Consider the following 72089-nt stretch of genomic DNA (forward strand, 5'->3'; position numbering starts at 1 on the left):
AGACCCAAAGAGATGTGTTAGCTTCAATCTTGATTAGATTCTGTACATATGGTTATATTATTTTTAATCTGATCTTACATTTATCAAAATTTGCCGGAGCAGACAAGCGTTTCCATACTATAACAATAACTGTAATAGGATAGTGTCTTGGTATAGTACACAGACTGTGATGGCACAAAACTAATAGACATGGAATATCAGAGCTATCTCCTGAGTTAAATGCCATCTTCTCAAGCCTGAAGTCGGCAAAAAGTGAGAGGAAACATAGCCATCTGGGAAAATTGTTATCACCATCAATGACATCTGGCTTGGCATTTTGTGGTCTCCATATTATTAAATGCTTTGCTGTATTATGCATAGGGTTCATTAGTACAAATGAGGTTCTGTTCACATTACAGTAGGTAATCAATTATATTGGATATGAAATGTCTTCTCATAAATCTGAATTACACTTTTCTTGGAGTATGGTCCAGTGTTTCAGCTGGTACAGACTGTCAGAACTTCAAGAGAGCTGACAGAAGTCTGTAGCTTTGCACCAGATGAGATTTTAGCCCTTTCTTCCCTCTGTGCCTGGGGTTGTGCCAGGTGTTATATCAGGTGCAAAATTAACTGTGACAGTGTAGCCTTGAGCTTCTGAGGGGGGGGAAATTTGAACAACAGTTACCCCAACAACAGCAGGAGTTTAGAAGTGATCCAGTCTGGGGATCTGGCTGGAATGTCCATTTTATTCCAGGTTCTGATAGTCCTGTTGGCTGGTTGCCGCTTCGTCTTTAACCAGAACAGGTGACACAGGGACAGGGCTGTAAATTGTGCAGAAGCCTGTATAGCTGTGTGGTGTGTGCCATTCCATGTCAGTTGCAGGCAGTCATGAACTTTATTAACTAATAGCTGCATATATCTAGCTAAATGTAATCTGATAGGCAGCTGGCGATCAAACATTCTATCAGATAAATTTGAGTGAATGGACTTAAAATTTTTATGTATTGGTTCCTTCTGTAATGTGTAGTATTTTCTGAATTGAACTGAGTCGGGTTGAATTACTTGTGCCATAACAAGACAAGTGCTGCAATTGAACTAGGTAGTCCTAATTTACCACAATACAAATTTTTACCAAACATTTTGTAAATTAGCAGCCTTGTTGATACTCTGAGCAATGAAGCTAAGAAACAAATGCATATTAAGAGTTGAGGTGTCCTTTTATCACCTAAATGAGGAGTATGGGAAAAGTTTACTTGAAGCATTTGTCTCCTGAAATCCACTGAATTTCTGCTTTTGCACAGAGGAGTTTGGGACTTTTGTCACTGGTAGTTATTTGTGGTTTCAACGTTCTATTTAATTTTTCTTTACCTGCTCATAATTATTTTTAATTTCCTGTAGCTAATAAATGCTTCCCCAGAAAACACCATTTCTAATTAAAAATCCAGCATTAACTTGACTATTATGATATATATAAATGATACTGCTGCTATAAATATTTTAAAGCTTCTGTGCATTTTCTACCATGGTCTTTGTGCTTGCATTGCATCTAGAGTAAAGAGTGTAATTACTTGCAGTGCAGTTCTCGGGAAACAATGCTTATGATAATTTGGTCTCAGTACTACACATTTTTTTAAAGCCACTCCACAAACACTGGTTTCAATGGCCAGCAGTTTACGATGATGCAGCTAATGGCAAGCGTCAGGTTATTTTTGACCTGACTTCAAGCTTCGTGTACCTGCAGTCTCTAAGGTCTCTCATTACCACCTGAGAAACATAGCTTCTAAGTTGCGGTGTTAGTTCTGTCTCCTGCTGCTCCTGAAGTTCTGATTCAAGTCTTTTTCTTTTCTGGGATTGATGATTGCAATTCTCTCTTTCTTTGCTTACCCACTTCTATTAGAATTAGACTCAAACTGCTGTGGAGGTATGCTACAAAAGTGATTTCCAAACTTGCGTTTGTCAGCACGTTGCTCCTGCATTTGCAGTGCTACAATGGCTTTGAGCTAAATGCTGTATTGATCTTAGGGTTTTGTTGCATAAGAAGTTTTTTTTACAGTTGCATATCTAAATAGGTTGGTAAGATTCAGGAAGTGAAGGTCATAAGGATTAGTTTATCGTAATGAATGTGTACCAATTTGTTGACATTAATTACGTGTTATTACAAATCTGGCATATTTGTTTATAGCACACCTCATTATTATATCTCACTGGCTACTTGCATCTATCCACAATACCTTTTGAGGAACAAAAAGTAGTAAAATTTTGCTCTAATTGAGAAGTCTTCACAAGGTACATTTATCTGTTTGGTAGAATCTACCTCATCCGTTTCTTAGAATTATCCTATCAGTCCTTTATTTTTCCTAAATCTTCAATTCTTCCATGGAACTTTGTCATTAGAAGGCAGATATAATTTTTTTTTTTTTTTTTGGATAAAGCTTTAGCAGGAAGCACAGTTGACTTCCATGTCAGATGGTGTTATTAAAATGGTGTTATTAAAAATGAATTCATAAAAACAGCCTCACATACTCAACACATTTCCTAAAAGCACTAGCTTCTTTTCATAGACAGAAGTGTCTAAATGCAATTTTAGTTTGGTCCATCATTGAAAGTACAATTAATATGCCATTTAAGTTTTGCTGATGTTGTAAACCAAGTTTTGTTACGTGCTGCCAGTAAATCAAGGGCTCAGATCATCAGTATTTGTTTCTGTTTTGCAGATAAAGAAGTTCAAAGTAACACTTCAATTTTCTTCCTTTGTTTTCCTATAAATAAATTCTGTATGATGGTTACTTAGACTGTTTTTTTTTCCTTCATCTTCAGTCAGGTTTTCATTGTCAGATGCTATCAAGCCAAACCAAGTATGAATGCAAAGGGACAAATGTATTTGTGGAAATGATTAAGGCTGGAAAACACTAGTAATGAGATATTGAACATTTCTTCTGTAATGTGCTGGTTTGAATCCAGACCAGGATGGCAACAATCAAAAGTCCTTAAAAGTAGATAAAAGTAGCAGTAAGTATGCTAAAGTAGGTTAAAGTATTTGTCTTATAAGAACTGTCCCTTTAATAAATAAAATAAAATACAATAGCCCTACAATACTGGAGTTACAAGTTTAGAAACAAATCTTACCTTGAGAACTTAATCCCTTTCATTTAAAATAAATATTTCAAGGTTTCTAAATCTGTTCTATGCATCTTATTTACATTGAACTACATTTATATAGCTGTTTCTGTAATGTTTCGTCTTATGCCTTCTTAAAAGAAGACAACACATAAGTCACTAGAACCTTGAATTTTTGAAATTACTTTTTAATGTGATGGTCATAGGCACTAAAAACCTTGTTGAGCTATTTTTAAATCACATTGCATGTGATATTTTGAAAGGCAGCCTGGTCTTGCGGGCCTTCATTTGGAAGCAGTCCAATGAATATTAGAAGGGTTTTCCTCTAGGAGGGAAATGTGCACCATTTTGGGACATGGGAACCTCATCCTGCCTCTGAAACAGAACTGCTAGGGCATTGTGGAGAATGTATCCATCAGTCGGTCCTGAAGTCCTAAAACCAGTGAAAAGTAATTGTCATGCATGTTCGTAAGACTGAAGCCCAGACTCTCGTAATGCTGTTTGGAGCTCTGACCAGTAGGTTATCCTTCATTTTGTAATGTGCTTCTTACTGTTACCTTAAATGTTTAGGCCACGCAGTAGTGGCTGGTGTGGTTCTCGAGTGGGCTAGCTGTGGTAGGGATATGAAGTGTTAGTTTCATAACATCGGTGTTTGTACCTGTCATCTTGGAGGTGCGCTCTTCAGTAGTGGTACAATGATCTGTATGTACATGTTTCTGAGGCATTTCTGCTGAGGTGTCCTCAATTGCCTGCTTTATCTTCAAGTATGTTGTTTTGAGGGTCAAAGTGAAATCCAAATTGTAAATGGCATTGTTACCTGTATTACCAAAACTCGTGCTGCTTGCCTTTGAGTGGCAGTGTAATATTTCATGAAGCTCTGTGGTCAGAGTTCTTTTATCTTATGAAATACTTAGGATGGGAATTATTCTGCAGTAAAAAGCCATTAAGAGAATCAGAAAAAAATTAGAAGGTCAGTTCAACTTTTTTATGCTGTACACTGCATAAAGAATCTCAAATTTTCTATAAATGCAGCTATTCACTGTGGTAGTTTATGTGCAAAATGTGTGTAGGATTCCATTGCATGCCCTTTCAAGAGGTTCTGAAGCTTGGAAACAAGGTATTTATCTTTCATAAGCTACAGTTCCTTCTGCTTTACAGTTGTGATGAAGAAGGAAATCACCTGGGACTGCAACTTTGACATTGCAGTTAGATGGGATGCGTATAATCTGGACATCAGCAGTCTGGAGAGGAAATTCTAGAGTTCCAAGTGTAGTGATTATGGCTTGTACTTCTGTGAAACACTGTGAACTCCTGCACCAACACTTGATGTCCTTTTGCCAAATTGTGCCAGCTCTCTCTGTTTTCAGGTAGGAAGTTTCTGGAGCTGGTTTCAAGATCTTTCAGAAGGGAATTGGCTGGAACCAGTCCTTGTTCATCGACATACAATAAAACAGTGGTTTGGTTATCACTTTACTTAAGGAATGGAGTGGTGGAAAGAAAAGAGGAGTGTTTATGTTGCATTAAATACTTTCATTATGCATCAGATGTTGAGAAATTTCTGGTAGGCCTGAAGCATCTCTGGCGTAACTGGTTGGAAAACAAACAGAAAACCATGTAGCACATGGCAAGCAGTGTGGTTTGTTTTCAAACTTATATTTTGAATTGTGTATGAGATGCAACATAAACCTATCAGAGCTTTGGCACTGATTGATCCTCACAGACACAACTGAGACTTAGGTAGCAGTTGACTTAAAGGAAGCATATTAATTCTATTATAATTTATGCCTTTAAAAGTCTTCTCTTACCTAATTGGATGGTGTGAGCAGACAATGTCAGGCTTGGACAATATGGATGTGGACTCAAGGATTTTTCTCATTGTTAACCTATTGTGTGCATTCAGAGCAATCTCGGTGGGGTTTGGGGTGGGTGGATTTTTTCTGTTGTTGTGGGTTTTGGGTTTTTTGTTTTTTTCTTTTAATACAGTCATTTCAATTAAATGGTCCCCATCCAACTTAGGGAAACAGATGTAGATTTCATGTGTGTAAGCATTATGTGCAAAGGAGGTGTGGATGTTAAAAGGAGAAGCTGTTTCTGACACCCAGCCTAAAGTTTGTCTGGGCAATGCTGAACCATTTTCTTACCATTTATTTGGCTAGTAGTCTGGAAAGTGCCAGTTAAATTTTGCGTTAAATTTTACTTTCATTACTACCTTATTTGATGACTGTCAAACCCAAGAATCTCCAAGTGCTTGGTCTGTATTTATCAAGCTGTCATAGACTCCTGATGAATGCTATGAAGCTGCAAGGTAAATACCAACAAGTCTATAAACTTTAATTGCTACCTTAATTGTGCAGCATTCAGTTCTTACTCAAGGCTTTCTTCATCAAAGCTTCTTTCAGCTGCAGTGTTCTCATATTGCAGGATCAACCCAAACAGCATGAGACTTCAGCAAAGCAATTTGATTTCAGTGTACATTTAGAGTTGAGTCATTCCTCTTCTATACAGATGTGCAAGGGGAAGAGAAATCACAGGAGGCACGGCTACACCTGTGAGCTTGCCACAAGCCAATTATCACTGTGAGGCGCTCAGGGAAGGCTGGATGGTAGCTGCTGCAGAATGGACTTTGTAAGGGTGGAATGAGGGATGGTTTGTTTATCATCAGAGCTGTTCCCATGCCATAGATAAAACTAGTTAAATCTTTATGATCACTGGTTATTTTTTTTCAGATGTATGCTAAAATCAGTGCCCTTTTTGGCTTCACTTTTTAAAGGAGATAGCACCATGAGTCACCCGCTGCCGGACTGTAGCATTCACAGTGGGGTATTTGACCCCATGGTGGCTTCTCACAAGGTTCTGAAGCCTTGGAAAGCTATCCTATCTCAGCACTTCTTTACCTAGTAAATTAGGGTAGGAGGAAGACAAATCTTATTGATGTTCAAATACATTGTCTCCTTGAAGCACTCAACACATCAAATTATATAAAGAACAATTCTGAATTCTTGCTACTGTCATGAATCTCCAAGCTTCTATAATAAATGTTGTTGTCACATTATATGGGTTAAATGACTAATGATGGAAGTGTGTTCTTATTCATGCAAGCAGCTGCTGAAAAGTGTGTTGTCCTAAAATATACCTTCCTGTCTATAGAGCTGACAACCATGAAATGACAGAATCAAGTTCCTGTCCTTCAGTGTTGCTTACAATGAAAACTGTCACACAGTTTTTAGAAAAGCCTGTCAAAAAGCCATAGTTCTGACACAACGTGGACAACACACACTTTGAAATGTCTTGTACTGTGGACAGTGTTAAATGCTGCACCTTGGTATGCTTTTACTTTCCATTTCATTTCCCACCCTTGTTGATTTTTTTTCTTTTTTTTGACCTCTTGGCCATTAGAGGGTAATTTAAAGGTAAATAGTAATAATAAAAAAAGAATCAGTAAGCCCAGATGTTACAGTAATCTGTTTACTATCTTGCCTCTGGAACAAGTACAGGGGTTAGAAAGAATTTTTTTTTTTCCCTATTTTCCCTTTAAATAAAATCAAAGTATGGAAACTTTGGGGCACCTTTGTGAAGCTTGCCATCATGTGCACTTTGACCCTTCAATTTTATCTGTATTGTTTACATGAAGAGGCTGTGATGCCATAAATTTCTGTCCTTGAGTACTGAACCTCAAGAGAAGTATGTGAATTGTGAATGTGGCTAGACTGTAAAACTGAAATCCAGAAATAAAATGACACCCCTTACTGTGCTACTATCTTTATCCATGCAGCCCTTTATTTCTTCTATACAATGTATTTATTTAAGAATTGATCCAGAAAAATATCTCCTGACTCCCTCTTGTGCTGATGCACTGTGTTGTCAAATCCTTTAAAACAGAGTTATACAATGCTATTTAGAAACCATAGTTTTCTGAAAATATTGACATTATGCTGAGAACTGCAAACATAGCTGATGAGATAGTCTCTGTCCTGGTGAGTTTTCAATCTAGAGCTGACGTAGGTATAATGAGCAAATACCTAATTGGGGTAGGAGATAAAGAGGTTATTTTAGTTGTATTCAGTGTGTTACAAACACAGAATTTAGTGATGAGAGGAAAAAAAAACCGGCAAGAGAGTTCAATAATTTAATCACAGTTCACTGGAAGTATGTTAAAATAGCCGTCAGTAACAGCTACCAATGCTTACTAGTCAACACAAGTTGATTATCTTATTTAGGATAAAGCTTTTTTACATTTATGAATTACAATCTCAGAATGTATCCTTACAGCAAGCAAAGAAATGACAAAGGAGTGTTTTCTCTTCTGTAGTGAAGAATCAACAGCACAGAGTAGAGAAGCAGAAATTTCAAAAGTAGCTTTTGCAATCTTTGGCTCTGCTAGGAAGGTTCCTTTGTGTAACTTGGAGCTCTTTGGTGGCAAGGAGGAACAGGAGTGGGACCTGAAAAACGGAATCTTGTTAAAATGCAATGTGCCAGGGGCTCCTGGGCACTGAGGATTCCCCTGATATCAGCAGCCCTGGAAATGTGGTCCCTGTGTCTATTCATTTTAAGGAATATCAGTTCTGTGCTTCAGCAGAGTTATCATGTTTTGAAAGGTGACATAAAAGATGCTCTGAGTTTGCAACTGCACATCCAATATGCCAAACTGAACAAAAGAAAGACCTTTTCACTCAACGTACTCAGAAGTAGGATGTTAGAGCAATTAGCTAAGATTTGTATTTGTACAGCATGTTGAAAAATGATAAAACTATAAAACCTTAATCTGGTTGCTTTCAAGTCAGCCCTGTGTCTATAACTAATAAATAACATACACTCATTTAATATGCAATTGATTATTAATTTATCTTAAATGAATATCTGCATATTTATATGGTTTGTAAGTCATATTTATGAAGCTATATTTATTTAGCTTCAGAGATGCTAGAAATTAGATTACTCAATTGGATTGCTTAACAAATATCGATTACCATTTTTTTAGCAATTAACATTATAGACATGTAATATATCTTTAATTTTAATTAACTGTTTAAACATTGCTTGGAAGTTTAAAGTTGTTGAGATTATAATTACATTATTGCCTATGCAGTTTTGAGTTAATTATACTGCATTTCTATAGACTTGATAAACTGCAAAATGTATCCCCTTAACAATCAATTGGTATTAAATTACTTCCAATTAGTTTTTATTAAAACCAAATTAGAGTCTCATTTCAGAGACAGTAAAAGCAGTACAAAATCCTAGAATTCAACTATGATTTCTGCCACACTTACTGATTTCCAGATGTCTAGCTGGTCAGTTGGTGGGCATGATTTTAAAATTAAAATAAACCTGAAAAACCACAAAGCTATTTAGAGTGCTGGTCTTCAAAGACGCAATGCCTCATACTGCTTGCATATAAATTTGTGCAGGTCTCATTGATTTGTGTGATTGGGATAAGGCCTGAGTCTGGTGTCCTTTGGTGTAAAGTGCAGTCCCATTAATTGCAACAGCTTTCTACCCTGTAATTGTGGATGTTTCTCTAAACCCAAAGCAAATTTTTGTATTTTATAGTGGTACAGTGTGGTGGTTGATGAGAATATACACTTGTTTACTCAACAGGAATCAAAATTTTGTAGGCTCAGGGCTTTAAAGAAGCTTTCTTTCAGCTAGTGATTCCCATATTAGGATTTAGATACTTAAAAGCTCTAATATTTGATAATAAAATACATTTAATCTGGCATCAGAAAATATAATACACTGCTTCCTATAGCATCTTTTTGCACTTCATGACCCTCTTTGTTTATCATGTAGTCTTTACATTTTTATTATTTTGCTTTCCAGCCCAACCTTCTTTATTTTGTGCATACCCTATTTCCTTGTCAGCGTTAGAGTAGATTTACTTCATATGTTGTTGAGTTTTATAAAACTGTGTGTTGAGTTTAATTAGTCTTGTAGTAGTAGCACAATAATAGCCCCCAAAAGAAGTCTTAAAAATGTAAGCAAACCCTGCAAATAAGTTGATGATTAACACACTAGGATGCTTACTGGAGACCATGGGATAATATGAAGCAAGGGAGTGCCATCTCATAGCATTCAAACCACAGGTTCCTCATTTTTTTTCACAAAACTTAAAACTTGTTTGCTCAGGGAACACAAAGGTTTTGTTTAGTTTAAATATTAGCAAAAGGAGTCATGACCCCTAGAAAGCCAAGATTTGGTTCAAAATACGTGTGGACTCGAGCAAAGATACTGTTATAGGAGGTGGCAGCAGCAGCTACTGTGAAGCATGTATGATCTAGAGAGAATGACAGACTTCATGCATGTCAATCAGCATTAATGAAAGCAGCAACTGAAGTGGGTAAATGGGGAAAGATAGCTGGAGACTACTAAAGCCACCATCCAAGACTACTTTTGTAGGTGATGCTTTATGTGGGCCACTGTGTCTGACCAAGAACTAAAATATAGGAGGACACTTAGCAGAAAAAGAGGCAACTGGCTGAGAAGGTGGCTTTTGAAATTTTGATGCCATTAGTAATTTATTTGTTTCTACCTGTATGTATAACCCTTCTAAGAAGCTAATGACTGCACCAGTAGCGTATCATGTAAATAACCAGCTTCTGCTCTTGCAAATATTGGCGAGTGGCTCAGAACGAAGGACAAGAACAATAACCAAACAGGGTGCCAGACTACTAAGTCTCTGATTAAGTTTCTGAATGTATGCTTTTAACTGATGTTTACCAAAGTCCTGGGCAACCATTGATTTCATGAAAATTTATAACGAAGGGATTTTTAGTGCTAGTCACATACCCAAGATGGAAATAGGTACAAGGTGGGATTTATTTTGGATGCAGAGGTATTGGACAGGTACCTGTCTAGACTGGAAATCAATTGGGCTTAATGCCAGCCTCCTTTAAACACTCCCTTATGCCCCCAAGCATATCTCTGCATCCTTTGGCTCTAAAGTGCCTTTGAAAAACTAAGCATAGCCAGTTAATTTGAAAATCAAACCATTAGGGTGTAAGTGACATGTCTGCCTCTCAGTGACCTGGTTCAGAGAGAGAACACGCCCTACGAAGGGTGAGAGTTTTGGCTGGACAGTTGGTGGAACTGGGGTAGCTTCTTTGGTGACTCCTAGATTGCTTTAATTATATTGTAAAACCAGATCTTTGGTTAATACCCTGAGGTGATAACTATTTTTCTTGCATTGCTTTGAAAGTGTGGAAAAATAACTGTATTTGTCCTTGCCAATTTGTTTATACTGAAGTGTATATATATACAGAGGCATCCTAGTAGTTTCAGGATTTCATTACCTTCAGCACTTCAGACCAAAATGGAAGTTCCTGTCTTCATGCAGCTTATAGTCTGAGTAACTTTTGTTCTAGTCCTCCTTTTTATATTTGAAATGCTGGTTAGCATAGCAATGGACAAATCACATAATCTCTCTTTTACCTGAGTTTTGTGGCAATTACCTGCTTCACAAGTATGTGAAATTTAATTTGCTACTTTTTCTTATGGTCTTTTGTCTCAGGCATCATAATTTGAATTGTTTTATTGCTGCACTAAAACATTTCAAGGAACTAAATGTATATTGTATGAATGGATGGTGTTATTTGTATTTGAAAGAATCTAACATTCTTCATGTGACTAAGACTACACATATTTAAACATTAAAATGAGGTGACTCTAGAAGGATGACTTTAGTCTACAAGTTGTCTTCAAGAAGTATTAATAATGACAATATTACATTGTAAGAGAGAGTAAACTAAAATGTCCCTATAGATGCATTTCACTTCAGTCATTAAGAAGAAAATGACTATACTCTTTATTTAGAATAATGAGAGCTGATACTGGTTGTCATTAGAGTATGTTACAATAAAAAGTTAATAAGAAGCAGCTTGAGAATACCAGACTAATGCAATGCTTTTTTTAATCAAATTTTTGGAATTGATTGCCTGTGGCAAAAGAAGCAAAATCTTTAATATGATATAATGATTTTTATACCATCTCCGGGGAGAGATGTTAGTTCTGTCAAGTACATAACCTCTTTTTTGGATGCAAAGCACAACATATATTTTGTCATGATCATTAGAAGATTGTATTCTGAACATATATAGCCATTTGAAAAGTTTATTGAGAGATATATAGAGAGAGAGTCTATGATATTTTTCAAGCTAGAACATTTGAGTAACTGTTTGTTACTTTCTAAAATGTGACTGTAGTGATTAATAGTAATCTTAATTCTAAGATACAGTGAAAGAAAGATTATTTTCAGGTGTCACTAAACTATCCATATTTATTCTGCAATTTTACGCAGTGGTATCTGACACATACCATGTTATTTTCTTCTAATTAGAATATAAACATAAATACCACCTAGAAACAAATAAATACAGCAAATTAATTTTGTGGGATGCACACAAGTTTCTCCTTTTACCTTCAATTCCAGCTGCAAGACTGTTCATCAGTTTATTACTGTGCAGAAGTAATATGCTTCGTAGCTCCTAGCTTTGATCTTACCTAAGTGTGTGTATGGGTGCAAAGATACAGATTCCTCTCATTTAACATTTGTGCTTGCGAGGAAATATGAGTGTGAAATGTGTGTCTTTTTCACCAGCAGGAACACAAAACAGAATGGAAAGGAAGATAAAACTCATTTCAATGTGTACAGAGAACGCGTTTCTTATTTCTGCTGATGGCTGCCACATCTTTTCAGTGGGAACAGCTGGTATCTAAATGGCTTCCTCAGCTAAAACAATGTCTATCTCGCTTTAAAATTTCAGCAGGAAGCTGCTGTTTCATCATTTAGTTGTGTCACATATTTATAGTGTTGTCTTTGTGTGTAGTGTTTGAGAAACAAAAATGAACGAAAATTGATGCAGTGTATATCTTGGCGCTAGTGAATATAAAGTAATGGTTAGTCATAAAACCTATAATCTGTTGCAAAGGGGAGGAACCAAATTCTCAGTGCTGTGGTAAAACTTTTAGAAATAGAACAATTAAAAAGTATAAGATGAAACATGGCTCCTGTTCAGCAACACATTTCTGTTCATGTCTAAGTGTGAACATATCGGCAATCCTGTTGCAACCCTGGAACTTCTTTCCTAGTTAAGCACCTATTCAAGCATGTGTAGCCTGAGGTAGCCTAGGTGAGGACATGCGCTTATCATAAATAATCATTTAGCTGGCAAATTGTTTTTTCTTGCAAATTTCAATATGAAAATCAAATGTGGAAAATGGAAACAAAATGGGTTACAAGAAAAGGATTAAAAAATGTATACAGGATGAAGAATAAGTCAAATAAAGTGTCAATATTTACTGACTGTATGAATACAGCTGAGTTTCTTTAACGTTCTTAAGTTGTTCATTTTTCCTTGCCATAGTGTTTATACCAGAGAAACCAATAATATTGTTTAATAAGAGCCAGTTCTGTGCTTTTGAAATGGAAAACAATGAAATAAATCTATTAATTCAAGCTGTGTAAAAGCTACAGTTTACAAAAATGGTGTATAGTTTTCACTGTCAAAGCTTCATGTTCTTCTTACCATCACATTAGTTGTACACGTCTCATATATTGTTTAGGCACACTAAGTTCAAAAAGCTCTTAAAGTAAACTAGTACTCGGAGACAGGGCAGGAGAAATACTGTTCTCCTTAATTAATTGAGTTGCTGTCTTATTCATGCAACTGTATTCTTTACAGATCAATTAGGGAGTGGGATTATTGCACCCAGAACTGACTCTATTTAAAAATAATAATTGTGCATGCAAAACAAGAACAACACTAAGAAGCCTGGAAAAGACGTCCCGTGAAGGACAGATCACCCAGTCTGGTGACACCCATTTCTCCTGCCTTAATGTAAGTCATAAGCATTGGAGGAATGACCTGTGTAACCACATTTTATATATATATATATGTGTGTAAAAAATCATAAAGTTTGAGAGGATGACAGGAATGATGACAGGGATGAAGATGAAGGCCTGTTTCCCAAAATCCCACCTTAGATGACCATTCTAACATTATGATTAAGGAGGCTTCCTCACAAGACAAGCAGGTGGCGTTTGCTGGCAGATGGAAAATTTCATGACACCCAAACCAGGCAGAAGTTATGTCAGAGGTCCTTCCTAGCTTAGGCATATTGTATTGTGCAAAACCCTAATATTGTAACTTGTGCCTGTTGTATCAAAAGTGGAAGAAACAAGCACCTCTGCTGCAGCATGTGGATGTAATCTGCGTCAGTTGTAAAAGGTTGCACCACCTCGCTGCAGTCATGGTTGAAATTACCACTGCCTACATGCTGGCTGACCTTGCAAGTGCCATTTTCCCTTTCCTAGCTGATCCTGACCTTTCCACAGTGATTTCTTCTGTCTAGAATTGCTTAAAAGAATAGTTGTATTTCATGGTCCAAGAGAGTAAAATGTTGTGGGTATCCTGGGAGAGACTCCTTAGAAGCAATCTTAAGTTTTGGGTTCTGTTTAAAAAGACTGATTAAAAAAAAAAAAAAACGGGGGGGGATGGAATCTCACTATAAAGTCCTTGTGGGGACAAAGCATAAATGTCTAGAGTTAACAAGTAGGGGTCAGGCCTATTCCGTACTTTTCCTCCTTTCCTAAATGGGAGCTACCTTTACAAGATAAAAGCTACAGTGCCTTCCTGGGTGAAGAGTGGGAAAACAAAACCTTTCTTGTACTCAAGCTTCAGTGGTGGAGGAACAGTGAAAATTTAAGGGCTGCATTTGTAAATGGAAAGGAATATTGGCTGAGCATCTGACAAGCATGAGGCAGCTCTTTAAAGCTGTTTTAGATTATTGAGGTTTTTTTAATACCCATCAATGCCCCTGGTGACTTAAGGATGTGGCTTCAGCCACAACTCAGGAATTCTGTGTCTGTGAGGAGTTAACTTACTGTAATTACTGCATAGTTTGTGGTTTAATGGTACAGAGGCATGGCTATGGCTGGGAAATTGAAGAGGAGGACAATAGATTGTTTTCGGTTTTGAGCTCTTTTATGAGCTTGCCAGACAGAGGCAGTTTCAGCAGCTGATGGAAGAGGGAGAGGTAACCTGGGAACTGCTACACCAAGAGGGATAAAAACTTTCCTGTAGTAGATAGCTGCAATTTCAAAGATTTTGCTGGCATCTAATTGTGAAAAGCTTCCTCTTTTGTTTCAAAGCCCTGTAGAGTGCTTTATGCCCAAACGTCAGCATGGAGAAATGGCACTTTCTGGTACAAGGCAAAAGAAATACGGGCAGCACAGGCATGTAACTGGTGGGCCACGGTGTCATCTCACAGCTCTTCTTTGGAGCACTATGAACAGGAACCAGAATGAATTTCTCTCCAGGTGGAATATTTTTCTAGAAAATTCTTTTTAAATATTTTTAATGCAATAAATGGATGGTCATTACTAGTTTTAGACATCTGATAATGACAGTAACATTGTAAAATCCCAGTAATATTAACTAATCATACTCAGCTACTAATTGTACAGCTCTGATAAAAATGGTTCAAAGGTGACCTGGAAAGATTATGGGGGATGATGTGGAGGAGGTCATTGTGTTGGAAGACAAATTCAGAAGCACAGCACTTAGCTCGATGCATGTACATATTATGGTGATTATTTCTGTATATAAAGTCCAACTTAATAAATCTTTTCCCTCCTGCCTTTTCACTTCTTTGCTCAGTGAACTGTATAGAAACATTCTGCTTGGCCATTTTCACAAACCATTTGATTAAATGTATTTCAGTTTGATACCTACTCAATGGCTAATGTGCAAGAAAAGAGTAACTTGCTATTTGAATAGCCAGTGTATCAAATTTCTGACATAAAGTAAAAATCATATACGGATCTGAGGAACCTAAAGACAGCAGTAAGATTCTTACTTAACTATTAGTTCATAGATTATTTAAATCCGAGAGACCGTAAAACAGAAAGGCTATATTAAGTCTGAGATATTAAGTCTGAGGCTGTATTTTAAAAAATTACTTTGGTTCTGCCTATGTCTGGCAGGAGGTTTTTAAACATGTCAAAATTCTGGCAATATCTGCAACTAAGAATAACTGCAATGGTCTAGCTTTGAGAAAGCCTACAAAATGTAACTGCTAGGTCTTCTAGGTATAATTGAATACAATTAACATCCCTGTGTCTTCTCTATATAAGCTCTCAGAGGAGCTGAGAAGCCATTGTATCCTCTTTCTCCTTTCTTATCCCCCAGGAACCATTGGCACGTGGGATATATAAAGCAAGCTGCTGGTATTTCTGAGGAGACAGAATTATCTACGTTTACTGATATTTGCATTTATTTAGGATATTGAACAAATACATGGATATTTGTCTTGCTGTATGGAAAAAAAGACTTGGCCTCAGACTGCTGTTTGTCTACCTATCTACAGATATCTCAGAATTGCTAGGTTAAGCACTATGTTCACTTTTATCACAACCTGTTCTTATCAAGATTAATCTTATCTTCTCTCTCCCGATTTGCCTGCTTGTCAGACTACTTGCTTCATCTTCTTCTACAAAAATTAGGTTTTGGTGGTAAACTTTTTAGGGAGAGATATCATTTGTTAGGGTATGACTTTGTGTCCAGTAAATAGTGATTTTAATAATGATAAGGTGGTAATAACTTTTGACTGTGCCAACACATGATACCAAGGATGCATTGGGAATTACTGGTACGCTTCAGGCCTTGTGAGCAATTTGAGTTCCACACTAGGAGGTCCCAAGTGGTAACCGCCTGTGAATAGGTGGGTGTAGCTGGCAGTGTGTCAGATTCCAGTTAACCAAAATAAAGCTGAGATTTCTGTATTTAATCTACGTCTTTGTTTTCTTGTCTGTGTGTGGGAGCAGTACAGAGTTCTTCACATCGTCAAATATAAGTACAGAGCCAGAAGTAGGAAATAGCTCAGCATTGAACTCTTGGGGGGGAAAAATACATCCTTTTACTTTGTTGTGTTTTCCAAGATAGTTGGTGGTCAGTTACATGTACATAAATCGAATTTTTGTTCTGTCTAAAATTATACTAAGGATATAAACTTAAAATCTTGTAATAGTGACTGTATTTTTCCTTACTACAAAATAATAATAAAATTAGTATTTAAACAAAAAAATAATTAAAATAGTTACTAACAGCCATTAAGGAGAACCATGTAAGACTGTTCATATTAAACTGAGATCATTGTTATTACTAGAGTTAGTTGTAGTTAACAGACTAGAAATCATCTTAATGGTTTTTTTTATTAATAATTTATATACTTGGGATAAACTAGTGGATTAAAACATTTTGAACCACAATGTTCATCTAGTCATTTTGCTCAAGGAAAGAGCACTGGTATACACTGCCTGTTTTGCTTGACTATTGTAATCAAGTTCTGAGCAATTTAATGCTGTATATGTTTGAAGTACATTCAGCACTAGCTAGAAATCTGGTTATTTCCCAGTGTGTTTCAGTCAAACAGAAATTTTTTGGTTCCTGATTAACTTTTTCTGATGAACTTAAGCAGGGGGAAAGTATTTTGATGAGATGGGGATCACCTTTTAGGAATGTATGTCTTTAATTTTACAGTTGTAGAATAATTTATGTCTGGGGTTTGGTGGTTTGTTTTTTGGTTGGTTTGGGTTTTTTTTTCCCCATTGTTACTCCATTTTGCTGGAGCAGTTGACGACTCTTCATGGTCTTTTCTACATGGAAGAAAGACTGATGATGGCGCTTTCTCCGATGAAACCTAATTTTCTTTTATATGCTGTCCTGTTGCCTAAAGTTGCATGAGCTGCTGCAGTCACTTCGTTAGGACTTCTCATGGATGTGCTGCCACAAATACATGCATATAGTAATTTCTGAGCTATGACTATTACAAGTCACTCCATGGAGTCAAAGATGTTGAAGGACATGATCTGGTTGTATAAGCCGCAGTAATACACTGTTACCATCCATGTTATAAAACCAAACTGTCTTGCTTTTGTGGTAACACAGGACTGTCATTTCCAAATGTCATTGATTCTTACAAAGCCGTAGAATCCCATAGCAATGACAAATTCAACACTGTGTGCAAAAATTACACTCTGTACAGTGCTGGACGTGAGGTCAGCTCCTGCCACCATTGTAATAACCAACAAAATCAATTTCAGACCCTTCTCAGTGTTCAAGGTGAGCTCTGCTACTCTTGCTATTGTAGCACTTGAGCTACACAGCAAAACCTGATCAGCAAAAAGAATGTGCAAAGTAGAACTGTTATTAGGGCAAATTGCTGCCCAAGGAATGATTTCCTGGTGGATATTATTTTCTGAGAACAACTTAGAGCAGGTGATACCCACACGAAATAAACAAAATCTTCAAACTGTGATGAGCTGTAAGGTTCTGAGGAGCTGGAGCTCAGGAAGTTTCCAGACATTTATTTTAGCTCTAAGGTATTGAATAGCACAGGGTCTTATACACCTACTATTAACTCTGTAGTAGGCCAGGGTAACAGTTAGGTATTAAATCTCCATTTCAAATCAGTGCAATTCCCTCATTGCCTAACTTCTTCAGTGTTTCAAGGGAGGAAGTAATGGCAGCGTTAGAAATCCAGGGTGATATATAAGTGGACTCCATTATTTTTATTTTTTAACCAAGAATTGTGTTACTTTGGTGTTGACCATCTCCTCAAGGAGTTGGATATAAACCACATGGATACATCAGCCCTGAAATCAACCTTTTCTAGTATCTTGATCCTTTACAAGATTTATAAAGGGAAGGGGGAGGAGGAGAAGAGAGAAAAATTCTTGCTGACCCTCAGGCGTGTACTCCTCTAGTCTTTTGAATTTCCTGAATATTAAGTTTCATTTGTTATACTTCAGCCCAAAATGGACTCTGATACTAGTGTTCTGTTAAGTATACTGCAGACATGATAACCTAGAGAAAGCTCATGTGTCTGCTCTAATCAAAGGTGGAAGGGATATCACTACAGTTCTGAAACTTGCTTGCTTTGTTTTTCACTTGTTACTTAAAAGTGGGGTTAAAAATGGCTAATACTTCATTATTCAAAGATAAGGAGAAGGTATATCTAATTCCTGCCACTGCCTTGGGGAAATAGCCACATTCTTATCTGAAGTTCTCTTCTCCCTCTGAAGTTACGAACTGGGGTGTGTGGACCCATTTAAGTGCAGACTGTGGTTTAGTTGTTACCTATGCTATTTTGCTTCTATGGACATGACAGTTCAGAAAGGCCTTTAGCATGAGTAGTTTTTGCTGTTCCTGAAAGAAGATGACAAAATTGCCTTTATTGCTGAAGGGATAGAAAGGATAGAAACTTAATTGTAAATGATAGTTGTTTTACTGTAGTCCATAGACACTAAAAAATTCTGATGAGTGAGGCAGACTCTTTCTGAGAGCAGATAACTAGTACCAAGTGTGGGGAACTAACAGTTCATTAAAACTATCTTTACTTTGTAATAAATAATGAAAATGTTTGTAGTCTCTGCATTTCAACTTAACTTATAAATTACACTAATAATAAAGTAGTAACTGCAGTAGGTCCATCATAATGCATACGCAATTTTTTTATTTTATAGGAGTTTTATTAAGTTTATTGTAGCTAAGATGAAAATCAATAAGAAAATTTTAGGAGACAGTAGATTATGACAGTGATTTCAGTAGAAGATTGAACTAGCTTTTGTTATTCATAGTGACACTTTTTCCTTTCATCATTGAGTGAATACCCTTTTCCTCATGCAATTTCAGTAATTATGATATTAAACCTGCAAAGACAAAGCAACCTGCAACCTAAATTTTATTGGGGGAAATGAAGCTACAGCATAGTACTACTTATTCGTCCTGCATGTCTTGGTTCTTTGCGGGAGTAATGCAGCTGTGTTTGAAGCCTGTGGTCTAGCAGAATGAATATGGGAATTTCTGGCACTGGGATGTAGTTGAAACTCCTTCTTTTCAGACTGACATTTATGAAAGGTTAACAGATATAAGACCTGATGAAAGAGCTAGCAGCGTCAGGGGCCCAGCTTAATAGCTTATCTTCTCTACTGTTTACTTTCCAGTGAGATTTCCTTGAAAAGAAGCAAGAAATGTTGCAATACTTGTCACGTTTAGGCCAAAGGTTTGAAAACTTTCAGGCTTCCTTGACTTCTGAAAATAGGCTAGATGCTATAGTTCACATGGTAACTATCTCAACGAATATTATTGTGCAGACTACTTTCTAACATGCTGTTTTGCTCAAAAATTATTTGTAAATAAGTCCATGAACAGTTTTTTCCACTTTGCATCTCAGTCCTTTTTAAGTCCATATTTGAAAGTAAATTTAAAGAAAAATATAGCTAAATACCACATGTTACTTGAGTTAAATTATTTCAAAATCACTAATTTAGTATTTCTTGATGTTTCTAAATGTAACTGCTAATACAGCCTAAACAATCGATTCTCAAAGTATTGATTACACTTCCTAAATTTGAGATAACTGTTTGGAAGGTCTATGGATGTTTGAAAGGACCAACTGGAAAGGCAGAATTTAAATCATAAGTATCTAAAACAGGATCTGGCTATACCATTGCTCCTAGTTTACCTAGACATTTTATTCCTTATTTATTCTGTGTTTGAGGCTCCAAAAGCAAGGGGCCTTTGGGGGCTGTTTACAGTGCAGTTGCAGCAGAACAGAGATCTCTGAGTCAGCTTGAAGTTGGCTAACTTGGATATTGGTCATAGTCTAGTTGACCCAGCATGGAGATTAGCTTAGTTTAATTTGCTCAGTTCTTTTTGCAGCTTTCTTGATTGCACAGCACAGTTTCTCTTTTAGGTATCTAAGGCCGAATTACAAATCCTGAGAAACTCTTTCCCTTGTGTGTCCTTTCAGTTGTTTTTTGGAGTCTGTGGTTTTTGCCAAGTTGTCTAGGTGTAAAATCTTTGCTACTGTTCATACCCAGCACTTCCAAAGTGTTGACAGAGTGAGACATAAGTGCCTAAGTCCCATTCAGAACCACAAAATGAGCATACCCTTGATTATCTGGTCTAGCAAACTTTCTCAGATGCTGCTTAACTGGATTGATCCCACAAAAGATAGGGAGGAGATATTTTTCTCTATTCCTGTGCGATGCCTTCAGTATCTAAAAAAAATCCCTGAAATAGCCTTGAAGTCATTGGAGAGCATAGCTTAGGATGCATTTATTTCCTTAAGATTTACTGTTACTATATTTACTGTGTCTGCACAGATATAATGAATGGCTTCTGTAGATGTCATTCTTAGATGCCTGTCTCCCTGTTGTTTTTATAGCAGGCTGGCCATCTATCCAGCTGCTGTGGATTCACTGAAGAATTAGGTGATGTAGTACTTAGCGTTGTGATGTTCCCTCCAAGGATGTAGCTCTTAATGCGTTATGGCAGGTACATCAATTTCAGATACATAGCACACAAAATTATGACAAGTTGCAAGTATAATTAAAAGAAGTTTATCTGGTGTATCCAGAACCATTCTTGAAGCCTTTTCTAGCTGGCAGTGATTTGTTATGTTGGTAGCCTTTCTTTTTTAAATAATGTGAAGTTTGTTCATTTTTTATATGCGTCTCTGCAAGACTCATGTCATCATTGTCCCTTCTGGATGCATCATATAATTCATAGGTGTTGCTTTCTCAGAGTGCAACTGGTGGCACTGAACAAATCTAACTCTTCTAAAACATGGCAGAGGGAAAATATATTTCTGTCTATTAAGGAATGCATTCAATTATTCCAGTATCCATATACCTTTACTTCTCATTTTCTTTTCCTCCAGCAAGAGCATGTATACAGGGCAGATATGGCAGTTCCTGAAATTTTAAGCTATTAGGTGTCTGATGTGTGTTTCTGCACTTTTCCCTTCAGTGATCCGTCAGGTCATTTGCACTTGCCTTGGCCCCATAACTGCTGGGACCAAGAACCTCCTGCTACAGCTTCAACAGGAGTGTTATGGGTGCAGAGTGGTCACATTGCCCACATGCTTCTTTCTCTGCACCTGTGCTGAACACATAGAGCAGTTCAGATACCCATCGCTTAACCATGGTGAAAACAGGCCTTTCCTTCCTCCAAAATATCACTGCCTAAAAAAAGAGAACTCCTGCGCTGTCTTTAACATTTTGATTTATTTAGCTGAAGCAGTGGAATTCTCAATGAACAATTTGACTAGTTAAATTTATGTCAAGTCATATGATTTGACTGCTGGTAATTGAATGGGATGAGAGGAAATACTGCAAAGTAACATAACACAGCTCTTGCAAAGACTTTATTATACAGTACAATGAAAGGAGCTGAATAAACATACAGGCAGGGAAAAGTTAATAAAAGATTATGAAACATCTTAACATGGTCAAATCAAATAGCTACATGCCATGAGCTATAAGCTCAGTAACGGGGTTGTAAGCAGCTGTCCCCAAATTTAAAGAAATTACAAAATTGCTGTAGTTCCAGCTGCTTTTAAAGTACTTGGGAAACACTGCAATCCTATGAAATCAGGTTCCATATGCTGACTGCAGTCGAGAGTTATTATCACCTGGCATTTCATGTAGATTAACCCTTAAGCATTCCTGACACACAGTCCCATTTGTAGATTGTTATCCTAATGTCCTTCAAGTGCTTCAGACCTTCTCAGGAATATACAACATACATCAAACTGCTGATAACTATATCTATTGCTGTAAGATTCAGTGTGACGTTTTTAATATATTCTGAGCTTACATTACTGAAAGCAGCTTTTCATTTTTGAAATAAAGGAAGAACAATTTGGGCAATATTTTTTTAAAGAACAACTCCACACTTCTGGCAGAATAGAAAGGAGTTGGCACAAGAAGAAGTCTGACATATCAAGTGCAAAATGATCTTGAGTTTGTGCAGACTGATGCTTATGGCATTAATCAGCATATGCTTTTAAACACACAAAAATAAGTTTTCTATGACTATACTTGAATATGTGGATGTTAAAAGCCTACACTTATTTTCTGACAAATGTTGAACAAGTGCATATGGAGCTCAGAAAAGTGATGTTTCAAAACCAGAAAGCTTAAGCAGTAGTGTACAGAATCACCTTGAGATTTGTTATCATCTGTAAGAAAGTACATTTTCTTTTTCATGAGGTGCTTTAATCTATACTGAAAACTGTTTCATTTTACTATGCAAAATACAATATCTTAAAATAACATTAAATGAGAAATAATTTGGAAGGAGAAACATCCCTAAATAATTTCTGCTATTTTATCAGTGTAGGGAAGTTTTCATTAGGGATAACATTCACCTCTGTGTATAAGGACAGTGAAAAAGTCATGAAGCTGTTAAGAACTAAGTGGGATCCTAGCTGTGCATAGCTCCCCTACTGATCTCCGCAAAAGGTTGAACTGCTATTGGAGACATGTCTGTGTGTCTCTGGAGACAGCTGAGCTGCACCATGGAGGCAGGATCTCACAAGCGCAGCTGTAATGTATAAATATTGCTGCTGCAGCCCAGGGCAGCAATGGAGACCTGGGCTAGCTCTGCTTGGCCAAGGTGCTGTTGTCCCTTGCTCAGCTGTAACCCAGATGATGAGGTCTTAAATGCTCTTGGGGTAGATACTCAGCATATTGAGCCAGGACTACTCTATCTTGTTTCTTCAGTGCCCTATACCCTGTTAGTAGTGGCACATTTTGGGAACTTAGTTCCTTCAGATTTTCTATAAGCAGATCTGGTTTACTTAGAATTTGTGAAGGATGCAAAGATATGAGGTAAATTCATGACCTAATTGAAATTTGGTGTTGATTTCCATTGGGCCATCAGTTCACTGCTGTCTCCTAATGAGTATACAACTGCTCTAATTCAACATCAGACATATTTTTTTCTAATTAACAGATGAAAGGAATTTGTGTAACTACCTCTCCCTTCTATAGTACAGCTTAATTTATGATGCTTCTCCTTGGAGCACAGCTTGAATGTCTCCTGAGTTTTGCTAGAGGCTTGTCCAATACCAGAATCTTCATTTTCATAGTCAGAATGAAAGTGAAAGCTGCAGTGTCAGGCTCTTGTTCAATTTACAGAAAAAGATGAGACAGAGTAGTAGAGCATAAATTACAGAACAAAAGGTTAAAATGAATGGTTAAAAGCAGAGTGATTTTGTTGTGAGGTCTGAGAGCCCCAATGAAAACAACACAGATTAAAGATGAATAGTCTGGGACACTGAGCAGTATATATTGATAACTGAGATATTATATTAGAAATATTTTTTATTGAAAGTTGTAGAAAGAGAACAGATTCTTTTGTTATGACTGTAACCGTAATGCATTAAATGCTTAAAACTCAAATCTCTTTTTAAAGGGTATTTTATATTATATCAGCACAGAGTGGAATTATTAGAATGGAGAATAAACACACATGCAAAAAGTAGATTAGATGTTTTAGGGGGTGGGGTGGTTTTTTTGGTTTAAAAATCCGAACCCAGAGGTAAGTGCGGATAAGGAGAAACACTCAGAACATTTAATCCATATGCATCTCTCTCATGCTTGCCATCCGTATTGATTTGTTATGAAGAACACCACTGATTGACACTTCAGGGCTATAGTCTGAATCAGATTTAAGAGTCTGATTCAAGGTTTACTGGGTTCACTGCACAATCTCTTGCTTCATTCAGCAATATCCATAACTTGATCGTCCTCTAATAAACAGGAAAAAAAGGTTTGCTTGCCATGTAAGCGGAATTAGCCCTTCAGCTATGCCTGAGCTGATGTATGTGTATCAAACTTGTAGTGATTTGCATATACTCCTAATTATCTACTCATCACTGAACTTTATTATGTATAATGAAAGCAGTGTATTTTTTTATGTTTGAATGTTTCAGGAGCTGAAATCAAGTTACTTTTTTATTATTATTATTTATAAGTGCATATTCTGATGTTTAGGAGTATCTTATCAAGGCAATATTGAATCGGAAATAAAATGCAATTTTTTAGTGTATTTCAAGTATATATGTTGTCAGTTTTGAGAACCTAAGATGACATATGCATAGGCTTTCTCATATTGTAGAACATTAAACTAAGAAAGAAGTTCTGAAATCTAAATGTAGGATGAAATGGGTAGCTTATCTGTGAAAGGGTTATTGTCCATAGCAGTGATTAGGTGAGACCTCATATTTCAGGTAATGACTTCCAGGAAAATGAGGTTTACAGTATTCCCAATTCCAAAGAATTCCCTTGGAAGGTTATGAAGTAAATGTGGCTTTTTTTGTTTGTTTGTTTTTACTTAAGTGAAAATTAATTCCTGCTTCCATTTTTTTTATTATTATAGTTTAGGAGTATTAAAAATGGTAATGAAGGGCTGAAGTCCTTAAATAAGGTATTTGTCACCTGAACTGTGCTATTAGAGAGTCCAAGAGACTGAGATAATTGTCTCTTGAAAGTAGAAAACAAAAAAAGAGAAGTCCCAATTTCTCTTTTATTACAACGTGAATCAATATGTTTGGCTTGTGAAATGTTTTCCAGGATAAAGCAAAATGTCTCAGAAGAAGAATTTTTCTTCAGTACATCATAATCTACAACTCAACCAAGCATACACGATCAATAGTATTGTGTCTTGTTAGGTAATCATGAAGCCAGAGAAATATATTAAAGGAAGATACCAGAAAATGAGCCGTTTAGGGAACTATTTCTTTTGGGGTTTTTAAGAGCAAAAGTAATTATTGTAAACCATAAAACCCCATTATCAATTAATATATCAATATTCCTATGAATAGAAACTCTGAATTCATTTGACTTTTCCTGCAGTTTCTGTGAGTGTAGGTATGTATTTTTTATATATGGTTTTGTGTGTGTATATGTGTATCAGTCAAATTCTTCTTTATGACAACAGTTATCTTTATTTTCTGACTGTGACAAGACTGAAAGCTGTTGCTGGCCTTGAGATACAGTAAAAACTTCTGCAGCTTTGAAACAGCACTGAAACAGTAGCTGAAACATGTATATTGATTCAGCTTTGGAAGTTCCCATGTCACTTATTCACATGTGGTCATCCCTGGCAATGGGGAGAACTGTGTGGATATCCATGTTGACACCCCACGGACAGAACATGGGACAATTAAATGTGTCCTGACAGTCTGTTACTTTAAACTGAAAATAAATTAAAGCAGTTAATATTTGGAATGGAAACCATGTCTGGCTGATGCAGGAGATGCTGCTCTCCAATATTTGCCTACCCATTCAGGCATCTGGTAGACTGGAAGTGCTTTGTAACACAGGAATGAGAGGCAGAAGGATCAAGATTGCCACCTTTCCATTTTTGAGGACTTTTATTTATGCCCGTCTCTACTTCTAATTTTACCCAACTGTCATGCTCCAGGTTCAAGAGCCAAGGTTCTTCTGGCAGATGAGAAGAGCAAAAGTTTAGTCCTGCAAATGTGTGTTGAGACTTACAAATCTAATTATGATATTAAACTTTGGTAATGACTGTTAGGTATGTAACTGCTAAGAGGCACACCCATGCATCTTTTTAATTTCACACATTTATAACAATTTTAAAATGGAAAAACAACTATTCATAAAAGTTTTCAATGAGGAGCAGAAACATAAGGTGAAATGAAAGTGATCATTGTAGACCCATTTTGAAATATTTTTTTTTTAGAATTGCCTTAAAATACTTTTATTCCACTAGCTGTTGTGTGCCAGAATTGAATTCTGGGTGCAATTACTTGCGAGCTCAAAAAGTGCCTGCAAACTTGGCAAGTTAGTTGATAGAAATCACATGCTTCAGTCTTTCTTGGGAGTTTTTTTTGTATGTAATGCCTTGATCTGCATGTCATGTGAAGGTTTGGGGGATGTAACTATCTGTTCTGATGCCTTTGGCTCCAAATTAAAATGGACCTATGTTAGTAATTAAGGTAAATAATTGAAAAAGTTACTTAAAATGGATGTTGGTGTTGGACAATGATCAGACAGATAGATTGCCTGTGTTCTTGTGACAGTGTGTGGTGCTGATCTTCAGATCTTGGCAAAGAAAGTGTTCAGAATAGGCCAAGGCATAGCCCAGTGGAAGAAACTTGATAGGCTTGCATACTCAAGACCAGCCTCGGTTTGTTGGGTTTTTTGTTGCGTTTGGGGCTTGGGTTTTTTTTTTGACTGCCTTAGTTGGTCATAGAAAGGGTACTGCCTGCACAGAGCTTGTTTCATAAAGTTTATGATGCTCGATTGTGTATCTGCTCCACAACGACAGCATCCTAAACACAGCATCCAAAGCCACCTGAATACTTCCATGAAATCAGTCTTAATGTCTTTAACCAGCTGTTCCCCATTTAGCTGAATTCCCTAAATTTTTCCAGTGTCATGTCCCAAAATGACTATTCTGCTTCTATCCCTGTGAGAGATCCCCTAGCTTGTAGAGCTATGAGGCAGCTCAGGTGAGAGACCCTTTGAAGGAGATGAATGTGCCCAGAAATGGATTTGGTTTCACCTCTTACTTGTTTTGTCTACTGGGCTCACAGTGATGCTTGGCTGCAGCTGTGTAGTCCCTGAAACAAATGAGGATTGTAGTTCTGAGACAGAAAGCAGATTTCAGTCCTTTCTGTCTGCTCTGAAGCTGTTAACGGTTTAATTTAATGATTGTTTTGTATTTCTATGATGAAAAAGATTTTTGTAAAGTTAATCTGTCCTGAACTGCTGTATTTTCCACTATCTTACTATTTCCTGACTTATGGTGGCGTTGTCTTTGGCAAATACACGAGTAAAAGCTGTTTTGGTACAGAACGTGCTATAAGTAGTTTGAGAATATCCAGTTAGAATAGAGTTATTTAAAAGTTCATTTAATTTATTAAGGTTCAATCTGATGAAGCGTAAATGTGGGATATCTCATAAATGTCTTGTGTGTGTAAGCATTGGATATGTGTGTATGTGTATTTCCATTTACATGTAAATGTAGACTTGCATCTCATGAACTCCACAGTTTTTTCAAAGAATCAGAGAACATTTTAAAATCTTTTCATATTATTTATTACAAATGTCCTAGGATCATCTTGACTGTTAATTTCTTTCATAATTTAAGCATTCATTTGCAAAATGGAGTAAAGAAACAAAATCTGCAAAACAGCTTTAACTGTCAGGACAACACAATGTGCAGCTAGCAAGGGAGCACATAGGTGCAACTTATGTTGGCATATAAACATATTAGTTTGGGGCCTACTGCTTTCAAAGCAAGTATTAAGCTGTCAGAAGTTGAGGTACATATTAAATGACTTCATTATTAGAATTTGGTTACTATTTTAGATCATAAATCTGTCTGTTATGATAATTTTAAAAAACAGAAGCACATCATTAATAAAAGTTTACAGTTCAGCAGAGCAGTATGCAAAGTAAACATCATCATCTTAGGCCCAGTTTGAAACAGGGAATAGGTTTGAGTTGTAATGAAATTATTTTTTTAATGGAACATTTTATTTTCATATTTTTGTAATGCTCTTTTCATTTCATAGCCTGAGGCTGATATGTCTGCTTTACCCTCTAAAAGACTGAATAAATGGAGCTTGCTTGGCCACATGGGAAAGTTAGGTCTAGACGAAAACTCAAGCTTCACGATTTCTGTCTCAGGAAAAAGTAAAAAGGTCATGGAGATCATGTATGTTGGCTTATGGGTCATGGAATTCCTAATGACCTGTTCAAAGAGCAGCACCAAGGCAGGGATGAAAGCAGGGCTGTTTGCTGGCCGTGCTGGCAGGGGAGCAAGTACTGAGCTGGCACCTTGCACTTCTGGGAACTGCGTGACGTTCTTTGAGGTCACCAGTGGAGACACTGGTCCCCATCTCAGAAAGCCATTAAAATTTGCAAAAGAGAAAAAAAGGAGAGGGAAAAGGAGCTGGGGGGAGGGGGGGTAGAAAAAAGGAATAAAAAGGAAAAGGAGCAACAACAATCTGCAAATGAAGCACTAAATGATATATTTTACAGAGCACTGTCTTTTCCTAGACATTTTCAAGGAGTTGAAAGAACAGGCTAAACAAATTCTTTGCACCTAAGTATGATTTCCTGGTTGGCTCCAAGTGGTACATCAAGGTCAGTGAGAGGGGACTGGGTCTGCTTCATGCAAAGGCAAAACCCTTTCTTACTAGTACAACCACAGTCTCAGTTTACATATATTTTATTATCACGTCCCATGGTTTTCATCCAAAAGTCACATGCTTTTACCTCAGTAGAAACAATTACAAATAAAATATTTTTGGCTAAAGAAGTGCTTTGAATTTGACACATGGTCTTCAGTGTGTTGGAGACTTCTGCATCTGTGCCAATGCACCAGGGCTGAATATTTGAGGAAGATGTAGAGTCAGCACAGAGGGCATTGAGTAGACACAAAGTGCAGGTGTCCTGGAAATAGCAGGAGTTCAGCCGCTGATCTAGTTGAATATTTGGAATAACGGTCCTGACTCCCACCTTGAGTCCATGGGTCTTGCTCGCCTGCTGGGTGCTATATGTAGTAGGGGAAGATGGGATTCATGGCTCGCTCTGTGCACCCGACCTCCCCTGGCACAGCTGCCTAGGGATTCCTGCAGGGCTGGATTTATATTCGAGCACTGATGCTGATGACAAGGGTGAGTGATGGTGCTGTTTAGTTTCAGGGTCCTTGAATCAACAATCTGAGTTGTAGCACAGGCTGAAAAAAGCTGTAGGTAGGGTGGACTGATTTCAGACTCTGCAAAATTTTTTTTCCCAGATCCACAAAACTAGTACCTCTTATTTAAGAGCCCAGGAGATAAAATCATTCTGAAAAACAAATAGACCTTAGGCTCATCTATGTGTCTGAAAGTACACTACTAAAACCCAGAGAAAACAAATATTACTAGCAGGATTAACTTCCTTTTGAAAACCAGCAATATCCCTTAGAAATCCCTGTGACCATATTAGTAATTGTCCTAAGAAATAATTTAATTTAAAGTTCTTTACCTTTTATCACCTTTTCATTTCTCTGGTTATTAGAATGGCTCAGGTCATTAAGACCTGTCATTGTGAATAATCAGTAGAGAACACTAATCTGTTACAGAATGCTTGTGATATAAAATCCAGTAAAGTGATCTATATGGGTCTTTACTTATGTAGTGCTAGGAATATGATTTATGCTGTAAAGAAAACATTTATAAGGAGTGCAGTAGAAGAGGAAATTAATACTATAAACCTGTCATGAGATATTTTAGTCAGAAATGGAACCAAGGCAAAGCTGAGCTCTTTATGATGGCAAAATGCAAGTTTTGGGGAAGTTGTAGTTATGAAACCTTGCACCTAACCTTCAACCTCCCAAGGATATAAAAAAAATTCCAAAACTTTGCTTGCTGTTTGCTGTAAAAACTTAATTGATTTTGAGGCTGTAGGCTCTTATGGAGAAAAGAATTAGGGGTGGGGTTTTTGGGTTTGGGTTTTTTTTTTTTTTGTGATTGTATGAGTGTGTCTTTGTAGTTAGTGCTACAGAAAATACTGACTTTGATGTACTTGCACTACTGGGTAGTTTAATTTGTCCTCATATGCCCATCTGTCTACGGGGTGAACAGTCACTTTCACTGCTTAAACAGTCTGTTTTACTATACACTTAGTTGTATAGTATTTTTAGGGCTACACTCTTCTAATAAAACTGTATTAATCTGTATCCTTTGTTGGAGAGTTTGCTTAGCCAGATAATCCAGTATTCTCTGTCAGATTGTACTAATTTTCAGATGCATTAGGAAAGGTGTTGGTAAGCCTGTATGTGTTTCAAATACAGAATGATGTGCCTGGAGACAGCATGAGAGTAAGCTGTGGGCTATGCTCTGTGTGATAATGCTGATTATAAAGAATATACTCAAAATACTACCTGTCTATGCATTATTATAATTATTTTTTATGCTCAAATTATCTAAAGTTTCAAAAATCATACAAATTTCCAATATTGTATTGGTGTATATTTCAGAAAGAAAACCTAACCAAGCTCCTTGATCATTCAGTGCACTGATGTTTTGGAAGGAGATATGACCGAGTTTATGCATGTCTGAAATCTACTGAAGGCTTCGAAAGTCATATTTATGCAAGCATTGTGAGCTGCTGCCAAAGGAAAAGAACCAGGCAAAATTTCTGAGTAAGTACCTTGTCCTTAAAAATATTGTAATACCCCATCAGGATTAAATCCTTAATCTAGTAGATCTATTGCAATTTTTTCTCATAGCAAATAAGAATTGGAGGAATTGTGTAGCTTCTTCTGTTTTGCCACCCTAGAATGAAGTACCAAGATACAGAAAAAAACAGAACACTGCACACACCACACCACACCACCCCCCTTACAAACCTTAGAAACTACCATCTGGAGTCTGTGCTATTTCTTAATACTAAATAAATTAAAAGCTAATTAATTCCTTTATGTCAGATTTTTCTCATTAGGGTAATAATAACCTTTCAAAGTTTGTCATTCACCAGTCAGCAATGTACCATATGCTTGATGTCACATGATAAAAAGTATTTTCAATTTGCCATACTATAGAGTGCCTTATTGCTACTCAGCATAATAATTTTTTTTCTTCAGTGATGTCTCACTGACATATGCCACCAGATACATTAATTGTTTGCTAATACATCCTCAACTACATTATTGCATATTTTTGCCAGCAATATTACTCTCATAAAAATATTTCTTCTTGCCTTCATTCTCCACAGACTCTATTTCCCATTTGATATTTATGCCTAAATCCCACTGGTGTCTTTTGGAGGAAGGTGTGTTAGGCCTGGTGACACTTAGAGGATGTCAAAGTGGCTGTGATTGCTTTGTCCAGCCCTGTAGTTATGCTCAAACAGATTCTTAAGAATCATCTTTTCTCAAAATCATATTTTCTCTGTGTCAAAAATGTGTTAATAAGGATTTACATGTGCAAAATTAAATTATAATTTCTCAAACTCTGTATGTCCACATTTTTTTTTAAAAAAAAAAACTTCGTGGTCATTCATGTAACAAGTTAAAACCTCAGTGTCTGCAATGTGCAGAGGACTATAGTAAATATGAGGGCAGATTCATCTTAAACTAAAAGAGACTTGGGAATTCTCCTTCATTCATATTGCATTGAAAAACAAAGCATAAAAATTTGAAAAATGCAAATCAAAAGCTCAGCTGGTTCAGCTGATATGGAGCTAGTTCGGCTGGTGTACTAACAGCATGTTCATAGAATCATAGAATGGTTTGGGTTGGAAGGGACCTTAAAGATCATCTACTTCCAATCCCCTGCCATGAGCAGAGTCACCTTCCACTTAGACCAGGTTGCTCAAAGCCCCATCCAACCTGGCCTTGAACACTTCCCGGGATGGGGCATCCACAACTTCTCTGGGCAACCTGTTCCAGTGTCTCACCACCCTCACAGTAAAGAATTTCTTCCTAATATCTAACCTGAATCTACCCTCTTTCAGTTTAAAACCATTACCCCTTGTTCTATCACTACACTATCTGATAAAGAGTCCCTCCTCATCTTTTCTATAGGCCCCCTTGAAGCCTCCCTTCCCCCTGGAAGGCTGCTATAAGGTCAACCCGGAGCCTTCTCTTCACTGACTCTACTAGGAAAATTCCCATTAAATAGTTTGCTTATCTTGTTTTCTGGTATTATAATTAGGATATGTGAAATTAGTCATATCCTAAGGAGTTTTGTATTTAATTGCTCTGTCGTTATTCTCTGCTAACCAGTACAGCTCTTTATTTTCTGTTGTCCCATTCTATACAAGATCATTCAGGCTTAGCCACTTACTACTATAACTCAGTGATTTTGTGTTTTGATTCCTAATAGTGCAGTTGTGAATACACTGTTATGGTTGCTGCCCCATGGCATAAGGTCTCATGATCTTGGGTCATGATTCAGATTGATGTAGAATAAGTTTTGAGCAGAAACTGTTGCCTTCATGTTGCGTTCTTTGGTCCTACTTTGCTGAATGACCTCAGATCAACTCCCTGTAACCTCCTGAGAAGAACTCAGAATAGTATATTCATAACCCTGTCACGCAGAATTAAAACTGGCAGGGGCAGGCTATCATTGAAAGCCTTAAAAGGCATAGCTTGCTTTCTGTAAAAGCAATGCAATAATGGGCAGTCAGACTGGAGGGAGGATATCCATATCAAAGCACCACCTTGTTAGCAGGGTTTCTTTTTATTACTATTATACTTTCAGAAATCATGAAACAAAGTTCTGCCTGGCTATTTCTTACATACTGCAACCATCTCCACAGTGTTACTTAAGTTTGAGTGTACAGAAATGTAGCATTCCCAAATCAAGAAGTGAGACTGTTTGCACTATGGTTATCAAGAGCAGATTAAGCATTTATGGTCCTCCCATTTTTGTTTAATTTTGGTTGCATAAAGAAGAAAACAAATGAAAAGAACTTTCATGAAGGTCATTTTTTCAGGTGGTTCAGAACAATTGATGGTAACTGCTAATTACTGTACAGTCTGTCATGCATTTCAGTCATTAGTTTTAAAATATTTGATCAGAAATTCCCACAATATAGCAAACAAAGTGTTTCAGAAATGAGGTCAAACTGGAGGTTAACATGTACGAGTCAAAATGATTAACAGCAAAATGTTTGTTTGATGCAAGAATCATCATAAAAAAATCTCTGGTTTCTCTTCCTAGCTTTGGGAATAAAGTGTGATCTTGCCAGCTCTCAGCCTTTTAGTCTCTGCCCTGCTGAGTGTTGGAGAGAAGAGAGTAGTCTGTTTTAAGTCTTCACGCATTGAAGTTAGGCTGCAGTGCAGCAAAACTATACCAACACAGCATATTGCTGTTGCACTTCTCTTTTCTCTCGTTCCCCTCCTACCCTCTTTTCCCAGTTTTTTGGTAGGCTTTGGCTCTGCAAAAGCAGCTGAAATCCCTTTGGATTGTGGCACTTCATGCGTAGCTGCTAAGAAACAAATGCTGCAGCTCGAGGGAGCTGCTGGAGTGAAAGTTCCCTCTGAAGCCTTATCTGTACCACAGGCATTTTGTCAAATGTTTCCCAATGTTCATCTTCTGTATTCTTGACATATGTCCCTACTATACACAGTGTATGCTAGATGCATCTGAAGTAGCTGCATTGTATAGCGATACATTTAAAAAAAAAGGAAAATCATGTGGTTTGTCAATAAAAAGGTGAGAAGACTTGCTTGTTTAGTGTTTCAGGCTGGAGACTGGGAGGTAGATAGTAGTAATTTTTCATAATAAAAGTGAATGGACTTCATTGCTCTGCACATATCTGTCTTCTGACTGCATGACTAACTGTACTGTACATGAACTACCTCAGGCCTTAGAAGCAGTTTTGACACAGCAGTATTGTGCTCCATAAGTTCCTGAGGATCTCAGAAGGAATACTTGGCTATGAGTGGATACCATGTCTTCTCAGATGAGTGCTTGGTGTCTGCTAGTGAGGCTAGTGGAGCCAAGTATGAAACACAGCATAGTCACATATAGTCCTGATGGAGTTTCGTTACTGACACATGGACACTGTGATTAGGTGGCCAATTTTAGGTCAATTGGTCATGCATCTCTTGGGTGAGAGGCAATGGTAGAGGATTTAGTGCAAGAATAAACTCTTTCTAGTTGTAAAAGAAAAACTGTGTACTTTGTTGCCAGTTTGGGGGGTATCATGAATGAAAATTGGTTCCCAAGGGTACAGTGCTGAGAACAAATTTCAATTGACATTTTCATCAATTATGAGGAGAAGGGATGTGTACTGTCTGTGTGAAATCTTCACCTACGAAGTATTAAGCTCTCTATCAGGTACTTAAATGTGATGATGAGGAGGTGAGGAACTCCAGGAAGACCTTATAAAACTAACTGTGTCGCTGGACAAAAATGTGGCAAAGAAACTTTAGTGTAGATGAATGTGTTCTATGAAACAATAACCCAAACCAGGATAACAGGATGCTGAATTAGTAATTGACAGTTACAGTTCAGGAAACTGATCTTGGAGTCATTGGCAGTTTCCTTAAATCCTCAATTCAATCTGCAGTGGTAGCCAAAAAAAGGCAAAAAAATGTCGAGCTTCCTGAGAAAGAGAACTGTAAGAGCAAGACAAAGGGCATTATTTTTCTAGCATATGAGACTTTGGTGCTGTGTGCAGTTGTGATCTCCACATCTCCAGAAAGATATAGTGGAGTTAAAGAAGGAGCAGAGAAGGACAAGTAAAATGGTCAAGGATGGAAAGCTTTTGCTATACAAAGAGATGCTGGAAAGACTAGGACTTCTCAGTTTTGAGGGAAGAAAGCTGAAGAGAAGAGTATGACTGAACTTTGTGAAGTCACAAAAGAAGATAAGGTGAATAAAGAGCAGCTTCCACAGTAAGAGATCTGGGAGTACTTGATGAAGTCAAAGGAGGGAGATTAACAGTAACACCAGTTTTGGAAAGAAATTAGGCAAACTCATGGACCAGATTTAAAGTAGAGACTATCAAGATTGAGCAGGAGTGTTCCCCCTGACACCTTCATCCAGAACTTGTGCAGAACAGCTGCAGGTGTCCATTTGGTGACCGGTCGCAAGCAGTGTTCCCCAGGGCTCAGTTTTGGGGCCAGTCTTGTTTAATATCTTTATCAATGATCTGGATGAGGGGATTGAGTGCGCCCTCAGTAAGTTTGCAGATGACACCGAACTGGGTGGGTGTGTCGATCTGCTCGAGGGTAGGATGGCCCTGCAGAGGCATCTGGACAGGCTGGACCGATGGGCCAAGGCCAGCTGTATGAGGTTCAACAAGGCCAAGTGCCGGGTCCTGCACTTGGGTCACAACAACCCCATGCAGCGCTACAGGCTTGGGGAAGAGTGGCTGGAAAGCTGCCTGGCCAAAAAGGCCTGGGGGTGCTGGTTGACAGCCAGCTGAACATGAGCCAGCAGTGTGCCCAGGTGGCCAAGAAGGCTAACAGCATCCTGGCTTGTATCAGGAATAGTGTGGCCAGCAGGAGCAGGGAGGTGATTGTGCCCCTGTACTTGGCACTGGTGAGGCTGCACCTGGAATACTGTGTCCAGTTTTGGGCCCCTCAGTACAAGAAAGACATTGAGGTGCTGGAGCGTGTCCAGAGAAGGGCAACGAAGCTGGTGAAGGGTCTGGAGCACAGGCCTTATGAGGAGCGGCTGAGGGAACTGGGGTTGTTTAGTCTGGAGAAGAGGAGGCTGAAGGGAGACCTTATTGCTCTCTACAACTACCTGGAAGGAGGTTGTAGTGAGGTGGGTGTTGGTCTCTTCTCCCAAGTAGTTAGAGATAAGATGAGAGGAAATGGGCTCAAGCTGCGTCAGGGGAGGTTTAGATTGGATATTAGGAAAAATTTCTTCACAGAAAGAGTAGTCAAGCATTGGAACAGGCTGCCCAGACAGGTGGTGGAGTCACCATCCCTGGAAGTGTTTAAAAAACGTGTAGACGTAGCACTTCGGGACATGGTTAAGTAGGCATGGTGGTGTTGGGTTGATGGTTGGACTGATGATCTTAGAGGTCCTTTCCAACCTTAATGATTCTATTCTAGTTTTTACTTTCATTAAAAAATAATCCAGCCACCAAGCCAGGAAGCATGAAATTAATTATTACTTTAGCCTTAATTGGTTTAGTGGTGGACTTGGTAGTGTTAGGTTAATGGTTGGACTTGATCTTAAAGGCCTTTTCCAACCTAAATGATTCTATGATTCTAATGGCCAAGTTTCTGTGTTCTCCCTAAATATCATCTCCTGTGTCACTGGTGAAGACAGATTACTGTGCTATATCGACTGTTGGTGTTGCACAGTGGGATATTACTTGTTAAGTATGCAAAGCTGTATAATTACTGAAATGCATGCAGATAGGTTAATTAGAAAAGGAATTAAAAATGCCACATTCAGCTTAGTTCACTGTAGGTTACAGCTAGTAATTTGTGTAGGTAAAAGGCCACAGAGCCAGCTCCTAAAAGCAGGGAAGCTGGGAATATTGCTATGTCTGTGCGAGAAAAGTTGATGTGACAAGGTCTGGAAAGGCATTCCTCCTCTCTCTCTCTTTTGGAGAAAAGAGGTTATAGGGGGGCTGAAAAGCCAAGCTAAATCCTATGGTTATTGTCAGTGTGATACCCTGGGAGACATATATTAGATCTGTTTGAAAAACAATGTGGTACATGAGCTTAGTGTACTTGGGAACTTTGATTCCTGTATCTATTGTGAAGTTCAATACTGATGGTATTCAGTTATCTAAACTAGGGACCTTAATGCAGGATTAAGGGTTTAAATGCCCAGTTTTATATAATTTTAAACATGCTTGTTCATGGCCGAATATAGGACAATCATCTGGAAAACATTTTGGAATTTTGCAGAAAAATGGATGGTGTGACATTCTGGTCCCTCTTGCCTTTAGAAGTGTAGCACTATTTGGTAGGAATTTCTGGAAGTAGATCCCTCCTTAGTTTTCTTTACACAGAAAGCGCCTCCTCTCATTTGTGTAACATTATTTACACAAAGGTGAATAAAGGAACTTCATATAAACAAATAAGTATGAACCATAATTGATGGGAATATCATAGCAGTCTCTTTGACTTTCCGCTGTGTACAGATAACAAAGCCCAGAATATTAATTCCACAGGATGAGTGAAGTTTTGAAACACAGGGCTTAAATGCTAAAAAGGAAGCTGTCAAAATATTGTTAGTTTCTGAGCCAACCTTAATTTTGTTTTCTGCTTTTATTGTTCTTGGTTTGCAGGTTACAATTAATTGATGCCATTTTGAGGTATAAATTAATCTAGTTTTTCCACTGGGCTTATTTAAATTTCCTCGAGTTGAAAATACCTCTAGATTAAAAGTCCACTGGCTTCCATGTGGAGTAGTTTGGCTGTACTATGAATAAAGGTTACAACAGGGGATGCTGGGAGGATCCAGCAGTTAAAGGGAGTATTCTTAGTGCTACTTCCACTTCTCCAGTACTGTTCACATAAAAAATTCATTATGTTATCTTTTACAGAGTTGGGTACTGTGGGAGCCTCCAGTAATACAGACCTGACAGCAGTCCTGATTAAAGGCCCATTTTGGCCTTGTCTACTCCAGCAGGTTTTTACTTGTTATTAGCAATGACTGGAGATGCATTGGTGTTAACAATTGCTACAGTCTATGCCAGCCAGAGGGATTTCACTGCTGTGTCATCAAACTCCTCTTTGAGTGGGGCTTTTAACATGGTGCAGGAAAGTTGTGACTCTGGTTTGTACTGTCGTTCTCATTGTTGCTAACAGCAGTATAACTGCACTCGTAGATAATAAGTAGTATGAGAATCTGCAAAAAACTTACTGGGCTGTGCAGTACTGGCTCTTTTTTTTTTTTTTTCCTGTTGAGAATGAAGGCTCAGCACAAAGGACTAGATTTTCAATTGGTTTAGATCACTGTAGTTCTACTGAAGTCAACCAAGCTAAGCTGATTTACGCTAGCGGAGAGTCTGTCCAGAGGCTCTCTCAACTGATGGCATTTTAAAGCAGTGACATTTAAAATGAATCAGTGCCACTGTGATGGCATTGCTCTCCATCAAGTCAGCAGTACAACGGCTTCTCCTAGAAGGCCAGTTTCTGATAAACCTCTTCCCGTTGAATTTTATATTATCTGGTGAATAGTGTTTTTTCTAACACAGAGTCGGTTTCTCATCAAGTACTTATACCAGTAGCCATAGATAATAATTAATAAAAAAAAGCTTGACCTTTTATGAGAAGCGCTGTAAACTTTTGGAACAAAATATTGATTTTAGTGTGTTTGAAGAACAAGGATTTCAGAATCTGTCCTTAGTGAGAGAGAGAAGGCCAGAAGCTCAGACACAAACATTTGTAGTCAAAACCTGTGTACTTCAAGTGTTTTGAATTACTGTAGTTTGAAGAAGTATTTCTAAATATGGTTTTGAAACAAAAGATCAGCTGAGTGCAACTTAATTAACGTGGTTTTTAAGACATTCCAGAACGTTGAGGTTGTGGATTATAAAATACAAGCAGTCACTGTGTAGCCTGGCAGCGAGGAGCACAAAGAAAACTAACCTTGGGCTTGCCATTGTTGGCAGAAGCATGCACGTCTCTTGTTCCTGAGTATGCTGGTTTTATAAAAGTGCTGGAAGAGGTGCTGAAGGAGAAGATGAAGCATATCAGATTAGTCCTGAAATCTTTTACAAAACTGCAAGTGAAATCCACTGATACCACAAACATATTGGCTTACTCTATGTCCTGAGTGTTATTAATACAAAACAATTTTTATGTTAATAGAAATGTAGTTCTCTGCAGCACAAGGCTGAAACTTTACAAAGATATCAGCTGGATATACTGAGCCTCCAAGTAATTTCCTATAAAATAAAGCTTCAGAGCTGTGGCTGAAGATCAGTATTGTTTTGCACCCGCCCCCCCCCCCCCCCTCTTTTTTTAAATTCATGCTAGCAAGTCTGCCCAGTAGTCAGTAGTTTTTCCTGCCTTTTAACTTGCAAGATATCTTTAACTGTGACAGTTTTGCATGGGTGCTTCCGTGTATGTAATCAAATAATTATATCTTCAGTAGATAAGGCAAGGAAAAATTAAATTATAATCAAACAGTAGCAATTCTTCTAAAGATCAAAGTGTAATGCTAACTACAAATTTTATCATGCAAAATTGTGCAGTGTTGCATAAACAGTATGGATTTCATGTAGCTTTCCTGTGGTCCAATTGCGTATTTTGTATATGTCTTCATTCTGATTTCTTTCCAGTGTAAAATGCCCAAAACTTCAACTAAAGAGGAGAAATACCAGAAGTATAAGGGCTAATCCAGAGCAGCACTTATGCATATATGTTAGTATTTTGATTCATCAAGATAACACAGTTAACACATGATCTAAAATATTTCAATCCACGGATATTTTTATTGCCTAAAATTTAGTAATGCAGTACTGTGCCTGATACTAGAAGAGAGAAGGCTTATGCAGTAATCATTGCGGGAGAAAATAGGTGCTCAATAGAAAAAACAAGTATCTTGGCATGCAATCGGTTCTCTTGGCACATGACTGAAAAAATCACTGCTGTATCAGTTTGAAATTCAGAGTTTGAAACCAATACTGTTTATCACAGGATAATGATCTAGTTTGGGTACTGTGCCTGTGTGTGTGTGCATGTAGTGTTCCTCTGTGCAAGATCTCCAATATTAAAACAAGGATATCTCCAATATATTGAAGTTTCAAGAATTTTTGTAATCTTTACATATTTTTAAACTTCAGTTATGATAAGCATAGCATTTGGCCTCAGTTGCTTTCTTGCAGAGAAAGCCATTCAAATTCAGGTCACGTACCAGAGATACAGCAGCTTTGTTATACCAGTCTGAAGTGTCTGCGAACATTATTAAAACTGATAAAGACTTTGGCTTGCCTTTTAAGGGAAATTGAGCCTAAGTCAGGTGTGATTAATCATCAGCCCAGCACTGACATCATATATGGCCAAGTATCATGTAATATCTCGAAGGCTGATCCCAGTGTTCCTCCTATGTCCAACAGATAACTTAATGGTTCTGGAAAGATACATATCTGAAAGATATAAAGAGATTCCTGCTGATCTTTTTAGTGTATGGGAGAAAAGCACTTTTTTTTTTTTTTTTTGGACTGCAGTATAGTTTTAAATCTTGTCAAATGCATTCTTACGGGAATGTAAACTTGTAGGACTTGAACAAATCTACAAAGTGAGACATGATTGCTATATGAAAGAAGAAAAGGAGGTCTGAGGCACTACATGTCTCCAGCCCTTTAGAGGGTCCTTTCCAGAGTGTTTGTTTAAAACAGACTCACTTGAAATTCTGTAGGAAAGGTATTGTTCTCTGCGTTGCCTAGTGATGCTTTTCTGATGAATACATGAAATTCAAAATAAAGCATATTTTTCATATCAGAAAATGAGGATCTTGATCAGGATCATTTCTTTCTGATATATGTATTGCATGCAGTAACAGCCATGACATTGTTACATGCAATGTGTTTGCATTTAGTCCGCGGTATAAACCTAATCTTAATAGTAAAGGAGCTGGACAGTTTACCAGATCATTACAACATTTGTTGTTGACTTATGCATAGCATCATATAGATACTGAATAAATACCAGGGATTTTCTTACAGAAATTTAGCCCAAGTGTATAATAAGACATCTTCCTTGCAGTTCGAGAACTACTGGGCATACACTAATTAGCATCTTTAACCTTCTCTTTTGTAACTCTTGAAGGCAGCAGTGTTTGTACAGTAGACTGGAATACTAGTCAATAAAATAATCTCTTGGAAGCACATACTCTGAGGCAGTTATTGTACAAACTGATTTTTTCTTAATGCCAGGGCACTTCATCTGGCCCCTTTCTCTTTCTGTGTCAATGTATTCTCTTTGGTAAAACTAAAGATGAAATTAAGATCCTGATAACCTTTTGGAGGAATGGTAACAAGGTCTCCTTTCTGAAAGATGATGTCACAGAAAAATCTTTAAGGGAGTACTTCTCATTTGATTGAATAGTAGATTTACAGCTGTCACTGTCTGAGTCCTGTCTGTTGTAAAGTTTTGCCTTTTCTAAAAAAAAAAAACAACCCAAAAAAGCCCACCCCAAAAATCTACTATGCATTATGAATTAACATAATGAGCTAGAATGGTATATTTTGTAACTCCTTGTATCTTTGTACTGTACCAAATAAGAGAGTGTGCAGAGAGGCAAAAATATGCAATGGACTTAGCTGAATAAAATGGACAACTTTGTCTCTTCAGTGGTCTTAAAACTTATAAATGCAACCATTGCAAGGTGTTCCTATATCAGTATTGTAGCTGAGACCAGAAGTATGATTTTGAAGGAATCACCTGAGAGTCATTATTGAGATACTTTGGTTCATAGTGGAGTGGTCTAAGTGTCAAAGTTGGATACTTAGCACCAACTGATGTGTTTGCTTTAGACATCTGCTCCTTTTGAGTCATACTGTATCCTACTGTAGTCATAGATTTCAGGAGGCTTTCGAGTTGGCTTCAGCTGCTCATGCCTTAAAACTGTAGGAAACTGTAAGAGTTGTCTTGCAATCGAGTTTCCTATAGCTGTAAACTCATCCAAAGAAAAATAGTAGTGTTCAGAGGAGCACAGGTCAGTTCAGAGACAAGCTTTAACTTTTTTCCTTACTTATTCACAGCTTGGAAAATCTTTGACATTGCTGTCTATTGCTTGAAGCATCATGTTCTTTGATCTTCATGTTGTCTCGTCTTTATCCTCTCTGTTACAATTTCTCTTGCTTTTATAGCTTCTGTATTTTTCCTTATGTTAAGTTTTGTAGCATTATAAAATGTCTTCAAGAATTACTTTATTGTTTCAAGCCCTCAAGACATTTGTCTTTATTCCACAATCTGTTATTACCTTCAGTATTATCCTACCTCCTTTGCTGTCTCTGTTGCAATCTCTGTTGTTGTTCTCTGTATTTCTAGTGTGACTCCTCTCTCACCTACACTGACAAATTAATTTTCAGTCCTTCCCTGTTTATTTTTTCTTATTCATTACTTTTTTGCCTCCTTCATCCTGGTGTTCTCAGGCTAAAACATGGAAAACGAGAGTCAGCTTCCCTGCAAAGAAATCAAATTGTTCTTTCTACCTCAGATGGACTACTACCGGTACCTGAAACAGCTTTTTTAGAACTTTCTTAAATTTTTCTCCACTGCCTTGGAGAATGCAATATGATCATCTATTAAATGAGATCAAAGTTTTGGCTTTTTTCAAAAGGTTGGACTAGCTGTGAGTGGTTAACATACAAAGCAATTCAACATTGAATTAATGAGCACAAATTGAAACCAGCAACAGTGCTTTTGTCAGAGAAATTCTGAGTACGGTTTGTGCATGTTTTTCACACAGCATCATACAATGAGTTGTTAAATAATTCAGATTTTAGCCAAGGTATATTGTGTGGCAAGGTATATTTGGTGATGAAGGAAATAAAGCCAGTCTCTGCCGGCATCTGCGGGGTGACAGAAGTGGGGCTGTGTGTCGGTGTCTGTATTTGTATGGAGAGGACGAGGTTCAGTTTCACAAGACAATTGCAAACAGGCTCTGAAGGAATATTGCTCCACTCAGCTAATAAAGGAATGCAGTACTGTTTGTGCTGGTACAAACAGTAATCAGTTTTACTTGTTTGTGGATAGCAGATTTGTTTCAAGATCTGTCAGTAATACTCAAAATATTGGTTAACATATGGGTCTGATGAACTAGAGCCTGGATTCATTCTAGAGATGAATTAATAGACTCCTAGATTTTAAGAGTTCAATATATTATTTTTTCCTGCCTATCCCCTTTCAAATGCGTATGACATCAGTATGCTGTGAATGCACTGAGTGGATTTAAATCTTTATTTAGCTGGATCTTCTGGTTTGTTCAGGGGATTCTACAATGAAATATGTTGAATTTTTTCCATTAGTGTTTTGCAGATTGAAACACAGATGCTAGCTGTATACTGTGATCTAAATCTCTATCAGATGGTCTAATCTGGCTCTATACTTCACATAGACTTTCAAAAAACCCTTTAGCACTTATGTTCTGATAGGGCAGCTTTAAGATTTGTTAAATAGGTAACAAAGCTCATGTACCCGGTTCTCACTTTTTTCAGATTAAAACAGTAACAGCACTGGTAACCAATGGGGAAAAAAGCCACAGTTGTGTGCTGAAGAGGGAGCAAAGAAGTTTGAGATGGTCATAGCCAATGTGGTGGAAAAATCACAGCTATATCTTTAACTTGGTCATAGAACTAGCTCAGCAAGTAGCACTGCAGTTTTTCTGCACCACTGATACTGCAACTGTTTCTTGACAAATCCCTTTATACTCTGTATTGAAAACAGATTCATAAATATGGCTCTTTTATGGGGAATTCAATACATTTCTTATAAGTCACACTAAGTCATTAAAATATATTTGGGAGGTGTATACCAAGAATATTATTACTGTGGTATAGATCTACTATACTTTTGATGAAAATTCTGGTACCTTCTTCAGAAAGGAAAATAAAAATCAATGTTAGTAGAGCAAAAAACCTGTGGACTAGCATCAGGTTTATCATTTATGCTATTGCTGTTTCTGTAGACCTGCCAGTGTGAGTGTTTTGGGTGAGTATTTTGTTAAGACTGGTAGTCGGAATATAATGTTCATTTATATTTAGAAACTGATTTGATATATTTTAAAAATAGACATGGTTAATATTCTGAAATAACAAAGAATATGTAGTGTTCAAAGTATTCTGAACTGCAATTCACAGAGGATGCATCTCTGAAAATTAGAGAGGATCAATGTGTACATGTACTTTGTTATGTTAATGGATGCTGATTGCAGTACCACAAATTATTGGATGTCTAGCAGACTCTTGGGATTGCTTTGAGTATTTTCGATACTCTTCATCAATCTATTCAGTTATTCCTCTCAGTTTCTGAGGGCAGCTTTCAATACTGCAAATTAGATATCCTGTTTAAAAGGAATCATGTGTTTAAAAAAGATAAAAACAAACCCAAAAGCTCCTGGCCCAGACTTACGATTAGTTTTCCCTTTCTTTGCATTTCATCCTTGTCATTATTCTAACCTGCTGCCACAGAGTTTTCAGCTTGGGCTATTGCTTATTCTCATTCAGATGATGTATCTTTGGATTGTACAGTGCTTTTATCTTTGAGTCGCTCATGCTATAGACTCACATTTACACTAATAAGCCGAGATTAATTCATCCAGCACAGTAATCATGGTAGTTAAAGGCATCATGCACCTTGATGATAAGCTATGATAAATTGTAATTTCAATTAAATGGTAGCCAGAATTTTGTCCTGTGACATTGTTTAAATGCTTCTCCTATCTGTTAGTATGTTAGTTGAGACAAAGAAGGGAAGAGTGAGAAGAACAACGTAAGATGTTCAGTGATATGTAGCAGTGGTCTTACCAACTTTGATTTTGGGCCAAAGATTGGGATGGCACATATTGCTGTCTTGACAGATTGCATTATTATGTCACCTTGCAGAAAAGTAATTTGACTTGCTAATTATTTGTGAGATGTTTCAATTATCCTGGTATATAGAAGCATGGAATCTGCCTGTTAACGTGTCTCCACATTAGCTATTGCAACTTGAATTACCCAAAAGCAAGACAGACTTCTTGATAGTTTAAGACATTGTTGTAAAGGATTTATTTGTTTTATAATTGATCCCTTACTATTGAAGAGCAGAACAAGGAGGAGCACAATGCTTCAATCAGTGAGCCCACTAGTACTCCAGCACTTACAGTAATGATTTCCATGGAGCTACTTTTTTAAGACACAGCAACATCAAGGTTACAAGGCGAGGCTCCATTACATTGCTTAAGCCTGTAAAGGCATGGAGCAGTCGTTTCAGGGCTTGCCTTGATTAAGGGTTATGGAGAAAAGCAAGGCAATAGACTGTAGTGACAACAGACTTTTAACTAGTATTCTACAAGAATATGTTATTTTTCATAAAAGCACCGTTGCAGAAAGGTAAACTTCCAGTACAATGCAACGCAATACAAGTAACTGGATAAAGAAATCTGTGACTGATCTATTTGTAACCATAAATTAATTGATTTCACATGAACGTAGAGCTAACCACTTCAGTCTTCTCACACAGCCCATGTTGCCTGGAGAGAGCCGTGCTGATACTCTGTCATGAGTAGCCTTTCAACAGCTAAAGGATTATTTAAGCCAGATATGTACTGAGTGCATATGCTTCATCCTGGTAAAAACTGTTTAACTGCAGTGCTCTAAGATCACTCAGGTCTACATCATATTTATTCCAAATGCTCAGCAATTATGCTCATTAAGGGGACAGGCTGCTTTCCAAAATGTCTATATGCATGTCTATATATAGCCTGTATATTATACATAGACTCAAAAGAATACATGCTGGTGTGCTCTTTGCTGAATAGGAAGGAATGTAGAAAAGTGAGATCAATATGAAGAAACAAAGCAATAAGCCTAAAATCAGGATAGGCTTAGAACAAAATTAGGGCTTTGGAGAAGCTAAATGGGAATGGGATGAAGCAGTGGCAGAACCAGTCTGGGTTTTCAAAAAAGGTCAGCAGTGTAGTATAGTAACCTGTGCCTTTACCTCTCAAGAAAATGAGATTAAAGAGCCCTCTCAGAACTCTGTCTGTATGGTAATACTGTACAACAGTGTGGCTTTGAGCAAGAGGGCCCAAGCCCTTGTGAATTCATAATAATGTAGCAGAATTGTACCTTTGCCAGTTTCTGTGAGTCTCCGAAGACACTTATTTACATCTATATATCCTTGATGTGCTCTTAAAGTGCACAGTATGTTAGGGCAATGGTGCTGAAATGGGTAAGAAGGCACCCAGTGTCTCATATAAGAAAGTAGTTCAACCACTTGAAATAAAGTACTATTTTAGTAGTGCTAAAATGATTTGTGCTACTTTTTCTTTTCTCCTTCTTAAGTTTGGATGATAGACTTTTTTTTGTTTGTTTAATTCTTCAGTTTTATTACCTATTTTGCAGAGTATCATTCTGTTCTGACAAATGATCTTCAGTAAAAGGAAACTTCTGCTTGTCATAAAGAGTCAATTCCTGGGGAAGATGTGGGAAAAAGCTAAAACTGAGTGGAGTGTTTGTTTCTAAAAAGTGAAGCTTGAAGGGATGATTTCAATTACTCAGTCAGGATATGGGAAAGGTGCTTTTGAACATGAACTGATATGACGAAGGGATTTCTAGAACATATTTAAAGAAAGATATTTAACAGAATGTCTGGACAGTCATGAAGTTCAAAAAGATGTTATATGCATAATCTTTTAAAACTAATATTTGAGAGAGGAAGAAATATAAAAGAGCAAATCTAGCATATGGTTGGATGGTTAGCACTTCCTTACTGCAAGGCATTTTTTACTGTAACATTCCTTACTGCAAGACTCCAAAATCTTATAGTGAGGACTTTCTTAGAGCCTTTGAGGGTTATACTCAGCCTTTTTCATACTAAAGAAGTGGAAAGACAGCAAACTTTCTTATTTTCACATAGCAATTAGAACTAATCCGTCTCTGGCAAGAATTCGTGCTGAATTTATTGTGCCATTTGGTGTGCCATTCTTCCTTTCTTTGCCCTACCTGGACCTGATCCAAACTATACTGAGGTCAAGGAGATACTTTTTCCCAGGCCACTACGTTTCATCTGAGTTAGCCAGAACCTCAGTCTCATCCTCTCAGTTGTAGAGGACCCACACTTGTTGTTCTGCCTGTGTGGAAACCCACCCATGTAGCTGCTGAGCATGGGAAACATGAGATTTCTATGACCTTAAATCAGACAGGGATGAATTCTTCCTGCTCTTGATGTTACTTTGGTTCACCTGCAGTGCAGAATAAGATGAAGGTATGTAATTTCTTGGTTCAATAGTGTGACCATATTTCTTTATCTGACTGAATTAATGCAATTCAGAATCTCTCTTAGGGGTTGTGTTTTGGGTTTGGGTTTTTTTGTTGTTTTTTTTTCTGTTGTGATTTGAGTGTTTTGGGTTTTTTTTCTTTTTTGTTAAACTGATTTACATTAACATACTTGAGGATGTAGTTTGTCCTATAGACTAGCAGTTTTTCTTTGCTTCCAAAAAATGCTAAGTAGAGATCATTAGGTATCTTGGGTCTTCCATGGCTGAGAACAATTATGAAAGAAAAAAATGACAGTTTCATGTAGCTGCTTCATTAAAGATAAGGAATCTTGTTGGGTAAGAAGTCTGAGCAGTAGACACACAGAACATATATGACCTTAGCAGCAGCAAGCATTAAAGTGATGTCTCATTAAAACAGTATCTGTTAAATCATCTAACCTACCTGTTAACATTTTCTAAGAGTAAGGAATGGAACATAATCCCTCTGTTCTTATTGAAAATACTTCCAAAGGAGATATTCTGATCTTGCTGTCTTTTAAATTAATTTTTACCCAACTCAAAGTATGCTCCAAAACATGACCATGTTCTTGGCATTAAATTTCAGATTAAACTAAGCATGCTTCATTTTAGTTTAGTAGTTACAATTGTGGGTGCTTATCCCTTTTGCAAGTCTCACAGATGTAGTCATATTGTACTGCAAAGACTATTAACAGTTCCTTTTTTTTCTCCAAGATATACGCAGGCAATCTCACACATCTCTCTGACTTGCTTTTCTGGCATTCATCAGTCAGTTTAAGAGTAAAATTAAAATGCTTTACCATTCTGAAAGAATTTTTTTATTTGAGAAACAAGTGACTCTGAAGATTAGCCCAATTTTCAAAAAAGTAAAAAGCACAAGTGCATCAAATATGTACTAAATAGCTCATCTATATATTTTTGATGACCTAAACTTAAGAATTCAGTTTTATTCTGAGATAGCTTGGATACATACTTCATCTGAATACTTTGACCACATCTACTTATCCTCTGATCCTACTGGATCACTTGGTGTGCAAATACTGATGTTACACTGTTAGCAATTTCAGTATGGTTTTTGATGTGTGCAAGCTGTGAAGGAGAAGTGTGTGTCCAGCACATCACAGTTAAAATAACAGAATATGTATGATTAAGAATCTTAGAATTGATCTTGGAAAGGCATGAGTGTGTATCCCTGTTGTTATGCTTAAATGGTCACTCAGGGAGTTACCACTCTAAATATAGGCGTGCTGGCTTTGAAAGTTATTTGCCTTAAATCAGACATCTCCTAGTTCCAGCTCTTCTGCAGTTTTTGAAAAAAATGACTGCAAAACTCAGGGAAGTGCAGAGATCAAATAGTTCTCCAGGCCTTTCAAAGACTGAGAGCAAAGAAAACCACTAAAATCATGGTTTATTCCATGAGAATACATCTCTTGTTTCACTATTAAAACATATCCCTGTTTCCAACAGCAAAATGTGCTGTCACATGCCAAAAAAAAAAAAAAATTACAGTCTTTTGGGAAGGAGGGGAAGATTGTAGAGCACATTTTTGAGATATCTTTGCAACCAAAACAGCCCTGCTTGGGGATAACAAAAACAGAAAGATGCATTGCATTGTGTGAAATAAATACTGTCCTGTATTCCTAAATGTCCTATAAGGAGCCTGACAGTTTGTACTAATCACATTATCATGTCTGTTTGGAAGAGATGAATGTCTGAACACAATGAATTAAAGCAGTGATGAATTAATTTTGAACTGGTTTTTTTGTTGTTGTTCCTAACAGAGCAGTTTCACTGTCACTGTTTGTGAGCAGAAGTGATGGTTTTAGTGGGAACAAAAGAAGAACAGCTTCCAAGTATGCACTCCTCTTTTCCCTGTTTATACAGTTCTTAGGTTAGTTTGGGCTGCAGCACAACAGAAGAGGGTGCAGGAATGAGATGAATGCATGGGAGAGCTGCTTGCTCTCCTAAATAGATAAATTGTGGATTCCTCCATCTTCCTACAGACTTATACAAGAGACCTATTTTGGGTTTTGTGTTGGAAAATCTTCTTTTCCTTTTCATTCTCTAACTGTTACTGTTTGGTAGGATGCAGGGTATAAAGGACTCTTGTCCATTCTTTTATATTTAACACTTGAATGTGGTTTAAATTTTTTTTACTATTTCCAAGATTAATTGCTATGTCTTTGCTGCAGCCAGTTAAGAGACAGTTAGGAGACCTTCACTGCAAGAAGTATTCTCACTTACTCATGGTATCTAATAGATAAGAAATACTCAGGTAAATGATTAAACTTTAAGAAGATAATTATCATTAATCATTATGAAAAGCAGCCTTATTAGGAATTCATAAACTCAGAATAAATCTGTTCTAGTGACAAACCAAATTTTTCAACCTAACTAGTTCTCTGAGTGATAGCGAGTTGAATTATTTTCTGAAGAATTAAATTTTTTTTTCACCCAAAATGTTGTATCTGTTTTTGTAACTAATTTCCCAGTAAGTTTGCTTACCAAAGGGCTAATCACCCAGCATTATTTTATCAATATGTTCTGTCCTATTATAATGAAGATAAAAATAAATCAAGTCCATTTAGTTTGGTTTTATTAGGTTTTAAAAATGAATAATATAATAATATTAATATATATATTATAATAAATAAAAATTTCCTTGCAAGAAAGGAATAATAAAACATCCTTGCAACACATGCTGGTATTGTATTTTCATTGGAGATGATCTCTGAAACAAGTGAGCTGCTGGTAACTAGTATCCTACTTGCATTGTACATTCTCTGTGTGCTTCACAAAGCTCTGTGAGATCTGCAGCAGAACTGTGATAAGTTTGCATGCAGGCTGTAATGAACATACCCATGCTGCCAGCCCTTGGCCATTTTATGCAGTACTCCTCATCTTCAAGGGAGATGGATTATATTTGATGGTGGGTGTGCACGTGTGAGAGAGAATATGAAGTAGACGTTAAAGCTGAGTAAAATCCCAGCTTGCAAGCCTGTTTTAAAATATGTATATCTAATACAGTGCTCTCATCATGACACCAGATACTAATTTTAAAGAAGCTGCTAAGATAACTAGCAATATTTGAGGTGGTTGACTGCAACGCATTGCTGCCTTGTCAGTGGGATGTGGTATGGATGGACAGCGGATCTGCTGCTGCCTGTTCAAGGACTGTGTTAGGCAATTGTTCATCTACTATGAAAGCTCTTTCTCAGCAGGTCTCTGCGCTCTCTTGCTCTCTTTCTTTGTCATTTTAAGCATCAGTAGGTTGTACGCTGTCATATGTTTTAATTGACTTTTCTGTTGGGAGGCTGCTAGAGGTGATAGTAGGAGATTCTGACTTCTATTGTCATCCATATTCTGATGCTAGGCATTGGACTAAGGAAAAAGATCTAACTTTTTTTTTTTTAAGTTTATTTTAAGTTCCTTCTCTGAAACACATTAGATTAAAACATTAATATGCTGTAGCTACTGTTGCTGTCAGAGACTCCATATCATCAGGAACTAAAACAGAAACATTTTTGTTTTTTCAACAAGGGAGCTATTTTATTACTGATAGAATCATAGAATCATAGAATCGTTTAGGTTGGAAAAGACCTTTAAGATCATCCAGTCCAACCATTAACCTACACTACCAAGTCCACTCTAAACCAATCAAGGGTAGAGTAGACTAAACCATGTCCCCAAATGCCACATCTACCCGTTTTTTGAACACTTCCAGGGATGGTGACTCCACCACCTCTCTGGGCAGCCTGTTCCAATTCTTGACCACCCTTTCCGTAAAGAAATTTTATAATTTATAAAATTTTATAATTTATAATAATCCAGAAATGATCCAGATTGGCTATTTCCAGTTATAATCAAAACCTCACCATGAACTTTGCATGTGTATTGAAGAGTTTTTAGTTTTATACTCAGAGTGCTGTAAATATTTGTGGCACACGCATGCTGAATGATTAGCTGGACTTAAAATAACCAAAGATTATCATATGAGAACTAAAAATCCGACAGGGTTAAGAATAAAGAAAACCATTTGCAGGAACTACTGCAATGTCTGAACAAGCAGTGGAGAGAGCGTATAGAAGGACTTTCTCTTTGAACACAAAGCTGAACAATGGTTTCAGGTACTGCTAAATCCAGTGCCCTTTTTACAAGTCTAAAAGCACACCCTGCATTTAATTTAAACCTCCCCTCCCCCCCCCAAAAAAGAAACCTCCAACCCCCCAAAACCATCAAACCTTTGACCATACATATGTTACGTCAGACAACATTTTTTTTCTTTTACTCTTGGTCCCCTAAATTACCTGCCTAAGTATGTTTAAACTTTCATGCTGTTGGTATCTTAGCCATATATTGTTCAGATCTATAGTCCCACAGTAGAGTTATTTGGACTGTTAAACTTCTGTAAGACATTTTGAGTTTTCTAATTATCATGTGTTTTATAGTGTGAATTTCACAATCTCATTATCTGCTACTAGCTAAATCTATCCAGACATTCAAAATTTGGTGATGTTTTCTGCCTTTTTCTCATTCATAATTTTAGCAAATTTTTTCCTTTCCTAAAGTGTATATATGAAATGTGTATGTACTACTTCCTTGTATCCTTCAGGTTACTGCACTACTCGGACATTTTTTTCAAGTACCCGTGAAATTACATCATATTTGTATTTTTAAAATAAAAACCCAAAACCATAACTCAAAAACCCCTTCAAATCCTCACCCAACTTTCAGTGCATAATTATTAGTGTAAAGTCTGCATCCAGCTGTGTGTCTAATTTGCACACACAATTATTTCAACTGCCCAACAAGAAGCGGGTAACTGCACAAACAGGTGAACGTAATTAGTCGTTTGCATTCTTAATTACCTCATTTGCACATGCAGTCATAGCAGCTCTGCATTCTAATTAGTTTAAAAATGTCTGGTGCAATGCTATTCCCTCACTTTGTGTATTATAGTGATAAAACAGTTTTGGAGAGCTGGTTGGTGTTTAGTGGTTAGGGGATACTGCTCTGCTGCCTCAGGACAATCCAGAATTGCATGATGCTGGGGGAGGAAGGAGGATCTCTGCTGGGGAAGACCGTTTCTCCTTGTTGAGCCTCTGAGGTATTTCCAGCCTGTTGTGAGAAGGCTGCACTGCTTATGCTCATATGATAGAGATGTGTTTGTGCTGAGCAGCAGCTTAGAGGCAGTGCGCTAACAGTGGCATGATAATCCATGCACTGGTTCTTATCACACCTAGAACGTGTTCCCCTCTCTAGGTAAGCCAAAGCACGTTCAGAGAATGGGCTTCTTTTTAGCCTACCGTGGAGACAGGCAGCGAGGGTTCATATTTGCCTAATATTGAATGTAGAATTGCTGTTCCTGCTCATTTTCATGTGCTGTCAGGGTCGGAAATTTTGTCAGTTTCTGTTAGAGTGAAATAATCTAAAATCTAGGTCAAGTTCATTCTCTGTAAGTCTCTCGAGTATTGTTTTTCTACAGGTTGAAATTATATTCAGGCTTTTCTACATTAGTAAAATAGCATAATTAATAGGGATTTAAAATGCAAAATAGCATCTTCGCTCAACTTTCTAGGTCTTTCTCTGCATATCATTGTCTGGAATCCCAAATCTTGCAGATAAAGTACAATATAGTTTCAGAGATAGTAAATCAGCCAAGGGAAGGTGATCATTAAATACATTAAAATGCATGAAAATTACCTAAATGGAAACCATTAGATTAAATGAAGCAGCTACAGTATAATATCCTGATGTCTCTAGAAACTTTATTTAGATCATAACTATACTGATGTTGTGCAAATCCCATGATTAAAGAGAACGTAACATATCTCTTCCTCTTCCCCCTCTGCCTCCCTTTTTTTAAGAATTTGCAATTTCAATTCCTCTACGGCTTAATAAAGTTACCTCAATAAAGGCACTTTCCAACGTTCTGCAACAATCTACATTTTGATGTGGTACAGCATGAAACCTTATCTCAGTGTGGCATGTTTGCAGAAATAACAATGTTTAAATAATGACTGAAATGAAGCATAAAAATCTTTTGTAACTAAAATGGACATACTGAGAAATCTTAAGCCTCAGCTCCCATTACGACTTTGGTATTTCTTTTCTGAGGCTGACACTCATACATCATACCCATCACAAAGCCATGTTCCCAAACCCCATGCATATTTTGAATTAGTTCTCTGTTTTATATTTCTTTATCGTTCCACTGAATGGCAGTTTTTGGTCTTAATGCCAGGCTGTTTCATGAAGTTTCATTAAAAATATATATCATTCTATTTCTGTTGAAACCTCATAGTGAATTATCATTTTCCTTCTTGTCTCAGTGGCATCATATTTGCTGTATAATTTCTGGATTGTGAATGTCATTGTGCTTCTTATGTAGTCTATATATTGTATGCACACTTTTCTCAGAATTAAAAGGTCAAGTTTCCTGCACAAATTACTTGATCTTTCTTTTTATTTTAATGGATTGTTTCATTTGGGACTTTTCAGTCACATACATTCTGATACTACTGAAAGAAGAATTTCAATTTTTGATTTTTCACATTCCAAGCTACTGTCCATAAACATAGGTGCCCATCATTGTATGTTAATTTAGTATTCCTTCTGACTACTGTGCTGCTCTTTCACGTACCCTTGCTCTATCTGCATGCATACAGACACTGTATGAGAGCTTTTAGGGAATTAGAATGCAACAACGGCATGCAGTAATAGCTTCCTAATGGAGTAACTAATGGCTATTATTCCATAACTCATCAGAATTTGGAAACCTAATTCTGACTGATATTAAAAAAATTAAATAACAATGACTAGTCTTTTACCAATATTTGTAATTTATCATTATAATGTCACAATTTGTAATGGACAAGTGTTTAAAAAAAACAAATTTTGCCAATTGGCATATTACATATGAGTCACGTTACCATATGGAGTTAGTGTGTGCTAAATGCCAAATGCACCATGCAGTTTGAGAAGGAAAATGTTAAGGGAGGAAGATTAGAGATCAGTGGCCCAAGGGTGCTTTTAGTTGCAGTGGACTAAATTGACTGCAAACTTGCAATTCCAGTTGACGTCAGTGGAAGCTGCCGATGTCTAAGAAGTTCTCATCAGCTTAGCAGTATTCATCTGAAGACAAAATTAGAAATGTATTCCACATAGTGCCACTGTGCGATCTGTGCCTCACTGTGAGAGGAAGTGGATGTGAGGAATTCAGATAGACTTCAGAGAAAGAAGATGTAAACCTTTTACAGAAACTTAAAGAGAATAGCCAAGAGGACTTGGACCTACTGAGGCACAGGAATAAAAAGAGACCAGAGGTTTCTCTGTAAAGAAAAGGTTAGCCAAACTCCCACCATATGGCACCACAAAATTAGCGTCGTCTACTCTGATTTTGAATTAATAGGTCTTTTACGGAGAAAGCAAGCTGAGAATCTTGGCCATTTGCTGAGCTACATGAGAGCTCAGAGAATGCCATTAGCAAAAGACAAAAGCTTTAAAATTGTTTTGTTTTTCCCTGCCAGTCTGCAGGCAAAAAGTTTGAATCTGTTCAAGTCTGCAGTGGTCTGTTGAAGTACCAGGTATGCTTTTTTCTGCTCTGTGATCTGGGTGAATGCATTAGGGGCAGTGCTGAGTGTGGGCAGGACAGCGGAGCTCATGCTGTGGCTTCCCTTGCTCTGTATTGGGTTTGTTTTGCATGGTGCACTGCTGGGCCATTACTGCAGTGATGCCAGTATAGAGCTGCTGGGACGACTATGTGATATGATTCTATTATTTTAGTTATTAATGGCATCCTGAGAAGTTTTCATTAAAAGAATAATAACACTAATGACACTGTGCGTTTCTGATCCCATCTGAATCGCGGCAGTGTGTTCACAGCGTGAACTGATGCAGTCTCTCCAGTAAGCAGCCTTTGCTGAAGAGGATATACATACAAACTGCACTCTTCCAGCAGGACCATGTGAAGGATTACGGTGGGGTTCAATACACAACAGATTATTAGAGAACCTGGTTTAATATCCACACACTATTGGACCCCTGATTTAATCCTTTTTCAGGGTCCTCTCCAATGCTGTCTGCGGGTGCTGGTTTTTTTGTGAACAATTATGCACAAACTCTTCATTCACAAAAGCAGCTGTTAATGAAGTTCAGTATTTTTATCACTGCTGAACTTCCAACCACATTTCCACCAGCATAGAAAGACTGTGCAGCAGCACTGTGGATTTGCTTATCCCCTTCCGGCCCCACTTAGACAAAAGGAATTTCTTTATACAGTAAGTATAGCTAATAATTTCTGTATTTGTTTATACTTTGGAATCACATCCATTAGATGACGATAGAACAATTAGAGTCTGTTCTTATTAGGAGGTGCTTATTTTTAGCATTTTCTTCCTTTGCTGAAGAGGGGAAAATGCGCCCTTGTAGCTGTCAGGACACTGCGAGTCCCTCCCTGCCCCACACAGCCACTGGCCGGGGGCACCCCTGGCCCTGCTCCCTGGCCAGCACCTGGAGCTCCCTGACCGACCTTGCAGCCGGCTTGTCACCTCACTTGGCTTGACCCCCCCAGGCTGCCAGTGGCCTGTTGTCACCATGGGGCTGTTGGTACAGGTCTGACCATGCTCTGTGCTGCGTGCTGCTGGGTGCAAAGGGAGGTGGAAGGATTGGGCTTTGACATTTGGGGTCTGTGGGAGGGCAGAGGCATGAAGAGCAGCTTGTTTCACAGAAATAAAAATATTCCACTATTTCCACAGGTGTTATAAGCATACAGAAGCAAGTAGACGTTTCCTCACTAGAAAGAAATGTATAAACCAAAGCTGAAGGCAGAAATTGTGGCTGCATTTGTTAAAGGAAACACAGAGGTAATGCAAAGGCAGAGAAACTTTAACAGCACGGTCACAAGGCCTGGGCAGTGTTTTGCTGACAGCTCGGGAGAAGGTATATGAGTCTCAGAAGAGCAACTTTTAGGGAACTTTTCAAGGAAGTCAAAACTTGCATAGACAGCTTCAATTATGTCTCATGTGATTACTCCAACTAAAATCTGATGAAAAATTTTAGAAGCTCAATATTTTCTTTCCTATGGTTGGGAGAAACAAGTTGGATGCTGGCTGGTGAGGCTGTTGTTTTGATACCTAAAAAGCAGGCTCTGCTATGCCGGCTTCATTTCAGTCTTTGGGAAGATGGTGACTGGGAGACAAGGCGTTGTTTTCCTTTTGCCCCCCCCCCCCCCCGACAACTTAAGTTGGAAAACTTGCAGTAATGTGCCACCAGTCACAGTGGAATTAATTTCTTATTGCTCTGTATTTTAGGCTTATACTAGAGGTATGTAAAGCATTGTCACTCTGATTTGATTACTGCTGCAAATGGGCAAAAATGCCGGTACAAGATGGAGGGGCCGGACTTGGCCCGGGAGCACTGCTGGCATAGAGCCTCCAGCTCTCGGCCCTTTACAGGGGATTGGAATGGATACTCAGCATCCTGCCTTCCCAGGTTGAACAAAGATCCCAAATGAGTCTCTTGTTCAGCCTTATCTTACAATACATAATGCACATTAAAGAGGGCGTTTTTATTTTCTGAAAGGTTTTTAATATAGTTGGTGTTTGGGTCCTTACTGAAATGCACTGTCTCCGTTCTTATTTCTGAGCACAACAAACAGCAGCTACCAGCGCATGCAGTAGCTTACAGACTCTGTATTCCCAATGCGTTGTTCAGGGATTTTTATTTCATACATCATTTCTTAGTCACAGCTGTATAATCATATATCACGTCTATAGAGAGAGCATAGCATGCCATTGAGGATGTATTCTGAATACACACTAAATATTGAAAAATCAAAGCAGAGAAAACTGTATTTTTTACTGCAGATTGCCAGAGCCAATTTCTCAATTCTTTAAAAATCAACATGCTTTTCTAACAACTGCAGACCATTCGTCAAGCAAAAAATCTACCCGTATAGACTCAGTGTAGATTTGGTTTTCTTAGGCACTGATGTAGTACTGGGAGCTAATAAATAAATAACCAGGAAAAAAAAGATTTCTGTAAACTATACAGAGAAATGTTACTGACACTGTAATGGTCCTTAGTTGGGGCAGTTGTATCTAGAACATCTCCTGTCATAGTGAGTAGTTTCATGCCTACATAAAACCCTCTGTCATAAATCATTAGCGGGAGAAGAATCTAAGACATGTAGGAACAAAAGCATACACCTCAGCTACAACCACCTAAACAAGCAGCACTATTTCTAATATTGATAGCAGTAATAGTTTTTATCCTTTCTTTGCATAGGCTTCTCGAGAGAGATGGCATTTAACCAGCCTGTTACAAATGCCCTGGTTTTAGTGACTATGAGGCCTGCCATAACGCTTCTGATCTAATTATCATTTATTTATTCAGTAAGTGCCAAAGGAAGCTTCAGAGAGCCTTATGTATTGTTCATTAGAATGGGTTATTTTCTCAGGGCAGCAGCCGAAGCTGACGAACCGTACTGCCTTTCTGATAGTTCTTCACTCCCACAATGCTGGACCAGATCACAGCAGCTGTTCCTTAGGCAGCTGCAAGCAGGTTCACTTGTAACAACAGAAAAACCTAGAAAACCTGTGGAACTGACACAGGGAAGTCCAGAGGAGAAGCTATAGACATGACTACTAATTTTCTCTGTAGGATGGCTCGTTGTCTTTATACCTGAACGCAAGAATTTTTTATTCCAGGCCATTAGCCACAAAGACAGAGGTAAGAGATTTGAAGTAATCTATAAGCAAGTAACACAGATCATAACATGTTTGGAGTGGGCAGACTGGACCACCTGTATTATTTATCTCCCTCCTTTTTTTAAATCAGCTCTTTTTTTCGACATTTGTGCGTATTTTTGAGTTGCAGAGTGTTCCTCGGGAAGAAGGCCCAGTCCCTATCCTGAAGAACTAAGTGGGAATAAAAAGGTTTCTATGTTATTGTTCCCATAGGTGGCAGGAGATTACATTTGGTTACTCAGGAAATCCCCTCCAGTCCTGCATTTCTTTCCATTTTGAAAAAGATAAATCAGGGAAAGATCATACGGTATGGCTAAAGGAATGAGAGACATTAAAGCAACAGCAATCGGCCCAACCCTACCAGTCCCAAGAAGCTTGCTCTGCATTTCGCAGTATCTATAATCATGAAACAATTCAAATACTTGTTGACTTCTCTGGGGTTCTAGTCATTTCACAAACTTTCAGAGCTGATTCTTTGAGAACAGACAAGTGCAACTGTTAGTGAAAGATTAACCAGAGCTTAGGTAGTGTTAGTGCTTTCTTCTCCCCATTTGCTTGCTGTGCTTCTGGTAAGATATGATGATACGCCATAATGATACATAGCCATTGTCAACACTCAGGTATCAAGACTGTGGATTAATGGCTGCACGATGCAAAGGCAGCCAGCTGGTACTGCAGGATGGCCAGGAACAGGATAACCACATAGCTGTGGTGGTGTGGTATTTGACTCTCCTGGCTGAGGCTGGCACTAGCTGAAGGATCTCTGCTCTGTGCACAGTCAATGGGACCTTTCCTTTCTTGTTACACTCGGATGTTCTCATGCTGTGCTCTCTTAAGCTAATATACATCCTAATTTACATATGTTTTGTGTTACCCATGCTTTTCCTTGTCTGGTTCTCCCATTGACCTGGCTACTTTGCAATTTCACTGGGTGGTACGCAATTCTAATGCCATTCTAATGCCCTGCAGTAAAAATTATTACATTCATAATATTCCCAGCTCTTCAATGCTTCTGAGTTCAGTTTTAGAAAAACAGTGTCTCCGTACCACAATGCATCCTTTTCTTCTCCCCGCATCGTACCCAGGAACGCCCTGGAGTCAAGGCAGTGCACTTGTACAGTAGCTCCCATCAAAACAAAATCACAACGGTTTTAATCTTATCAGTCTCAAATAGTGGCAGAAGTCTGTGCAAACTCAAGTCCTTGCTGTCTGACAATGTCAGTGAGGAAACACAGTTCATCCTCATCCAAGATATCAGTTGTCACGGCAAACTGACAGTACACAAAGAGCTGCAGTATATAATGCCAACCCTACAGCTGTAGATGATCCTTAACATACTTCCTCCCTGCACCCCTCACAGGAAAAAGCAACCTTTACTTGAGGATGGTGAGGAAAAACCAGTCCAAAACCTTATTCTGTACAATGTGTCTAAGAAACCTTAAATGTCCATTTAAAAATACTCTGAAATCACGTTTTGCTGCTTATTTCTGTTCAGCACCTTTTTGAATTTTGATGTATATGATGTACATTATGGTATGTTTAAGCTCTCTAAAAAGCTTGGGGCAGACTATTAGGATTTTTCCTCCACGTTTGTGGATATTTTATTTTTTTTAAGCATAACTTCAGTTATCTCTCCTCTTGCATTACTTTGACCACCTCAAGGTCCATTATTTGGGGTACTCAAAAATGAATAGGAAACAAAGTTTTTCTTGGATCACAGTGATTTAGTGTGGCTATGGAGTTTAATACTTGTGTGATGCTAATCAGTGACAATGAATAGAATTGTTTATGTATCCCTGGAAGCAACTACTTAAAAAAATCTTTAAACCCCATCGAAAAAGAATCATTAAAACTTTATACTCAGATGTGCTTTAAAAGATGTGCTTTTAGGTGAAGTAGGAGCTAAGCCAGGTTTTTCAGGCAAGTTAGCTATCCAATTACCATCACTGCATGCACAAATTGGGCATTTGTATGTGGAAGTGGCCAATTCCCTTAAATGACACGTGCCATTTCCAAACTAGGCATGCAAATGTACTCATATCTCTTATAGACAACTGAGTGCTAAATCCATCTGAAATCCTTTATGATGGGATATTTTGTCCTCTTTTCTTACCAAGAGAGCTAAAGAAGTGATTCTGAGATCGTTCATCAAGGACTAGAATGGGAGGCTAAGCCAAACCAAGAGGATCAATGAACGAGAACCATGTTTAAAAGAATTATTTGCCTGAGATCTCGCTTGAACTGTGACCTGCGAAAATCAGCCTGTTCAGTTTTGACCCAGAGTCAAAATTAGCTCTGTAGTTCCATAACATAAAAAAAAAAAAAGGATGTGACTAATGGGCATAGCTTAACTGGAAAGGTAATGAATCACTGATGAAGTTGTCTTATTTTGAATTAGCCAATCATCTTCCATCAGCAGAGCTACAAATGTCCATATTCTTTAAAAAAGAGCAATAACGCTTTGTAACTTAGACAATTTTTAGATTAAAAAATCTTCACATTACAAGAAAAAGGAGAGCTGCTTGGATTTGTCCTAAAAACATCTTAAAATAAAAGCAGCACATTGTCCAGCCAGGTACTTTAGAGAACAGCAGCTTTACCAAGAGCTCTTGATTTTTTAGTATCTTCTTGTCTGGTATTTTTGAAAATAGGAGATCAGAACACAAGAGCTGGAATGAGACGAGGTGGAGCCGAAAGATGAGAAAGAGGAACAACAGGGAACTGCAGGGACTGAGGAAAGGAGGATAAATGAAACAGCGTGGAGATGAGAAAAACAAGAGCTGGGGAGGGAGTGGAGGTATCAGAGTGAGCTGAAGGGAACAGAAGAACAAGAAGAAACTTTAGCCTTTCTGATCTATAAGACTGTCTGTATTTTGCATTTGCTGTTAAATATAGATGGCAACACACATTCTACAAGACAGAAAAATAAAGGAGGCCAGAAAAAACAAATGTTGTGAATAAGTCTTTGGGTTATTCTAAAAAGCATAAAAGACTTTCAAGTTACTGGTCTTTTGATTTATTATGATGTTACCAGGATTGAACACTGTCTGTGCAGCTCTATATTTCAGATTTATGAATCTATGCAGTAATCATGATTTCAGTTATCTTTGACGAATGTTTTGATTTTATTCATAGGGAAGCCTGCTTTCATTAGGAGGGCAATGTTTGCCCCGCTGTCCTAGTTAGTCTTAGTGTGACCTACTTACCTGATCCTTGCTCCTGTGGTTGAATTTGTGTCCTCTCCCCTTTATTCTTGTTCATCTGGAAAAGCTGCCCCGTGCCACATCAGAACTGGCTGCATTTGGTTGTCAGACAAAATGTTTCCTGGGTGGAAATTGCTTGTGGGGGTGTAGGATCTTTAGTTTAGATGCTAATTAAATCTAATGTACTAGTGCTACTTTTATTGCTATTAATGTGAGGATTTTTGCCCAGCTCCAATTAATGTTAATGTGAGGAAAAAGGGAGAAAAAGGCATTTTTGACAAGCTAAAGAAAATTCTGTTCAAATGTCTTTGTGTTTCCTCTACTCATTATGTGTTGATATAAATGTAAATGTCTATGAGAAATGTGGAAAGGAAAATGTAAGGCAATACACACTTATTTTTGGCTGGGAATAGCAGTAATTATGAGTCAATTTAGGTTTTCTAGCCAAAAAGACTTGGCAATTACGGTACTGACAGCATTTGCACATGCTTTTATACATTTGCTGTTAGGGGTTGATCCTGCAGAATCCTGTAGTCTCAATTTATGGTAAAGTAAATGTAATGTAAGATTGAATGGAAGGCAATAAACTCACAGAAAGCATGCAGCATGACCTGTTGCTTAATAGCCTTCTCACAGATGCAGACACCTGATTCCAATATGCCTCTGCTCCTCTACCTAGGCATTCTCTGGTTTGCAATCAGTTACACAGGTTGCAGTCAAGAATTAATGAAGAAAAAAAAAATCTGAATTTTTGGTGGAATTTCTCATTTTCCAATTTCACTTTTTAAATTGGCTTTCAGATTGCTAATTTCAGCCTATAAGAGGAAGGGAGATCTGTTACTTCAGAGTATGCACCCTCAATGAATGCAAGTAGGCTTTGTGTTCTCATAATTTTCCAAAACGGTTAGATGATGTTCCTAAAACTGAAACTGAAATATATGCCCTCTTTTTGAGAAAACAGCCCTAAAGTAAAGCAGCCCAATTAAACTTAACCTTTTTGTCTTTGCCAGTGTAACACAGGTGAGGTTATGTGAAATTCACACTTAGGACTTTTGGCATTTTTGGAATAAAATAGGGTTTTCAGATAGAAGGAGAACATGTTGCTGCACATCAGCAGACCAGAGAAAAATGCATTGTGGTGATGCTAGGGGAGAGAGAAGATAAGATTTACTTGAAAATAGCTAAGTAAAAAATAACCAAATGCTCCGAGTTAACACAAGGTTGGGTCATTTACAGCAAAATCAGTATCTACTCTTTTCCCTTTCCTCAGGACTGGTCCCTCTATTCTCAGAGCAATCAGTGTGCTCTCAGAACACGCTGTAGGCTGTATTTCAGCTTCAGGAAATTTTGAGTTCATGATGGTCGAGTAATCCTTCCTTCCTTCTGTGTCTGGAGCTTCCTTTAATTTTCACACCTGTCAATCCAGTACCTTCCAATTCTGTTGAGAGTGTGGTTCTAGCTAGTGAAAGCAATTAGCCTTCAGTCTTAGCCTTTACCTTTTTCACTCTTGATTGTTATTAGGAAGGAATAAAAAAACCCCAATATTGACATTCTAGTCCATGTAGCCACAGGTAGGGTTTCTGAGTGAGCATGGTTTTTTTGCAAACAGTTTGAAGTCTGGTTCCCCAGCCAGGGCTGCATTGTGTGAGTGACAGCAGGCTTTGCTCTTGGACAGACTTTCTGGTAATTCAGATCCCTACCAGTGGGAAGAAAAAAATTGGTGCTGAGGCTTAAATGTGTCCTGCCTAGAAAAACATGGCTTTGAGGAGCGTTCTACCCAGGGAGGGCTTTCTCAGCGCTTCTTTTTGGCACTTAAAGTCATCTCGTTTGCTTTTGGGCATGAAGATGCTGGTGAACAGTTTGGTCAAGTACTGTGTGCACCCTTGTAAATAAGCAGAGTTCCACAGTGTGTGCAGTAATATCTTTTAAACATCAGTTTGTATAGTACACTGTGTACAGATCTACAATGCTTCTCACTCTGACTCCAAGTACTTAGTTCTGTGAGAGTGTTTCTTCTGTGCTAGCTCTTGATAAAGGTCAGATTAATTGAAAAAATGAAATGCTTTCTCTTGAGTATTACAAAGTGAATATAATTCACAGTGGGAACGTATTGTTGATTGCAGAATTGTCTTTTGATTTTATTTTTCCTTAAAAGAAAACTCACCCAACTGTCATATAACCTCTAGGGGTGAATATTCATCAGTTGTAAAATATAAATTGCTATTTTCCTGTATTACTGGCAAAATATTCCTTCCTCCTACCTCTGTTCCCAGTAAACATTCTGGCTGCCAATATAAATAAAATACAAATTATTCTTGCTTTGGAAATTATGTTCTAGACTAGTAGAGTGGAATTTAGTCAGCTTTTCCCTTTGCATTGTCAGATTTTGAACCCCATTCATTCATGCAGTACCACAGTGCATATGGAGCGGTGAAGCTCCAAATGAGTGGTCAGCCCATAATCCAAAGACTAAGTACCTAAAAATGGTACAGATGATACTGGATGGCTGGCTAAAGTTTTCCTGAGAGCTGAAGGGGCAGTGGAAAACATTCAGAAAGCTAAAGCAAGAATGGAAACGGTAAAAAAATGGTTTATTGGTTTGGGGTTTTTTGGTTTTTTTTTTTTAGTAAATGAGGCAAGCTGGGGCACACTGCATGGTGCAATAGCAGCCAAGACCATGAAATAAAAACAGCAGAAGGCAAACGATAAATGCTGGATCTACCTGCATTGTCTCGTTACTTTTGTTTCTCTCAATTTATCTATTTTCTGGTATTCTATATCTTCATCATAGTGACTAAATTTGTAATATCTTAATGCTTCTGGGTACAGTGTGATGATTGCCAGTGTTCCAAGATGAGTGTTTCCTAAATTTCGTTGTCTTTTTTTTCACTGTTACCATGTCCAAGGCAAATGCATTACTTTGTAATGATCATATTACCTAGAACCGGCAGTTCTTTAAGATGGGCATTTGACTTGAATATTTTTAGTGTAGGAAGGGTGGAAAAGAGAAGAAAATTAAGAAATAATTATGGCGGGCAGAGAACTGATATGTTTATAGGTTTTTTTAAATGTTTTTAAGCTTCTTTTTTTTTGTTGTGGGGTTTTGTTTTGTTTTTAAGCTGCTTTAATCTGTTTGCTCAGTCCCCAAAAATCTCAGGTCTGCATTAGAAATGTGTTAGATGACATAGACTGCACAAAATTAACTCCTGTAGTAGCAGTGCTACTACTAAATGGTGATGCTTCCAGCCGCAATTCTGACTCTCCGTTTCCGAAGGTTTACCTGTAGCCCTCACTGTAAATTGTGCTGGGTTACGCCTCATACAGAAGCTGTCAACCCAAAATTGTCAATTCAACCCAAATTGAATTTTTAATCTGTTGGAATTACAGTTTCTGTATTACTTAACTTTGTGGGTTTTCACACATATTCTTATCTTTATTTAAAGAGAAAAATCAGTACTCTAAAGATTGATAAAAGCACAGCTGCGTTTATTTGGTTTTGCCTTTCAAACAGGTAGAAGATGGGATATAAAACTGCCTCAGTGAACTGCCCGAGTTCTAGTTACTTAGCTTAGGTGGAAGAGATAGTGGTTAATAGTACAGAGATACAACAGAAAGGAAAAACACTGAAAAGGCTATCGTAAGTTTGGCAACATTCACAGTAATGTTGAAGTAGTATTTAGAATGGACACAAGGAACATGGAATTTTGAGATGATACCAATATTTACGGAAGAAGCAATATGTTTATGGGCATTATGTTTGCAAAGTGGGTGTTTTTGCTCAGTAACTGGGAAGGTTGCAAATGGGGGCTGGTATTCTGGAAAACCCGAGGGTAGGACTCTTGTCTCCTAAAAATTGCCTTGCACCTGCAGCAAATAACTGGGCCTACCACAGAAATTCGGATTGTTCTAGAGCATTTTATGATGGCTTTAATTCGTTTCTCTCATGGTCCCTCCCTTTGCCTTTAATATTGCTGAAAGTGGGAGTAGAGAAGGAAGACTATAGAAATCCTGTGGTCAGTGACTTTACCAGTGAAAGGTGAAAATCAACCAGTTGATACTGAAAGCCTGGGAGAAAATAGATGGGAGATGTTTAGATTGGTCTTTAAATTGTAGTTAATATGTTATACACAGGCTACCAACCTCTTTGTTTTCAAAAGGTGTTGCAGCTTTAAATATAGCAGCAATTACTTAAAAAATAGACACAGCTAACCAGGCTTTATTCACAACACTTTCAGGATTATGAAAAGCCCAGGAAGATTACAAAGAGACTGTTTTCTACTGGCAAATTAAAGCTATGGGAGGTCAAAAGGCAGTTGGACCCTAGTATCGTGCTCAGACATCACAGATAGAGTATTTCAGTATTATTCAATTCATATGCAAAGTGGTATATAGATTAGCCTAGGTTTTATCCATGCACCAGTCAATCTGGCACACCCCACCATTCTCAGAGATAGTGTACTGAATGACCAGAGACCAACAGGGTCTTTGGCATGTTTTTCTCTATTGCTGGAATTGTGAGATTAGTAATATTTTAATTATGGCAGATAGACTCAAATTTTTTAAAAAAGAACAGTTCCCCATGCCATGTAAAGAATGAAAGGGGGAAAGCTAGCTCCTTTTTGCTTTGAAGTACATTAGGACAAGAGCTGCATACAGTTATTGCAGAGTAGCTGATGTTCTGCAATCTCGTACTGTTACTTCTTATTAATACCTCTTAGTTTCACTTCTTACAGGGTGCAAGACGTCTTTTAAAGTCAACATAGAGAACTCAGTCAGCAGTTTCAGCATTACCATTTTGTGAATGTTACTATTGAAAATGATAGTATTCAAGCAGGAGGTTGGTTTTGTGATCACTTCTCTGACGAATACCAAATTCTCTGTGACCGACTTTGATGTTTTGCTAATGCTGTCAAAATTAAATGTATAACTAAGAGGAAAGCAACCAACTTTATTCAGATGGATTTGGATATTTTTAAAGGGCTGGACCAGTAAGTGGAAAATACTGTTCAGCGTTTAACGTAGACAAATGTGAAATAATCGATGTGTAGGCAATGAACCGAATTAAAGAGTGTATATACAATGGAACAGCTATGCAGCATAATGATAAGGAAAGGATTTAAAGGTTATTGTAAACAAATTCATGAAGATATTAGCATGGCTATGTGCATGGAAAAAAGTCAACATGAAATGGGGCTGCACAGATGAGCAAAACGCAAATAAAAACAAGAAATATTGATAGAGTATGAGGCTGTTTTATTGCTGTATTTTAAATAGTATTGTGAGTTCCATTTTTTAAAGTTGAGTATCATCGTTATATAAACCTGCTTTGTATCTGAACAGTCATATTGGCATTTGGATTTCTAAAATGGGATTCTCATTTTTAAGCCCTGGTGCACTATATTTGCTCCTATAATTTCTATTAACTCTCTGTATTTTAGAGAGCTTCTTCAGTGTACGCATCACAGTAGTTGTATGTACAAAAGACCAATTACATATTTAACTGGCTTCTTGAAGATACATTTACATTAAGTGGACCCATACAACTGGAATAATTGTTTATACAAGTAATGGTTGAACACATTTACGGAAATCTGGGACTTCTTTTCTAAAGCCTGCTGTGGTACATTGGCACAGGCTTAATATACAACCTGTGAATGATTTTCGTATCTTTGCTTTTTTAGTTCAGAATTTGGTACCTCAAACTGCTAATTGTGGTTGAATGTTTAAATCATGCATGCAGTACTGACCCACAGGAGCCAGCTTCACAAGTAAATGAAAACATTGATTAATCCTTTAGGCCAAACTTTTGTCACTATCAAATAAAAACTAGTATTTTCCTAGCAAGATTTGGGCTCATTAGAATATAATAGGTAGTGGACATTTGTGATATATGTTAGTGTGCACACAGAGTGAGTTTCTTACGATGCGACAAATCAACGGTGCTTTTCTTTTGTGGTTACCATAATGTCCTCGGAAGCCCTTGATTTGTGTGCGAGGGTCCTTAACTTAGCTCTTCCAATACAACATCTTACGAAGAGAGAAAGCAATTTTATTTAAACCTGGCATTACTGTACAGTACATTAGGTCAGGTATCCACATTAAATCTGAGTATACCCTATGGGTTAGTGGAAGAACTGCATCATTTTAATAGCTGTTGGGTTTTTTTCTCAGCAGATAAAATTTAAGCTTTTATTAGTAGGCAGCCTGTTCCTTTATTTTCTGCATGTGGGCATGTTGTCTTTGATACAAAGGTCTTAAAAACACCAGTTTTATTTTCTTAAACTATTTCTTATAATGGCTAAAGTCACAAAAATATCTCTGCCTGTGCAGCATATGCTTAATTTTTCATGTGCCCCATATGTAGTCTGGTCGACGCATTCAAGTGAATTCTTTTTTTTTTTTTTACTGCACCCTGTGCTACAGATGGTATCATGATTTGCATAATTTTATCGTACTGCCTCCATATGGATTTTACAGTGTCCTAGGATCAATATATCTGAACTGTAGCTGATTATGTCAAAATTAATAATGTGTGTTGAATCCGGTAATCTGATTGATATTGTGGCCTTATTTTTATCAAATTCATGAAGTAACACTGAGATCATATTCTTTGTAGTAAAAATGTTGCTAGTTAATCTAAATTTAATTTAACAACCTAGTGTAAGATGAGAAAGTCTAAATAAACAGGTCTCTCATTCATCCCAATTTGTCCGTGCTGTAGGTTGAAGAAACTGTAAGACCAGAAAAGACAGCTGGACTGTCTATTACAGCTCTGTATATGGCAGAAGTCCTGAATTTGAGCTAGAAGTCACAATTTGAGACATGCAGGTTTTGGTTTGGGTTTTTTTCGAGTGATCCACTGTGCCTCTTGGTCAATTGTTCCAGTGGTTAACTACACATCTGTGTTAAGTTATGTGTATTTCTTAATTTTAATTTTAATTTTTCTTGCTATATATACTTCCTAGAACAACTATCCTTTAGCAGTTTTCTGGTTTTCATGTGTATGTGCTTATAGCTTCTGAGTACATCAGGCTTTACCCTTCCCTTCACAGTTTGTGCTCCTGGGTCTTTTACAATAACTGGTCTTTTAGCCATTCTTGTGCCTCTCCTCTGAAGTCTCTATGGCTTGATCATCTTTCTTAACAAGTTGTGATTAGCAGAACTGGACACCGCATATAAGTACCAAGGCACCCATACCGAATGTGATCAGCAATGAACCACTGAGCAATTTGCCCTATCTTTGGCCTTTATCAGACTTTTAGGTACAGCTGGTTTATTTCTGCAACTAAATTAAACACAGCTTTGAACCTTTTATGTATACCCGCAAATGCTTACTGACATTGCCCAAACACTGTAATAGCCTGAAAGAGCAGCTTTTACCTCTCAATCCCTCAAAAAGAAGGAAGACAATCTGATTCAAGGGGGTAGATATGTGGTAGTTTCACAAGAAAAGGTGAATAACCCAATAGCACTTGAAGAAGTATCTTTTGTTTCACTTTTTCAGTTAAAATGTAAGTTTAACTTACAATATTTAAAAATATATATAATTTTAAATATATTTAATCTGAAATATATCTGTAACATAAAAGATATTTTTAGTTTCTCCATTATGAAAACTGTAGCTAGCTCTGATATTCAGAATCTCAAAGGATTTTTAGGCTTGCTTATCTGCCAAGCTCTGCATTAATACATCTAATCTGGAAATCTGCAGAAACTTTAATGATGTTTTCAGATATTATCCTCTTATAAACTAAAATTTAAGAAATATTTCTTGCTAGAATGAATTGTATGTTATTTCTAAATTTCTGCAGTTTGAGATTCTAAGTTCAAAACTTTAATGTATTTTTTATTAGCTCTGCAAACCAAAGTCATTATTACTTCTACTATCCTACTACCTGGAGTGAACATAGCAGTTTAGAGATGATCAAATCTTGCAAACCTTTCCCACAAAGATTAAAAGTAAAGGACCAGTTCTATAACCTCAGTCACGCCATGCAGAAACTAATAGGGCTATATAGGAAGTGAAGTATTAGTCAGTGTCAACAAGCATGGCAAAGTCAAGATCTGTATTCAGGCAGATCTGCGAGGGGTGAGAACAAACAGCAGTTTCTACAGATAGATGGGGGAAGTTATAGTTTGGGCTCATCTTGGGTTGATGCCAAGCCAACCTATTTTTTAATATATCCTTTTTTGGGGCAGTTGGGTTTGTCTGGGGTTTTGGTTTGTTTGAATTTTTTTTCTAGCATATGCAGCTTTAGAGCCAGGCAATAGTGTCTGTGGGAAATATGTGCTTTTTTGAGACTGGCTTCAAAACAGGAGATGGAATTCAGGAACAGTAATAAGAAGCTAAGGTAAGAAAAGTTGTGGTGAACTATAGGAAAATAAATGTTGACGTTTGAGCACAGTTGTGAAATAGCAAGTGAAAGTGTAGAAAACTATGGAAAAATATATGTGGATCTCCCAAGTGATTGTGCATGTATTATATTTAATGAGAAAGTTGATTAAGAGCTAATTCAATGAAACTGGACAGTCAGAGAGCAATACGTAAAACAGATAAAGTTCTGCTAGAATGGAAGCTTGTGCAGAGATCAGCAAAAAATGGAGAGTGCGCTACCCTCTCAAGCAAAAGGAAAAACCCCAGTCTCGTTTTCATAACTATTATAATGGACAAACAGCTAAACAAGCCACGTTATTTCTCTGCAATGAAATTGCGCTAATTGTGTTGTAGGTAGGCTTGGTTAGATCCTAATGGGGGAGAGTCCATGTAACAAACCATTATAATTCTAATTTCCTCTTGGGACCAACAACCCCAAATGCTTATGACACTGATGATTTCTTCATGTCATGTTTATGGTGTATTAGTGGTTAAGTCTATATGGTACTTATGTGGCTAGTATATCATAAAGGAGGGCAGCTTCTATACCAGGAAGCATCCACCCTTTCATGGATAAGCGAAGGAAGGAGATCATTGTCTGGGGCTGAAAGCAAAAAATTAATTTTCTATAGTTTTAGTTAGAAAATATGTATTTTTATGTTTTCAACATCTATAAACTATGTTATCTATGTATGTTAAACATAGTGTATGCTTGCTTTTAATTTTCACACAGGAAAGAAGGATCAAGAACAGTAAATCACCCTGTAAATCATCTTTTAGCTGTAGATTGAAAGAACCTACATCCTGACAAGTTCAATGCAATCTGAGCTTTTGCTCTCTTACATGCTGAGATAATTTACACGTGTCTTTAAGATCACAATGATTTGGGAGATTAACATTTTTAAGTCCAATTAACACCAAATGTTATCAAAAACCTTTTGCAAATAGCAATTTGCTATTGCAAAGAGCAAGGAAGAAACTCAGCATTTGGCTTCTTATTTGCAGCTACAACCCAGTGACAAAAAATCTTGGGTATTGTGCTTTGCAGAAACTTTATCTCTAAAAACATATGGGAATGGATAAGCACATGGGATTTGAGTGAACCCACACTGATTTATAGTAATCACAGGCTTTCTTTCATTTTAGCTTCTAATTGGTTCTATGCCTTTCATTCTTCATCAGAGAAAGTATAGCTTCAGGTATGATCCTGATTCTGCCATCAATTCATTTTTAGCATTCTGAGGGTAATTTTCAACCAGATAGGGTGAATTGCATGTCCGACAGGTTACTGTGTAGTTGGTCTTGTTCCTACCTGAAGGATATCCTTTTCATTATTTTGTTCTAATGGAGTGATTTAAAAGGTGCTTAGATCATTTTAGATCAGTAGGTAATTGGAGGAATTTTGCACTATAAATACTTTTGTGTGTTGTTACCTGTTTTGTTGGGGGGTGGGGGGCAGGGGATTATTACATTTGTACCTAGACATTCCTGAAAACCCCATGCAGAGGACAATTTTCCAAAATCCAAAACTGATTTAGGAATGGCCTTGAAACTGTAACTTGGCCAGTCATAGGTCTTTTTTTGGCTAAGTTGAATAAAGATTTTGGGCCAGGACTTGTTGGCATCAAGTGTTCTACAATATCCTGGTAGTTCCAAAACCAAGGAATTCATAGCTGCTTTGAAAAAGCAAATGGTATCAGACAAGATGGAGATTCAAGGGCAGGTGACTGAATGCCAGTAAATGGAGAGACACCAAACAGCATAAGAAACAGTCATCTCTCAGGTTAATCATCTCCTACCAAAAATGACTACTGCAAAGGAGGGAGTTGTGTAAGGATGTTGTATTTAAAAAGGCAAAATAGGAGAAAACAGAAAAAGTATAACTCTAGAAACTTAGCAAAGGTGGGGTGGGGCTGGACACAAGACAACAATCAGGGATGTAAATTTCAATACCAGTTCAAAAATATTTAGGAAATCTGTTGTGCTGAATGATCTGTTGTGAAAGGGGCATATATCAAATCCAAAGATAAGGATAGTGCTGTAATTTGGTATGGGGAAGAGAGGGTAGGGAATCGAGTGAATAACCCTATTTTCCCTTGGTTCTCCGACTGTAGCAAAGGGAAGAAAAAAAAAAAAAAGAAAGGAAAAAAAAAAACATGTCTCACTGTTTTCAGCCAGGGCTGAAATAAATATCATAGTTTCCAAATATCAGAATTTCAAGGAGGGAGAAAAAGGTGGGGAGGGGGAAAGAAAGAAAAGAAGAGGCAGACCAGGACAGCTTACAGGAGTTCAGGTCTACCCTACCAGGAATTTTCAGATGATGATATGTACAGTCCCCTGCCACTGTCCACTTTAAATCATAATTTGTGATGCTGACAACCATTATATACTCAGACAAGCAAAAATCAAAAGAAGTAAAAACATTCCTTAAGATGAAGCTTTCAAAACATTTAAATAACCCACTTTTTCAGGCTGTTCTGAATCCATAGGACCTAACTTAGCTTATTTTTCAATCATCTTCTCACCTTTCACTTTAAGGTACCTTTATGCTAGTAAAAACTAATACCTACATAGCCATAATCTCTTGAATGATGCAATTTCAAACACTGGTTTTTCCACATCAGCTACAGTTCAAAATAATTTCCCCATGTGTCAATCTCAAGGGGTTATTTTCAGAGGCTCCCTGGAGAATGAGGGTAGATGGTTTAAACATAGAATCCTAGAATGCTTTGGGTTGGAAGGGACCTTTAGAGGTCACCTAGCCCAACCCCCCTGCAGTGAGCAGGGACAGCTTTAACCAGATCAGGTTGCTCAGAGCCCCGTCCAACCTGGCCTTGAATGTTGCCAGGGATGGGGCCTCCACCACCTCTCTGGGCAACCTGTGCCAGTGCCTCACCACCCTCATTGTAAAAAATTTCTTTCTTATGTCTAGTCTAAATCTATTCTTCTTTAGTTTAAATCCATTATTCCTTGTCCTGTCACAACAGGCCTTGTTAAAAAGATTCTCCCCATCCTTCCTGTAGGCCCTCTTTAAGTACTGGAAGGTCACAATAAGGTCTCCTCACAGCCTTCTCTTCTCCAGGCTGAACAATCCCAACTCTCTCAGCCTGGCCTCATAGGAGAGGTGCTCCAGCCCTATGGATGCATGCTATGGGATGCTTACCACAAATCAGTCTGCTCATTTTAGTGGGATGAGGTGCTTTGCTCCCAAAAGGGCCAAGTCCTGTGAAGGGAGTGCAGAGGAGCCTGTGTCTGAAATGGTGGAGAGAATTTCTCGGCACCTTAGGAATCCACAATGCAGAGATTTGTACTGAGCGAGTACTTCTTGAGAGCAGTGGGATTACTCCTGAGATGGAAGTTTGCTCATGTGAATAAAAGGTTGTGAGAGAAAATGCAATGCTGATAATTTTGAATAGGCAA

The sequence above is a fragment of the Pelecanus crispus genome, chromosome 8 (assembly GCF_030463565.1).
Source record: "Pelecanus crispus isolate bPelCri1 chromosome 8, bPelCri1.pri, whole genome shotgun sequence".
NCBI lineage: Eukaryota > Metazoa > Chordata > Aves > Pelecaniformes > Pelecanidae > Pelecanus > Pelecanus crispus.